This window comes from Orcinus orca, chromosome 11, assembly GCF_937001465.1.
Source record: "Orcinus orca chromosome 11, mOrcOrc1.1, whole genome shotgun sequence".
Lineage (NCBI taxonomy): Eukaryota > Metazoa > Chordata > Mammalia > Artiodactyla > Delphinidae > Orcinus > Orcinus orca.
Genome location: NC_064569.1, coordinates 10,097,627 through 10,165,500, shown reverse-complemented (window position 1 = coordinate 10,165,500; position 67,874 = coordinate 10,097,627). Strand labels below are relative to the sequence as shown.

Below are 67,874 nucleotides of genomic sequence, written 5' to 3'. Positions count from 1 at the left end.
ACGCACACACACCACACACACACACACACACACACACACACACACACACACACGAATCTCTCCAATAACCATGTTCATGGTGCTAACTTTCCTCCTAGCGTCCTGCTTCTCCCACACCATCCCATCCTGTCCCGCCTTCATTTGTTCAACGAGCATACACCGAGAACTTATGTTTCTGGCGCTATTCTAGTTACCAGGGACAGAGTCCTGATCAAGGTCCCTCCTCCCATGATGTGTACATTCTAATGGAAGGGGGCAAACAAAAGAAAACAGCATAGAAATAAATTATATATTTTCAGGTAGTAATAAGTGCTCTGGGGGAGACGGAACACTTTAGGTTGGGTAGTCAAGGAAAGTCTCTCTGAAGAGGTGACCTGAGACCTGAACGACGAGGAGCTAACCGCGTGAATTTCTGGGGGAAGAACATTCCAAGCAGAGGAAGAGTGAGTGCAAAAGCTCTGATCTCGAGCATGCTTACGTTCCTGAGGAGTGCAAAGATCAGTACGGGTGGAGTACAGTAAACTGGGAGGAGGATACTAAAATATTAGATCAAAGAAGGCGGCTGCGTGTGTATATACGTGCTATAACTCACCTCTACACCATTGCATCGTAGGTTACACGTATCATGGCCTCTTACCCCTTAATACTTCTGTGTGTATTTCCTACGAACAAGGATATTCTCTTACACAACACAATACAGTAATCAAGATGAGGAACTTTAACATTGATACGTTTCTCTAATCCACAGTCCTTATTCCAAGGCAAACAACTATTCCACTAGGTTCTTTATAGCATTTTTTCTGTCCAAGGTCCAGTCCAAAATCACAGACAGCATTTAGTTGTCACGTCTCCTTGCCCCTGAATCAATTCCTCAGCCTTCACTTGTTTTTTAAGATATTGGCATTTTAAAAGAATACAGGTCAGTAATTTCATAGAATTTGCTTTTTTTAGCTTATCTCAGATTGGATTTATTAAATTTCTTTTTACATACACATCTATCCACTCTATTTTAGATTCTTTTCCATATAGGCCATTACACAGTATTAAATAGAGTTCCCTGAGCTGTACAGCAGGTCCTTATTAGTTATCTATTTTATATACAGTAATGTGTATATGTCAATCCCAATCTCCCAATTTATCCCTCCTCCTGCCCCTTTCCCCCTTGGTAACCATAAGTTTGTTTTCTATTGATACAACTGTAACTGTTTGTTTTGTAAGTAAGCTCATTGCTTCTACGTGGGTTTTTCTGATGTCTTTATGGTTAGATTCAGGTTACAAATCTATGGCTGGAAAGCCCCATGGGTGATTTTGTGTTCTCAGAGCATCAATCCAGAGGCACGCTATCCCTTGTTGGTAATGTTAATTGTGATTATTTGGGGGAAGGTATTGTTAGTTTCTCCACTGCATTGTTACTCTTTGTGGAATGATACTTTGAGAGCATGTAGATATCTTACTCCTCATCAAAGGAACCCTTTAAACATAAACACATTAATTTATACCCAGCAAAACAGACAATAACTCCTGGGTTCCATTTTCTGGGTTATTTGGAAAAATGTTCAAACTTTTTGTTTAAATCAGGGTCCAAAGACAGTATTTACAATGCATTTGGTTGCCATGTCTTGTGTCTCTTTCAGTCTATGACGAGGGAACATAAATCCTCGCCAGTTCTTACAAGCATGAAATTCCGTGATCGAGAAGCTTCCTGGACGCACATGCAGGGTGGTGATTCTACTCCAGCACCTGGCACATCGAGCTCACCGACTTTTCTCGAATTGTTGGGTCCTCACTTCCAACCAGGTATGCACATCGTCTCCCTCTGCAGTAGGTCGTGGCTGTGCTGTGTTCTGTCCAGACTCAGAAATGTCACCCCTGAGGGAGGACTAGAACTTGGGCAGACTTCCAGAACACGAGTCAGCCAAAGTCCTGGGCTGAGCCTGCTCACGGCACGAAGTGTCCAGGCCACCGACTCAGGGGGCAAAGATGTAACGTGGAGGGGGAGTGGCAGGGAGGAAGCGGCCTTCTCGGTCATGACCTCAGGGCTGAGCTACTCACGACAAAGTGCCCCTTGCTATGACTGCTGGTGTGGAGAAGAGAATGAATGCTGGCTGAAATCTGACTGTAAAATATTTAAATACCATTATCAGGAAAGGTACATACTGAAAGACTCACTACAAACACTGCAAACGTGTGTGTGTGTGTGTGTGTGTGTGTGTGTGTGTGTGTGAGTGCGTGTGTGTTACCTTAGAGGCTCAAATGCCCTCCTGGTGCAGACTGTTATGTTGGGGAAAACTGCTCAAATGGGCAACTTAGATTAGCAAACGTGAAGCAGAAACTGTGGTGGGAAACAACAGTGTTTGAGGATCTGCGACTCCCAGGAACCAGAGGTCAGAGCACTGAGAAAATGCGTGGTCGGTGTGTGAGCTGAGGCTGGCTCTGCAGACCATCTCTTTTGGGGGAAAAAAAATGTCCATTTAGACTGTACTGCAGCTAAAAACTAATGGCTATTTGGGGGAGATCTATTTGTCCTTATTTGAACAATTGCAACCCAGAGGTGAATATGTGAGGCAAAGAAGAATTCAGGAGAGGCAGACGGACAGACAGCATCGGCACCCACTGCTGAGGAAGGGCTGTAAAGATCACCCCCCGCTGCTGTCCCACCTGCTGGATTTTTGAAGTTCTTCATTCTTCCAGGTGCTCAGGTCAAACACCTTGGAGTCACCTGCAACACCTCACAGCCCATTTCGCCAGCAAATATCCTATTAGCCGTTCCACCCAGAGCAAAGCCACTCCTCACCATCCCCACAGACCCCACCCTTGTCTGGGCATCAGTGTCTCTCACTGCATCACCCGAGGGCCGGCTTCCTGGTCTCTCTGCTTCTGCCCTTGCCCCTACCGCCTAGGGGGTAACGGAGGCCCTTTTAAACCCTCCAGTGGTTTCCTATCTTGCTCAGAATAAAGCCAAAGTGCTTATGAATGACCTATGTGGAAAAAAAAAAAAAAAACACGAAGCGAACAAACCAAAACCCACAGAAAGCGGCAAATAAGAAAAGCGTTTATCTGGGGTCTTAAGAATTGCAATTCAGGAGACACAGATTAGGGTAAAACTGAGAGTGTTCCAGGGGAGAGACGAGGCGGGGGCCTATTAAGCCACAAAGCTATAGCCTGACATAAAAAAACAAATATTTGTCCTAAGGGGTAGGCTGCCACGCGCTGTTTTAGGGTACGGGTCTAACAAGCAGGTAGACTGTCACAAGTTACTTTAGGGTAAGGGCCTGATAGGTATCTTGAGCTTCTGGAACATTCTGCAGATGTTCTGGATGCCTGCATGGGGCCAATAAGTGGTCAAAAGGCCAGATTCCATCCAGGCTGACGTGCGTAAGTCATACTTCCTCTATGGCCTCCTGGCTCCGTTTTAGAGAGAGAGCTCTCTTAGCAATACTGACTCCATGTTTATTTTCCTTTCACACCCACAAGGTCCTACAAGATCCGCCCTGCACCCCATCTGTATTAGCCAGGGCTCTCTGGAGAAATGAACCCACATGAGATACATAGATACATACAGATCTTCCTTGACTTACGATGTGCCAGGCACCGTTCCAAGGGCTTTACAAGTATCCATCCTCGTCACAAGCCTATGAGGAAGATATTGTCATTATCCTCATTTACAGATGACAACACTGAGGCACAGAGAAGGCAAGCAACTTGCCCAAGGACTCCCAATTCATGAGCAGTAGAACTGGGGCGTGGCTCCCGGGCAGCTAGGCTCCAGGGTCCAGGCTTAGCCATCCTTGCTACTACCTTCTCCCTCTCTGTCACGCCAGCCACACCAGCCTCCCCACTTTCCTCAACATACCAGTATCCTCCCGCCACAAGACCTTGCACATGCACTTCTCACTGACTTGAAAACTTCTCCCCCAGCTATCTCCTTGATTACGCCCTCATTTCTTCAGGTCTGGGTTCAGGTGTCACCTCTCCACCTAAAGCGGCATATGCTGGCACACCTGTGTCTCTAGCCACACCTCCTGACCTATTATATATTTATTAGTGCACTTATGTACTGCCTGTCTCCTGCACTGAAATGTAAACTCCAAGAAAGCAAGGATTTTTCTCTGTTTTGCTCATTGCTACAGTTTATAACCCCAGAGCCTACCTGAGAACATAGCAGGTATTAAATAAACGTGTCTACAGATGGCCAACAGGCACATGAAAAGGTGCTTAATATTGCGAATTATTAGAGAAATGCAAATCAAAACTACAGTGAGGTATCACCTCACAGCGGTCAGAATGGCCATCATCAAAAAGTCTACAAATAATAAACACTGGAGAGGGTGTGAAGAAAAGGGAGCCCTCTTAAACGCTGCTGGTGGGAATGTAAATTAGTGCAGCCACTATGGAGAACAGTATAAAGGTTCCTTAAGGAACTAAAAATAGAGCTACTATATGATCCAGCAATCCCACTCCTGGGCATATACCCAGAAAAGATGAAAACTCTAACTTGAAAAGATACATACACCCCAATGTTTATAGCAGCACTATTTACAATAGCCAAGACATGGAAGCAACCTAAGTTGCTTCCAATAGATGAACTGATAAAGAAGATGTGGTATATATACACAATGGAATACTACTCAGCCATTAAAAAAATGAAATAATGCCATCTGCAGCAACATGGATGGACCCAGAGATTATCATACTAAGTGAAGTAAGTCAGACAGAGAAAGACAAATATCATATGATTTAACTTATATGTAGAATCTAAAAAAAATGATACAAATGAACTAATTTCCAAAACAGAAACAGACTCACAGAGATAGAAAACAAACTTATGGTACTAAAGGGTAAGGTTGGGGGAGGCATAAATTAGGAGTTTGTTACACACTATATATAAAATAGTGTGTACCAAACACTATTTTACAGTGTTATAAAAGCAGATACACACACTATATATAAAATAGATAAACAACAAGGACCTACTGTATAGCACAAGGAACTATATTCAATATCTTGTAATAACCTATAATGGAAAAGAATCTAAAAATGAATAGACATATACATATGTATAACATTTTGTTGTACACCTGAAACTAATACATCGTAAATCCACTATACTTCAATTTTTAAAATAAACAAGCAAACAAACAAACATGTGAAATGAATTTAAGACTAAACAAACCAGACCTGAAAAAGCATTGAAAATGAAAGGAGATGACTTTCATCTTGTAATTTGGAAGGAAAAGTGAAAGGAGGTGATTCCCTGGAGAATGGATGTCTGTGGTACTGATCACACACTGTTCTCTAAGAGGACACAGAGGTGAGACCAGCACTACTGTGATGGGCAGGGAGGGGGTGTCTCCTGAAGGCTGGAACATGTCCATAATCAACACCAGGTACAAAGCCCGTGCTGCATAAGCAACGCTGACCAACTGGGAAGGTAGGCTTCGTGCAGATGGAGGACAGACGGTAATGAGGCGGAAACTCCCTCCCTGGGTTTCACACTCTTGGACCGGCGCTCTCCAAGAGTCCTGGTTGCACCAGAAGACACTCTCTGCTAATGTGAGGCAGGAATACCAATGATTTAGCCATGTAAAATGTAAACATCTTAGTGGGATGGATCCCATTACCTTGACAATAAATTCTGGCCTTCTTAGTATTAGGACAACCGTATTCTGTTGCCTTACTGCCAATTATTGTTGGATTAGCCTGTGCCTTGCTAATATGGGAAGAACAGCCAGTACCTGTCCTATCCTCCTCCTACCTGTTCCATCATCATCATAACCTATTTCACACAGAAAATGAAAGGCTTCCAACATGAGCTCCCAAAACCTCCCACTTCCAACCTACAAAAGTCTGTACACCTATACGCATCTGTGCCTCTTTCCCTCCTTTTTTTTAAATTAATTTTTATTGGAGTATAGTTGATTTACAATGTTGTGTTAGTTTCAGGTGTACAGCAAAGTGATTTAGTCATACATATACATCTATCCACTCTTTTTAGACTCTTTTCCCATACAGGCCATTACAGAGTATTGAGTAGAGTTCCCTGTGCTATACAGTAGGTCCTTGTTAGGTATCTATTTTACATATATAGTAGTGTGTATATGTCCATCCCAATCTCCCAATTAAACCCTCCACCCCCCTTACCCCCTGGTAACCGTAAGTTTGTTTTCCACATCTGTAACTCTATTCCTGTTTTATAAATAAGTTCATTTGCTCACTTTTTTTAGATTCCACATATAAGCGACATCATACGATATTTATCTTTCTCTATCTCACTTCACTCAGTATGACAATCTCTAGGTCCATCCATGTTGCTGCAAATGGCATTATTTCGATCTTTTTTTATGGCTGAGTAACATTCCGTTGTATATATGTACCATATCTTCTCTATCCACTCCTCTGTTGATGGACATTTAGGTTGCTTCCATGTCTTGGCTATTGTAAATAGTGCTGCACTGAACATTGGTGTGCATGTATCTTTTTGAATTATGGTTTTTTCTGTGTATATGCCCAGGAGTGGGGTTGCAGGGTCATATGGAGCTCTATTTTTAGTTTTTTAAGGAACCACTATACTGTTCTCCATGGCGGCTGTACCAACAGGGTTCCCTTTTATCCACACCCTCTCCAGCATTTATTGTTTGTAGATTGTTTGATGATGGCCATTCTGACTGGTGTGAGGTGATACCTCACTGTAGTTTTGACTTGCATTTCTATACTAATAAGTGATGTTGAGCATCTTTTCATGTGCTTTTTAGCCATCTGTAGGTCTTCTTTTTATAATGAAAGCTATATCCAACCTCCCATGTTCTGATTCACATTTGTTTTTAATTTCTCAGGAATATCACTCAGTCAACCATCTTGTCCCTGAATCTTTAACACCTTCCTTCTTCCTAGCTCCTTCCTTTCAAAATTAAAGCTTGGGCTTCCCTGGTGGCGCAGTGGTTGAAGGTCCGCCTGCCGATGCAGGGGACACAGGTTCGTGCCCCGGTCCGGAAAGATCCCACATGCCGCGGAGCGGCTGGGCCCGTGAGCCATGGCCGCTGAGCCTGCGCGTCCGGAGCCTGTGCTCCGCAACGGGAGAGACCACAACAGTGAGAGGCCCGCGTACCGCAAAAAAAAAAAAAAAAAAAAAAAAAAAATTAAAGCTTGCATCAGTATTTCCCATGTTAAAAAATTTTTTTAAAAGTATCTTGGGGCTTCCCTGGTGGCGCAGTGGTTGAGAGTCCGCCTGCCGATGCAGGGGACACGGGTTCGTGCCCCGTCCGGGAGGATCCCACATGTCGCGGAGTGGCTGGGGCCGTGAGCCATGGCCGCTGAGCCTGCGCGTCCGGAGCCTGTGCTCCGCAACAGGAGAGGCCACAACAGTGAGAGGCCCGTGTACCGCAAAAAAATAAAAAAATAAATTAAAAGTATCTTGGCCCTACCTCTTCATTGAGCTGCTGTGTGTTTCCCTCCTCCTTTTAACAGCCAAACTGTGTTGAGTCCACTTCTCTACCATCCACTCACTCCTGGGGTCTGCATCCACCAGCCTGCACCGTGACTGTTCTGGCCAAGGTCAGAGGCATTCTCATTGCTACATCCAGTAACCACTTCCCAGTCCTTTTCTCACTTGAGTTCTTGGCGGCATTTGACACTGTCCATCACTCCTCCTTGGAACATCCTCTTCTCTTGACTTGGCTCAGTGGCTCCCTGGATTTCCCCCTCCTTGTGTCACCACTCTTCCTCCTCCTCCTTAGTGCAATTGTGCCCCGCTGCCTGTCCCCTTGAATGCTGACATTCCTCAGTGCCCCGTCCTAGGCTCTGTTTTCCTATTCTACATACTCTACCTGGGCAATTTCATCACTTCCGAGGTGCCGGGGACTAGGCAAAGATGCTGATGACTTTCATATCGATTTCTCCAACCTGCATCTCTCCCTTGGGACACCACAGTCCTGAGCCTAATTCTCAGCCTCAGCTCTTGAGGCTCAGGAACTTGGTTGACCAGCACACGCAGAGCGGCGGCACATTTTCTCTTGGGGAAAACTAAGTTATAATTGTCACACTGCCTGACAGCCCTAGGCAGTGAGAGAAGCGTTGAGTCAAAGCACAGGCTTGTTACTAGCTGCCTGCTCTTAGGTAGATAACCTACGCTTTCTAAGCCCCAATTTCCTAATCTGCAATGTTGGGGAAATAATAGTACCTTCCTCCTAGGCTTACTGTGAAGGTTAAATGTGACAAAGCAAATAGAGCACTTATGATGCTTACCAGCTCATACCCAGCCCTCAATAAGTATAAGTTATTATTATTTCTCTCCTACCAAATTCTGCTTCATCGTAATAATATTTTTATTAAAACTATTGCAAAAATACATACATCTGTCTACAGATACATACATACATGTGCCTACAGCACACACGCACGTGCGCGCACACACACACACACACACACACACTGAACATTATTCAATCATAACACCTAATAAATTGCAAAGGAAAGTGTCTCATACCACATCAAAGTCTTTAGATAAAGGAAAATACCTAATAATCTGTGCTTTAAAATGCTGCATTTATGCCATGCTCTTGAAGTAGCTGGGTTCAGTTCTTGGTAGCAGAACCAACCCAACCAGGGGAGGGAGAGAGTCTAGCCCTTAACAGTGTACACAGTGCTTCTAAGTGCATGACAGGCTCTTTTAATCCACTCTGCAGTACTGTGAGGTGACCTTATTACCCCAACTTTGCAGGTGTAGAAACTGAGGGCTGTAACCTTCTGACCATATGTCCTCTGATTTCCAAATGCTTTTGCTACGTGACGCCAGGGAGAATTAGGCCCCATTTCATTGTACCTAGTTTAGTAACTAAAATAGATGATTAGCTCTAATATCAAGAACAGTTTTGTTAATCATTCAACAGTTGTTAAGCAATCCTTGGGTGTGGTGAGAGAGGAAAAGGCTAAAGAAAAATAGATCTTTGCCCTTTTAAGAGCTTCGTCTGTAATAAAGGGACATACCTATGAGCAGCAAAAATACTCAGGGACTCTTACAAAGCAACATAGTTTCCCATGAATTGTAAGCTGCATGCTACTTCATATTTTAATATCTCTGGATGCTGTAAAATCAATTGAACATCACAGTTTACTTGTTAGCAGCTGTTTGCTATCTTAATAGCACATAAAATAACATGCCTCTTATAATCAATAGCCTCTTATATAAGAGCCAAGAAAATATAAAATAATTAAATGGCCATTTCTTTAACAGCAATCAACAAATATTTGCCAAAAAGTAAATCGTTTTATCCGTAGGTAATAAAGTTAATATCTGTTACCACAAAACTGGAGGTCATCAGTATCACCATTATTGATTCCTACTGTCTGGCTCAGGTTCAAGGTCTTCTTTCCCAAGAGGCAGGCACAGCAAGAGGCTCCTCAGCGTTGGGTCAGAGCAGCCTGCACAAATTAGGCTAACAATTAGTTTAACAAATTCAGATGACAGTGTAACCAGTGGGGAAATGTGCAAAAAGAACCCTCATGTGGACAGAACATTTGAATAAACAAAATGGTACAATGAGTTCAGACAGAAAGAGCGCATTGTTCCTGGAAACACAGTGAAAGTTGTATTTTCAGAGAAGTCGAATTTCAAGGGGTGACTTAGAAGGGGAGGACGTCCTGATGGAGGCGGCAGCGTTGCAGAATTCAGAGGGTGTATGGAGATCTGTAAAAGTCTGGGTGACAGGGGTGCCACAAAAGCATGATGGACACTGAACCACAGTCACAGACTCAAATCCTGACCAAACCTCACACTGGTTTTTGACCTTGGGAAAGTCACTTTATTCTTTTAAAGTCACTTTACTGGGAAAGTCATAATTATGTTGAGTTTCGGTTCCTCCTTTGTAAAATGACTATAAAATACTTACTTTTGTGCTGTGAGGAGGAGAGGGAGTATTTGTAAAGTATTTGGCAGGGAGAGCAGACAATAAATGGTAATAAAATTGGTTAGAAGATTTTGAACAGAAGAAGTGAATGAGCAAAGCTATGATTTGGGAAATTAACGTAGAATCTGATTAAAACGGGCTGGAGAAAGTGCTAAGTAGAAAACTAGTTAAGATGCTTTTTCAATCGTCTGGATGAGAGGTGGCAGGGGCGGAGGGACATCTGTCGGTGGAGATGCAGCAGCCAGGGGTCCCTAAGGGCGGCGGCTGCAAAGCCTGTGAACCTGATATAACACCTGCCTGGGGACAGGGCCTGAGGGTGGAGGCCCGGCAAAGCACGCGAGGAATCCGAAAGTTCTGCAGTTTAGCGCCCAGGTACCTTGAGAGAGGACACGGCGGGTGCGGTCTGGGAGGGTTGGCAGAGGGGTGTTCACCACCGCTGCCTAAATCCCACACCGGGGCGCATCTGTTTCAGGCCGCCAGGGAAGAGGTCAGAGTCAGTACGGGAGGCAGGGCGAGCAGAGGTCGACCGGCTTTCCCACCGATCCGCGCCCCCGGCGGGCTGCCGCAAGGAGGCAGAGCGCGACCCCTGCTCCGCCCCTCCCGCCGAGTCCCACCTCCCCGAGCGCGTTCCGAGGGGCGGAGCCCGAGGCGCCCCGCCCACCCACCCCGCGCTCGCCTCGCCCATTCGACACTCTACACCCTCCCCGATCGCCACGCCCATCCGCCACGCCCCGCCCTCCCCCCCACCCACTCCGGGTAGACCAGCTGACGCCAGCCGCAGCGGCCACCCAGCTTCTACCCGTGCATCCAGAGCGCCGCGGCGACATCATGTTGGGCATGATCAAGAACTCGCTGTTTGGGAGCGTAGAGACTTGGCCTTGGCAGATCCTGAGCAAAGGGGGCAAGGTAGGCCCACAGGGCTGCCGGGGACCGGAAGGGCGGCCCGCGCCCACCGCACCCTGTTCGCGGCTGGAGCGTGGACAGGTGGGGCAGGAACGTGCCCGGGATTGTGCGTTCTGGCGTCTGCCGTGGCCACGGCCCTCCGATGCCCAGCGCTTGGACTGGGAAGGAGGGGAGTAGGAGGTCGGGTGCAGCGGGGCGGAGGGCTCTGCTGGGAGGAGGGGAGACAATGAGGCAGGATGGGTTTGAGGGGAGAATCCCAGCTTACCGAGATGGACTGCGCCTCTTGAGTGCATTCGTCCATTTAAACATTCCAAACTTTATGAATATTTGTTCGCTGAGAGGCCGTCGGTTGCAGGAAAGACTGGAAAAGTGCTTGTCCTTGAGAAACTCCCAAACCGTCCTTGGTGGAGAACTGAATATAAAAGAACAAGATCTGCTCTGCGAAGGAGGTAACTGTTCAAGTCCGGGAGCGCAGGCGAAGGAGCAGTCCGTTCAGCCAACGGGTGATAGTGGGGCCTGCGCAGAGAAGGTGCCGTCAGCTAGGCCTCCGGGATGTGCAGGAATGCACAGAAACAAGAAGAGCCCGTGCAAAGGCCCAGAGCTGTCAAATGGCTTGTTGGCCTATGGGAGTTGGAGTCCTAGAATACAGGATGAGTGAGGAGGGCATCATTGCAGTTTTCCCCCAAATTAACATTAGTGCTCACCCAGGCAAATTGGACTGCCCCCTGAAAACAAATCTGCCACTAGATGATAATCTCCTGTGGACAGGTACTTTGCGCACCTCGCGGCTGTATACTCAGCTCCCTGCCCAGTGCTTCGTCTGTTAAAGGACCGTGTTGTCTGGGGGGCCAAAGTCAGGTACCCATTACATTGATCATCACACAAAAGCCCTCAACTAGAGTCTGGACTCTTCAAGCAGCTATAGCCAGAGGCCTGTTACTTCATCTGTCTGTATCTGTTTCCTTAGCCTTACGCAGAATAAGCACTTTAACCCTGATCAAAGGTGACCTATTCAGGTGCCTACAAGCAGCCAGGCACATAATGAAAATGAGTGACAAACTATAAGGCAGGGTGCGAACTGAGGCAAGTTGGAGACAGAGAACTCAAGTCCCCATCTGCAAAGGGTAATTCCAGGCATTGTCATGCAGTGATGTGAACCAGGGTTGCTAGGTTTTTAAGGAAAACCAGCAATCCAGACTATTCATGTGAAATCTCTAAATTTAAAATTTATTCATTCAACAAATAACTGTTGAGTGGGCCAGGTACTCTTATAGGCAATGGGGATAAAGCAGTGGACAAAACTGGCAAAAATCCCTGTCCTCATGGAACTTCTCTTTTAGTGACTAGTGAACAAGTCAGTCAAATATTTCATGTATCAGGTGGTGATCAGTGCTGTGATCAAAAATAAAGCAGGGGGGCTTCCCTGGTGGCGCAGTGGTTGAGAGTCCGCTTGCCGATGCAGGGGACACGGGTTCGTGCCCCAGTCCGGGAAGATCCCACATGCCGCGGAGCGGCTGGGCCCTTGAGCCATGGCCGCTGAGCCTGCGCGTCCGGAGCCTGTGCTCCGCAAGGGGAGAGGCCACAATGGTGAGAGGCCCACGTACCGCAAAAATAAATAATAAATAAAAATTTTTTTAATTAAAAAATAAATAAAGCAGGGAAGGGGAGGAGGGACTAGAGAGTGTTAGGGGTGAGGCTACGGTTTTAAGTAGGACAACTGTGTCACTTTTTTTTTTTTTTTTTTTTTTTTTTTTTTGTGGTACACAGGCCTCTCACTGCCGTGGCCTCTCCCGTTGCGGAGCACAGGCTCCGGACGCGCAGGCTCAGCGGCCATGGCTCACAGACCCACACGCTCCGCGGCATGTGGGATCCTCCCGGACCGGGGCACGAACCCGTGTCCCCTGCATCGGCAGGCGGACCCTCAACCACTGCGCCACCAGGGAAGCCCTGTGTCAGTTTTAACTGTTACAAATGTTTGTAAACCCTGCGGGTCAGGTAGGCAGTAGGATCTGTCTGTGGTGGGATGTCACCTGTGTGCATACCAGTCTGTGGACTCGGCCCGACGATCTCCAGGGTCCTCGTTGGCCTTGACACTTGAGGAATCCACGTGTTACCCACAGCTTGCAGAGAACTTTCCTTTCTGTAGTAGAATTGGGCTCACTTTGTCTTTGGTGTTAACAGTTATTTGCAGTGCAGGCTGAGGGTCTGGGCTCCCAGTGGGAGGCACTAGAGGGAGATAGGAGGGCTGGAAGAAGGGAGAGGCCAGGGTATTTCTCCCTCGCCTTCTCCTCCCTGTCAGGTCTCTGGAAGCAGGAGCTTCTCTGGGGCTCCAGTTCTTGCTAGCCAGGCCACCATGGTTTTGGTTCTCACCAAGTGATCCAGGTATCTGAACTCAGGTAAAAAATGACCGTCCCTCTACCTCTGTAGGGCGCTTACTAACCTCAGGGGTGCTTCACTGTCCCTGCTGGGCATCTCAGCTCTTTTATGATCTGTGAAATCAGTTCTCTGAATCAAGGTGCCTCTGTTCAGAATACTCCAGTCATTTGGTTTTCTGTTAGCCCCTTATAGTACAGTGTCACCTGCCACTGATTTGGCGTCTCCAGGGATAAATGCAGCTCCCCGATCGGCATCTTCCCTCAACATCTGATAAGAATATGGAACCATACGGGATATTGTTGCCAGGCTGAAGCAGATCGTTTAACCTGAATGAACCTCAGTTCCTGCAGCTGTAGAAGGGTATCAAAATACCTTCCCCATCCACTCCCAGAGTTGCTAGAAATATTAAATTGTTTAAGAAACATGAGAATGATGTGTAAGCTAATACACCCTACACATGTAGTAATATCGTTATGTCGGAACTCATTTCAGCTCCACTCTTACTAGCTTCGTGGTCACAGCTCACTTAACCTCTCTGATGCTAATCATGAGAGAAAATAATAATCCACGTCTTATAACATTGTTTTGAAATGTAAAGGAGAAAACCAATTATAAATTGTTCAACAAAATACCTAGCACTTGATTGTTAACTTGCCCTTAGTTTTCCAGGTAATTTGGGTTAAGTTACTTAACCTCTCAACCACTCTGAACCCTGAAATTCCTCAGCTGTAAGATGAGAATGACAGTGCCTTATGTGACAATTAATTAAACAGTTGAAGATTCTTGTAATCTTTTTTTAAAAAAATATACAAATTCAGGGTGTTGTTATTGTGAAGAGAGCCTCTTTCTGAAATGATCTCTCTCTTCCTGGAAAGAGCCTGGGTCAGAAACCATTGTTCACTTTCCTGGGTGAATGAATATATTACACAGGGTGCCCCACGTAGCTCAAAGTCAGACTCAACCAGATGTTCAGGGCTGATTCCAGGCACCTGGTGGGGAGGCCCAGGCTGCTGCAGACCTTATCAGGTCCTTCTGCATTTCTTGGGGAGGGAGGAAGATGCACAGCTCTCTGTGTGGGGTTGGGTGGGTCTTGTGGGTACTGAGAGCAGGACTGATATTAGTAATGGACATCTTTATGGGATTTGTTTCCAGCCTGTGCACATTGATTAGGACCCCACTGCCTGGCTTGGAATCCTTACCCCACCTCTTGCCACTGTATCTGGGGCACGTTACTTAACCTCTTGTTTTCATCCGAAAATGAAGATAAAAACACTTACTTCTTCACAGGGTTGTTTAAAATAATACGTGACACATAGAAAGTACTCAGGTTGATCATTATTATAATAATTATTGTTGTTTTCTTATAGTGAGAAAGCTGGCTTCCAAAATCAGCATGTATACCAACCACAGCAGGTGGCAAGAGAAAAAAACACCCTCGCAGAGGACCTTGCGAGGCATTCTTGCAACATCTCTGTCTGGGACTTGAACTTGACCAGGGTTCCAACTGAATGTTGAAAACTTCTATTTGTGGCCACTGGCTGAAATCCTCATCTAGTTACTGACGTGGGAGCACAAGCTAGCTGAACGTGGGGTGAGGGAAGGCCATTATGCCATTATTTTGTTACACATAACAAGGAAATGCACTCAAGATGTTAAATTTGAAGAATCACATGTGCTAACAGTGTTAACTTAGGTGCTTTGTTTTCTGCAGAAATAGAGCTCTATTTAAATTCAGCTCCCTGGAAAATCAGAATAGTTGGATAATATCCATCTCTCAAAGCTAAATTTTCATAGTGATGCAGTGGTTCAAATGAGAAGTTACAGACATAGATGCTGTGAAAACAGGCAGTACCTGTTGGAGAACCACCTTCAGACAATGTGGCACAACCTTCCTCCAGGATGGATATATATAGTTAGGCTAGGTTCTCATCTCTCCAGCCAGCTATGGCTACCATATTCCTTTTCATTAGAGTAAAGCCAGGCTTCACTCCACGGCCTCCTTTCCCACAAATCCTTATAGAGGGCCTACTATATATATGTGTAAGACGTGGTCTTAGATGCTGGGAGATACAGCGGTACACAATACAGACAGGCCATGACCCCATGGGGCTTACGATTGCAGTTGGAGATTAAACACACTATTATTCCATTACAATTTCCATTGTAATTATATTCCACTATAATTCCATTGTAATTATAATTACAATATACTATGTTGTGAAAATGCAAGGGCCTATAAAAATATCATGGGGAACCTGTTTTAAACTGGGATCCTCTCTGAGGAAGTGACTTTTAGGTTGCGACCTGTTGGGTGAGTGAGGATTCATTGGGCAGAGACAGGAAAGGAATCCCCCAGGCAGAGGAAGAGGCAGGTACGGAGGCCCTGAGGCAGGAATGACCGTGGCATTGAAGCAAATAGCAGAAGGCCAGTGAGGAGGTGCTCTGGGTATGGCCGGCAAAGTAGGAAGAAGCTCAGTGGTGCCTGGACCATCACAGATAAGTTAAGAACTTGGTGAATGACAGCGTTTAGGCGGGGGATTAATTAACGTGATTAATTTATATAGAATGCTCTGTGTATGTTCCCTGGGCAACACAGCCTCATTCACAGCTTTGGGTGCCCTTTATGCTGATGCATCCTAACTGAGCCAGGCCCTTGCTGAGTCCAGACCCATGTGTCCAACTGTACAATGGACAGTTTGCTCATCTGTAACAGGAGACAGATAAACCAGTGGATTTGTAAGCGCCCTTCCAGCTCTAGTGTCACCTGTCTTTGAAGTTCATGGGAAGGCAAGATCATTCAGGAAGAAGAGGTAGAGTTAAGCTCAGCCTTAAAGGATGGTAGACTTATCATGGGGGCTGGGCTCCCCGAATCAAACTGGATTCCTTTCTCTGCAGCCGTTCCTTTCTGGCCGTGGACTTTTCTGCCTCGGGGAACAAGCTGAGAACATGCTCACTCAAGACTCCGACACACTTGCAAAACCCTCTATTTAGATTACAAAAGTAGGTTGAACTAATTTGGGGTAGATGAAACGAACTTGCTGTCAGATCACCATCATTGGACTAATGGTTCCAAAATCCAACTCCCTGTGAGAGCCTTCAGACGTTCGGAAATCCGGGTCCTGCCAGAGTCTCTGGCCTCCTTTCTTGCCATGCCCTGCTGGGCCGTTCTTGCTCCAGTGGCAGTGAATTACTTATATTTTTCACCGTCATCATAAAGTTCTTCAGCTCTTTGCTTTTACTCCTAGGGTGCCCGCTACCTGAAATTGCCCTCCCTGAACTATCAGAGCATTTGTTACATCATATAATGATTATGTAATGCTTCTCACCATCCAATGAGACTGCCCGTATCATATTAATCTCCAAATCTGTAGCACCTGGCAGAGGTTTTCAGTAGATGTTTATTCGATGAATCAATGCATCGGTGACTGAATGTCCAGTTGGATAATCTGTAAGCACCTCAAATTCAGCTTGGCCTACCCAAACTTGTAAACAGACACCCATGTCCCCCAAACTAACCTAGGTGGTCCTCTCCCATGCTCCCACACTGCCCTGGAGCGCCTCTCCCCTTAAACATATCGTCAGGTTATAACCTGTTTTCCTGGCTACTTCTATTAGACCATGCCTCCTGATGTCAGGGACCATGTCTTTCATCTCTTTAGTTGTTGGTTGAATGAATAAAGGAAGGAAAGAAAACAAAGGAGAGAGCCAGCCAGCTCTTTCTCCCGTGAGAATTGGTCATTGGTTTCTTCATTTGTAAGAGAAGGAGCTGCACTGAATGACTTTTGATGGCCCTGTTCTGAGTGTGATGCGAACCTACAAATGTCTGTCAGAAATAACTACCTCAGTAGCTACAGAAAGAGGTTAAAAAATACCCAATTCATCCCCTGTGGAGCATAGAGCCTTGTGGCAAGCATTAGACCAGAGTTTGGGGATTTGAATTCTGGTTCCAGCTTCACCACTCAGCAGCTGTGTGGTCTTGGGCAACTCAGTCTCTCTGGTTCTTCATTTCCTCTTTGGTAAAATGAGTTTGATTGGGTGAACCTTGAAACCTCTTTCAGGCTGAAATTCTGTGACTCACAGAGTGACATTTCTGGAATTTAAAACATCTTAAGTGGCAAGACTTAGTGGGACCTCCAAAGAAGGCTGGGTCTGGTCTCTGCTATGACAGAAGGAGCCAGAAAGAGCAAGATACCCCGAGTTTACATAACACAGTTTGCTACCGAAGGCTTTTTGGAAGTGCAGACTCACTAAGGGGAGGGCCTCACAGCAGTCCTCAGAATTAGTAGGCACAGTGCCCCAAAGTCGAGGCCAGTTTGTGGCCTCTTGATTCTTGGTCTGGTGCAATTTCCCCTGCCCCATGTGGAGGGAAGTATATGAAATTGGCACTCAGCGTTTATGTTCAGATTTCCCTGACCCTTTCTCACTACTCGCCTTCAATTTTGCATTACAAAAACAATAGGTGTTTTTGCATTCTAGGTATAAGTTTATAATAGTAAGTGTACTTTTTCAGACTGTATAGGCCACTCACAGTCCTACCCTCCTCTAGAGATTCATTATGTCCCCTTGGAAGTTGAATCTTCAGTCTAAGATGTTGTAGGAAGGCCTGTTTGACCAGCCCAGGGCAGCCAGGTCCTCTATCATGTGTCTATTTTTTACAATCATTAGTAAGAGAGGCACCTCCTTAATCAATCAATAAATATCTTTTGAGCATCTAACATGTAAAGCTCTGGGATATAGTTTCTGTCCACAAAGACCTAGCAGATTTTTCAAACTGTACTGGTGTTCCGTTACCAGAGAGTAAAATTAATATAGATCAAGGTTTTTTTTCTTTTAGTGGACTAGACTAAAATTCACTTGAGTGGAGCAGAATAGAAATAAACAGGATAGAAAGAAAAGGCATGTTGCTATGGAGAACAGTATGGAGGTTCCTTTAAAAACTAAAGATAGAGCTACTATGTGATCCTGAAATCCTACTGCTGGGCATATATCCAGAAAAAAACATAATTCGAAAAGATACATGCACCCCAATGTTCACTGCAGCACTATTTACAATAGCCGAGACATGGAAGCAACCTAAATGTCCATCGACAGCTGAATGGATAAATGAGGTGTAGTGTCTATACACAATGGAACATTACTCAGCCATAAAAAAGAATGAAACAATGCCATTTGCAGCAACGTGAATGGACCTAGAGATTATCATACTAAGTGAAGTAAGTCAGACAAAGATATACATCATATGATATCGCTTATATGTGGAATCTTTAAAAAAATGATACAAATGAACTTATATACGAAACAGAAATAGATCCATGGGCATGGAAAACAAACTTATGATTACCAAAGGGTAAGGTGGGGGGAGGGATAAATTAGGAGTTTGGGATTAACATATACACACTACTATATGTATTAAATAGATAACCAACAAGGACCTACTATATAGCACAGGGAACTATACCCAATATTTTGTAATAACTTATAAGGGAACAGAATCTGAAAAAGAATATATATATATATATATATATATATATATATATATATCTGAACCACTTTGTTGTACTAACACAACATTGTAAATCAACTATACTTCAATTTAAAAGAAAAGACATGTATAATCATGCATCCGGTCCATACAGGTAAAGTGTTATTTTGTGAAACTTTGCTTCAAACGTGTATGTTCATGATAGGGTGTGGTGTAAAAATGTATTTCTTGTTATGGATTGTGGTTTTTTTTTTAAAGTTTGAAAGTGCTGCCTTACAGTATGTTCAGGAATACAAAATTTTTTCATATGAGACATCAAATGGTGAAGAAGAGGAAGAGGGGTGAAAGAGAGCTGTGTGGATCTATAGGGAAAGGGTAATGACCTTAGGGCAGAGACTCAACACAGAGAGGGGATCACTGCCAAGGAGGAAGGGTTTGGGGGGGAAGTGACAGTGCAGCTGGTCATTGAGGGGCAGATTGGGAAGAGGAATTGCATCTGGGAGTACAGTGTGAAAAGAACTACTCTGATTCTTCTTGAATTGCAGCCCTTCTACTAGATTGAGGCTAATCTTGGGGCCATAGAGTTTTGTGGGATGGTTGCTGTATTTCTTTGTTTCCTCCTTCGCAATTTTCTCTTCTCTTTTCCTGGGTCTCCTATTATTCAGAGGTTGGATCTCTTGGCTTGATCCTTTGATTTTCTTTTCTATTTTCTACTTCTTTGCCTTTTTACTTGACTTTCTAGAATATTTCCTTCAATTTTCTCTTCCAGCCTTTCCACTGAATTTTTCCTGTTATATTTTTAATTTCCCAGAGCTCTTTGATCTCAGAACAGTCTATTTTTATAGCATACTGGGGATGTTCTCGGTGGTTTGGGTTGTAATATCTTCTATTATTTCTCTGTGAATATTGATTATATGAAGTTTTTTCTGCTGTCTCTACATCTGTAAGAAATCTCAGAATCTGTTTGTCGTGGCCCTTCATTCTCTGGCCTGTCTCTTCCCTGTCACCATCGTTGGGCTCTTTATGGAAGGTTCCTTAGCAGTGTGTGCCTCTGGTAACTGGACTTTCACTGTTTCTAGAGTCATCACAGGTTGCTACTTTCTATCTCTTAAGTGCTGCATATTCTCTGCCTCTAGGGAGAGGTCTCCTATGAGGAGAGGGCCTGTGAAGGTGGGAAGTTTGCCACAGTGGAAGTGACTGATAAGCCTGTGGATGAGGCTCTACGGGAAGCAATGCCCAAAGTCATGAAGTATGTGGGAGGCTCCAATGACAAGGGTGAGTATCCCTGAAGGATTGGCTCTGGTCTCATAGGCCAGGGCTGCATAGTCTCACGTCATCAATGGAAAACACAGGGAGGGACCACAAGGCACCTGTCACTACCTGTTTCAGTGGCACGTGAACTTGCTGTGCTCCGTGGGCAGGGAGGCTCTGGGGAGACCCACTGACTTCATGCCAGTCTCCCCCGACTTTGTGGGATCCCCGCTCAGTAGCACTGAGTTCATGCTTCTCTTCCAGGTGTGGAGACACAACGCTGATTGTTTGTTTCTTTGTTTGTTTATTTGTTATTTTTTAACCCTACAGTGCTTATCATGTCTTTGGGTTAGTGGACTGGGTAAGGTGTGCCCACGATAAGCCAGGCCACAGAACAAGGCCAGCTTCTGACATGAGACCTCCGCCCCCACGCTGGAAATCTCCAGAGTCAGCCCCCTGGTAGCTCAGATTGTGTGGGGATACCGAGGATCAGTGAGTGATGATTATGGAGGGTCCCTGGCTCTGTTCTGGCAAATAAAGAGCCTGAGAATTCTTAGGCTGCTCCCCTCTTAAAGTCTTGGCAGTCCAGGGGAATTCCCTGACGGTCCAGTGGTTAGGACTCAGCGCTCTCACTGCCGGGGGCCCAGGTTCGATCCCTGGTCGGGGAACTAAGATCCTACAAGCCGTGGGGCATGGCCTAAAAATAATAAACAAACAAACAAATAAATAAAAAGACTTGGCAGTCTGTGCTGGCTGCCTCCCTGTTTTTAAAATGAGAGGCCTGAAGTTTCAGTGTGCCTATTAGTATGTAAACCATATTTAAATACGAATTGAACTCTTTAGGTCTCTAGTTTGTCCTGCACTTTGGAATCAGTGCAAACCCAAAATGGGTCAAAACACAAGGTGAGAAAAGAGACAATGTGTTGAATTTTTAGGATATATCTCAAGTTGATAATTGAGCAAGTTAGAGACTAGTATTAACCTTAGTAACACTTACTAGGACCAAAGTAATCAGGCTTTGGACATAAGTTGACCAGTAGGAGGTCAAGAAGAAATCTTTTCCTTCTTGGCACTGTCATAACATTTTCTTTAGAAGAAAATATGTGTAAAAATTATAAACTCATTAAAAAATTTTGAAAATAACAAAACAGCACCCCTAATCCATCTTTTCTAATATAATCATTGTCGTCTTCAAATGTATTTTTTAGGGCTTTTTAATAGGTTTTTTTTTTGTTTTTTTTTTTTGTTGTTGTTGTTTTTTTTTTTTTGCGGTATGCGGGCCTCTCACTGCTGTGGCCTCTCCCATCGCGGAGCACAGGCTCCGGACGCGCAGGCCCAGCGGCCATGGCTCACAGGCCCAGCCGCTCCACGGCATGTGGGATCTTCCCGGACCGGGGCATGAACTCGTGTCCCCTGCATCGGCAGGCGGACTCTCAACCACTGCGCCACCTGGGAAGCCCTTTTTAATAGGTTTTTAAAATGTAATCATAGTGTTTGTGCAATACATCCTGCTTCTGTCACTTATTTCATAATTATTTTACACTGTAGCTAAATAGTCCTAAGCATAACTATTAATAGATAAATCAGATTGCATCATGTGCCTGTCACTTACTTAGACATATTCCTATTTTGAACATTTATATGAATCCCAATTTTTCACAATTATAAATTCTGCTGCAAGGAAAATCCTATTACCTATAGCCTTTTCCGTATCTTGGATTATTTCATTAAAATCAACAATTAGATAGGAAGTAATTAGATACTGATATATTTACAGTCTTAAATATATATTACCAAATAATTTTTTCCAGATGAGTTGAATCACTATGCTCTTACCTCCAATATATACAAATAAGAGGCGTTTTGTCTGTGTCTGATGATATGTTTTAATGCCTGAAACACTTATTATGAATTTCAAGAACAACAAATATTGTCTTGGAAGAAGAATGAGACCAGCAGATGGTCCATGGGCCTGAGCAGGTCCTGTCTCTAACACCCACATCCATCTGTGGGGTTTTGTGTTTTCAGGAATCGGGATGGGGATGACAGTTCCTATTTCCTTTGCCGTATTCCCCAGTGCCGATGGGTCCCTACAGAAGAAATTAAAAGTCTGGTTCCGGATTCCAAATGAGTTTCAAAGCGACCCACCAGCTCCCAGCGATGACAGCATTAAGATCGAAGACAGGGAAGGCATCACTGTCTATTCCACGTAAGGAAACTATTCTTTAGGCATACACGGGTAGCACTTGAATCATCTGCAGTGAGCATTTGCATTTTCTTTTTCCAGTTTTGAGATGGAATTGACATATAATATTGCATTAGTTTAAAATACAACATAATGCTTTGATATATGTTTATCTTATGAAATGATTACCACCATTTAGTTAACATCGTTCATTAAACAAAGTTACAGATTTTTTTCCTGAGATGAGAAATTTTTTTTTTTTTTTACAAATTTATTTATTTATTTGGCTGCATTAGGTCTTCGTTGCTGCACGCAGGCTTTCTGTAGTTGCGACGAGCAGGGGCTACTCTTCATTGCGATGCGCAGGCTTCTCATTGCGGTGGCTTCTCTTGTTGCAGAGCATGGGCTCTAGAGCACAGGCTCAGTAGTTGTGGCGCATGGGCTTAGTTGCTCCCCGACATGTGGGATCTTCCCTGACCAGGGCTCGAACCCGTGTCCCCTGCATTGGCAAGTGGATTCTTAACCACTGCGCTACCAGGGAAATCCCCATGAGAAATGTTAAGATCCACTCTCTTAGTAACTTTCAAATATATGATACAACGTACAATATTGTTAACTGTGGTCACTGCTGTACATTACATCCCCAGAACTAATTTATCTTATAGCTGGATGTTTCTACCTTTTGACCACCTTTAGCTAGATCTCCCACCCTCCACCTCCCCACCCTCCGGCAATCACCAATCTGTTCTCTGTATCTGTGAGTTCAGTTGTTGTTTTTTTTAATTCCACATATGAGTGAGATTATACAGTATTTCCCTTTCTCTGACTTATTTCATTTAGCATGGTGCTTTCACAGTCCAGCCATGTTGCTGCAAATGGCAAGATTTCCTTCTTTTTATGGCTAAGTGATATTCCATTGTATGTATGTACCACATCTTCTTTATCCATTCATCTGTCTATGGACCCTTACATCATTTCTACACCTTGGCTATGGTAAATAATGCTGCAGTGAACATACGGGTGCTGATACCTCTTCAAGCTAGTGATTTCATTTCCTTCAGATATATACTCATAAGTGGAATTGCTAGATCATATGGTAGTTCTATTTTTAATTTTGTGAGGAACTTCCATACTGTTTTGCATAGTGGCTGCACCAATATACAGTCCCACCAGCAGTGCATAAGGATTCTGTTTTCTCCTCATCCTTGCCAGCACTTGTCACTTCTTGTCTTTTTCATAATAGCCATTCTAACAAGTGTGAGGTGACATCTCATGTGGCTTCGATTTTCATTTCCCTGCTGATTAGTGGTGTTGAGCACCTTTTCACGTACCTCTTGGCCATTTGTATATCTTTTTTGGAAAAATGTCTATTCAGATCCTCTGACCACTTTTTAATCTGATTGTTTGGGTTTTTTTACTCTCGAGTTATATTATTTTTTTTTATATATTTTGGATATTAACCCATTACATATATACGATTTGCAAATAATTTCTCTCATTTAATATGTTGCCTTTTTATTTTGTGGATGGTTTCCTTTTTCTGTGCAGATGGTTTTTAGCTTTATGTAGTCCCACTTGTTTATTTTTGCTTCTGTTGCCTGTGTTTTCAGAGTCAAATACAAAAAAAATCATTGCCAAGACCGATGTCAGGGAGGTTACCCTCTATGGTTTCTTCTAGGAATTTTACAGTTTCAGGTCTTATGTTCAAGTTTTTCATCCATTTTGAGTTGATTTTTGTGTATGGTGTAAGACAGTAGTCCAGTTTCAATCTTTTGCATGTGGCTATCCAGTTTTCCCAACACCATCTACTGAAGAGACTGTCCTTTCCCTATGGTACATTCTTGGCTGCTTTGTTGTAAATTAGTTGACCATGTATGCCTGGGTTTATTTCTGGACTCTCTGTTCTGTTCCATTGATCTTTGTATCTGTTTTTATGCCAATACCATACTGTTTTGATTATGATAGCTTTGTAATATAGTTTGAAATCAGGAAATGTGATGCCTTCAGCTTTGTTCTTCTTTCTCCAGATTTCTTTGGCTATTCAGGGTCTTTTGTGGTTCCATACAAATTTTAACATTGTTTTTCTATTTCTGTAAAAAATTCCATTGAAATTTTAATAAGGGTTGCATTAAATCTACAGATTGCTTTGGGTAATATGAACATTTGAACAATATTAATTCTTCTAATCCATGAGCATGGAATATCTTTCCATTTATTTGTGTCTTCTCCAGATTTTCCATTAATGTCTTAATAGTTTTCAGTGTAAAGATCTTTCACCTCCTTGGTTAAATTTATTCCTAGGTATTTTGTTCTTTCTGATGCAATTGTAAATGGGATTCTTTTTTTTTTTTTTTTTGCGCTGTACGCAGGCCTCTCATTGTTGTGGCCTGTCCCGTTGTGGAGCACAGGCTCCAGACGCGCAGGCTCAGCGACCATGGCTCACGGGCCCAGCCGCTCTGCGGCATGTGGGATCTTCCCAGACCGCGACACGAACCCATGTCCCCTGCATCGGCAGGCGGACTCTCAACCACTGCACCACCAGGAAAGCCCGGGATTATTTCTTAATTTCTCTTTCTAAATTCATATTATTGATGAATTAAGAAATACTGAGTACTGACTTTCTTCTTAAATTTCTTCAGCCTACAGCACACAAACATTTGCACTGTATCTAAGTAAACGCCTTTGCCAGTTGCCAAACTGATTTGGATATAGAGAATATCCCCTCGGCTTAAGCTGAACATCTACATTAGCCACAGCAGGGTTCTGGGAGATTCAGAGAATATCTAAGTCAGTCTGTAGTTTGGGGTCATGAATATCTGGGGAGCATAAAGGGCTAGAGATACTTCGTTTTTAACCCACACTCCCCTTGAATGCCAGAAGGGCAGGGAGCATTTGCCAGAGCCGGACTGCTACTGCCTTAGTTATTCATGGTCTGTGGGCCTTTCAGCAGAGCACATGTGCCTCCTATTATTCTAGTCCTGTTTCCAGGGCTTTACTTGGGGTCCGGTTTCCTTGACTTTAGAGAAAAGCAGGTGCAAGTGGTTGCATGACTTTATTCTTTGGGCCTCAACCTCCCTTCAGAAGCCAGGTCTCTTCTAGATAATCAGTGACTCCCCAGTTGTTAAAATCCTCCTGTGTGACAGGAGCCTCCACCTCTTCTGCTCCAGCCCTCATTCAGACTTTCCAGCCTTCACTGCAGAGGCTGCAGAGAAAGCAAACTCTATTTAAAGAATACCTAGACTATCTTTTCCCAGGGCTGGGACTAGGGTGAGGAAGCAGGTGCACCTGTTGTGCAAAATTTAAGGAGACACTCAGTCTCACAGTTGTCCAAGTGTATGTAGGGTTGGCCCTGAGAGTGAGTACCTCCTTAAATCTTGAGCCCCAGGCATCTCAGCTGTCTCATCCTAGTTCCCACTCTGTCCTCTCCTAGTTCCCACTCTATCCTCTCCATCCTCTTTCCTGCGTCTTGGGAGGCAGCCTGGTGTAATATGATGAACAAGTATATTTTAGTTTGAATCCTGGATGATGCTTGGGAAGTTACTCAGCCTCTATAAGACTTGGTTTTCCCATCTTGTAAGTGCTGATAATATAATCTACCTCATAGTATTATTGTTAGAGACTATCTTTCAGTATTTACTGAGATGCTATTTATAAACTGCTTAATGTTTATGACCTGTAGTAGGTTTCAGTAATTCTTTCTCTTTGCCCCTTCTTATTTCATAAGAAATGAGGTTGACATGATTAAATCAGGTCACATAAGACTTCAAGCAGAACGGACTAGTTTCTAATCATTTCTCTTTCCAAATCCAGGATAATAACTTGGTCCCATTTTTTTCTTTTGCCTTTAACTTTTTAGTAGGGAAATCTTCAAACTTACAGAAAGACAGAATAAGAAAATGAAACCCTATGTACCATCATTCATCTTAAATGATAATTACCTCAAGGCCAATTTTGTGTCATGTGTATCCTCACAACTTCAACCTGGTCCCAACCCTAACTTATTTTTAGGCAAATTCCAGGCATTATATTATTTCATTCATAAATATTTTATTGTGACTACTGAAGACTTTTTAAAAATAGAAAAATAGTATCTTATTATTCCTAAAATTTTAACAATTCATTACTGTTATAATAATTTTAAATATCCAGTGTTCAGTTTTCTCCTACTAGCTCATAATTTGTTCCTACAATTTGTTTGAATCTGGCTCCAAATAAGATGCATCCATTGCAATGGGTTGGTACATCTTTGAAGCTTTTATTTATCTGTTGATTTTCTCACCACCACACGTTTTCATTTTTCCTTGCCGTTTATGGATCATTTATCCTAGTGTTTCCCACAGTCTGAATTTTGCTGGTTTCCTTACTGTGGCATTTTAACATGTTTCTCTGTCCCTGTACTGCCTGATATTAGTAGTCAGAACTAGAGGCATAATCAGATTCAAGTTTGAGTTCGGGGCAAGGATATTTCAAAGATGGTGTTGTGTATCTCCATCAGGGGCTCATGCTTGCCTCTGGTTTTGTGATATTAGTGACCTTAGATCAACATTTCCCAGATGCCATGTTTCCTTAGAGGTTGTCAAATGATAATATTCTCTGTTTTTCCTTCTTCATTTATTAGCCGGAGTACTTTGGTAAAGAGAAACTTCCTTTCATCTACTATGTGGTTTCCCTGAGATAAAGTTGTAGAAAAAAGGCCAGATACCTTCTCTTTAGCTTGATACCTTCTCTTTATCAGTTTTCAGAATAATGATTTCATTTCTTAACATCCTCCAAAGGGGAGGCAGTGTTGATCTCTGGTTTTTGAGTACCGATATAAACGTATGAATTCAAACATAATTGATGTGTTTCACTTCTTTGCGGTTATTATTCTCACTGATGCTCAAACTGTCCCATCTTTGGCCAGTGGGAACCTCTTCAAGTTGCTTTCTTGGTCCTTTTGACATGACCCTGGTAATCTTCAGTAACTTCCTTGGTTTCTGGTAGGACAGGATATCTCAAGCGCATCCTGACATTTCTTGCTCTAGAGCTGGAATTAGCCATTTCTCCAAGGAACCCTGGTTCCTTATAGTGGGAAAGGGAATCTCTTTAAAAGCTACTATTCAAGCCAGGTCTGTCGAAGTTTCCTTTACTGCAACCTAAACAGAGAGGAGAGTGACAAAGACGGCATCTAGCATGGCTCAATGAATTTTTTTTAACCTGTTAGCATCTGATCCTAAGTTAGCATCTGTTCATTCCTCAACTAGCCACTAGGTGTCACTGCACAGTCAAGTGTGCATTTAAAAGTACCTTTCTGTGGAAGGCAGAGTTGATGACATAATAGAAGGCACAAATACTGTTTCAAATACACAGTGCATCCTTAACTCAGTCTTCCTTTTTTATGACCTTGTGAAGGGATGTCCATTGACTAGTAGTATGTATTACCAATACTGTTTAAATGAATAGAAGGCTATGAAAAATTAACGTGATCAGAGTTTTTTCAGTATTCACAAGAGGCAACAGAGTTGTCCTCACGCTTCGATGAGTGGCCTCATTCCAGACTACTGTCCTCCCTCTGTGCTCTATAAAGGCCACTTAGGTTAGAGCTCAGCCTCCTCAATGCAGTTCAACAGAGACCAACAGCAGGAGAGGTTCGATGGTGTTAACAAGACTTTCATGATCTTAATGAAATGTCTGGGTATAAAGGAAAGAGTTGGAAACAAGGAGCTCGTTGTCGGGGTGACCTGTGCTCCAAGGTCAGGTCTACCGCTTAATGGCCGGAGGACCTTTGGCATCTCACCGAGCCTCTGTGTGACTCAGTGTCCTTATCCGTGAGATGGGGGTAAGAGTAGCGGCTGGGCCCGTGAGCCATGGCCGCTAAGCCTGCGCGTCCGGAGCCTGTGCTGCGCAACGGGGGAGGCCGCAGCGGTGAGAGGCCCGCATACCGCAAAAAAAAAACCCCAAAACAAAAAAGTTGGTAAATAAGGGAATGAATTCCCTGGCGAGCCAGTGATTGGGACTCTGCGCTTTCACTGCCGAGGGCGCAGGTTCAATCCCTCGTCTGGGAACTAAGATTCCACAAGCCACGCGGCCAAAAAAAGTAAAACTAAAACAAAACAAAACAAAAAGGGGGATTTGAGGGCTCTTTAAAAAAATTTTTTTAATTAAAAACAGAAAAGTTGGTGAATAAGTAAATGAATGAAAGTCTTGGACCTTGCCTCCTGCTCTCCTCCCTCAAGATCTTGGCCCCTCCCGATAGCTTCAGCTGCAGCTGCCACCCTTCCATCAGTAACTCTCCTGCCTGACCTCCCTCCAGCTCCCTTAAACGTCTTACCATTCCTCAGACTCACTGTGAAGACAAAGGCGAGGCCACTTACGCATTCATTCATTCATTCATTCAAAAAAAATCACATCTTCATCATTCACTTACTCTGTGCCAGGAAGTGTTTTAGGTGCTGGAAATATAGCAGGGAACGAGCAAAGCGTCTGCCCCTTGAGGTGGGAGAAACATTATAGTGGAGAAAACAGACAAAAAGCAAATGCCTCGAGATATTTCAGGACAGCGTCGTTCCAGAGATAAGAAGTGGTATCTGAACTGAAATTATAGGGAAGCCTATTTCTACTCAAAAATAAATACATTCGGGGGCTTCCCTGGTGGCGCAGTGGTTGAGAATCTGCCTGCTAATGCAGGGGACACGGGTTCGAGCCCTGGTCTGGGAGGATCCCACATGCCGCGGAGCAACTAGGCCCGTGAGCCACAACTACTGACCCTGCGCATCTGGAGCCCGTGCTCCGCAACAAGAGAGGCCGCGATAGTGAGAGGCCCGCGCACCACGATGAAAAGTGGTCCCTGCTTGCCACAACTAGAGAAAGCCCTCGCACAGAAACGAAGACCCAACACAGCAAAAATTAATTAATTAATAAACTCCTACCCCCAACATCTAAAAAAAAATTAAAATAAGTAAATAAATAAATAAATAAATACATTCGGGACTTCCCTGGCAGTCCAGTGGTTAAGACTCCACACTTCCCATGCAGGGGGCTCAGGTTTGATCCCTGGTCGGGGAACTAAGATCCCACATGCCATGCGGCACAACCAAAACAAAAAGTAGAAAAAAATAAATAAGTAAATACATGTATACATACCTTCTGGCATAATCTGTCTCAGAGTAAAATGGACAGATGATGAGGCGCTGAAGCCCTAGCCCTGGAGGAATTCAGATACCATCTGAACGGATGTGCGACAATTATGCACGCAAGGTTTGTCCCAAGTGGCAAGTTTGGCTGCATTTGACAAACGTTTATCGCGTACCTCTGCTATTTAAGCCCCTTCCCCTCTGAGCGCCCCGCCAGGGATAAGATTCTGTAACTAAAACCTAATCCGTCACCGTTCACTCCCCCCACAGCTGCTCAGTTGTCCCTTTAGTCTAGTACTTGGAAGGGGCTTCAGTCACTATTTCCAGGTGGGTGAACCCAGATCAACACGGTAGTGCTGCTGCCTTTTATCACAAGCTCCCTGGGCAGCATCGCCGTGTAAACCTCCTCGGGCGGCTCCCAAATCAGCATGTCCGAATGGAACTCACATTCCTTCCCACATCTGACCCCCGGTGTTCTGTCTTCCCAGAGGCCCCTCCATCCTACGCATCCCGTTCACATCCATCCTGACTCCTTCATCTTCAACGTCAGTGTTGGCCGAGTCCTGGTCACCTCCTGGCTGTGCCTTCCCCTCAATCCGCACGGCCACGGCCCTCATCACCTCTTGCCTGAACCGTTGCCGAGGCCTCCTTAGCGTTTCTCGTCCCTCCAGCTCTGCCTCTGCTGAGAGGTCGTTTTGTCTCCGCCAGCCCTAAAGCACAGGACCGATCGCACTACTGCCCCCTGCTGTTGGGCTCTGCCCGAGGCACATGCGAGGTCTGGGACCAAGGCCAAGCTAGTAATAAAATAAGAAGGGGGATGGGTGGACTTTGGGTTGGGTCCCCAAATGTTTGGCCGGGCAGTGAAGCCTAGTAAAATGCCTTGTTGTGGCGTGCACTGTCCTCCACAACACAGCCCCACTCCAGGGGTCCGCCTAGCCTCAGAGCATCCCACCCACACCTCCCAAGCCCCGCCTCAAACACACACACATACGATATCCACTCCCAGACCTTCACTCACTCGCCCAGTTCCTCTCAGCCCTTCCCCAACCTCTGCTCATTGCAAGCTCTGTGAGGGCAGGAATTTTTGTCATGTTGTTCATTGCCGCCATCAGAAGAGACGCTCAAGAGATAGATAGCAGCTTGATATCACGTCCGTAGCATCCTCCCCTTCCTGTTCTAAGTCAGAACCAATCCGTCCCTGTTCCCTGCCCCCAGAGCGTTCTGTGTGTACCTCCGTTCTGGTGTTTTCTCCTGCCCTGCCTAATCTTTATGTGTGTCTCTGTCCTGGCCACTACAGTGAGACCTGGCCCGGGTAGAAAGTCTTCCCCGTCGTCTTTACGGCTCTATGCTCTCGAGAGCGTGTGCTTCCCGCTTGAGCGATGCTCACCTCGATAAGCCTGGTTCAATCTGACTGAATGAAATGCCACACGGTGTTAAGCTTCTTTCCTGTTGATGTGGAATTATCAGCTCTTCGGCTTACGCTTCTCCTGCTTAGCACAGGGCTGTGTGCGTGGCAGACTCTCCACAGATCCGTGCTGACCTGCTGACTGTGAAAGTTCCAGGCCACGTCGGATGGTCAGGCTCAGAGCCATTCCATCTCTCCTCTTCCTCGCTGCCTGCCTGCTCCAAGCACTCCCTGAAAGATAACACGTTCTGATTTTTCGGACCTGGGACCAAAGTCTCCGTCTGTTCACCTGCCTCAATGACACCTGCATCATCCTCCCCACACCCCAACTCTTCCAGACCTGTTTAGACAGTTCCTTTTTTTTTTTTCATCTTTATTGGAGTATAATTGCTTTACAATGGTGTGTTAGTTTCTGCTTTATAACAAAGTGAATCAGTTATACATACACATATGTTCCCATATCTCCTTCCTCTTGCGTCTCCCTCCCACCCTCCCTATCCCACCCCTCTAGGTGGTCACAAAGCACCGAGCTGATCTCCCTGTGCTATGCGGCTGCTTCCCACTAGCTATCTACCTTACGTGTGGTAGTGTATATATGTCCATGCCTCTCTCTCGCTTTGTCACAGCTTACCCTTCCCCCTCCCCATATCCTCAAGTCCATTCTCTAGTAGGTCTGTGTCTTTCTTCCTGTCTTACCCCTAGGTTCTTCATGACGTAGACAGTTCCTTTTGTATTTCTGGAATCCAGGGCATGTGTATCCTTCCTTGGTTCCCATGGTAACCAAATTCTTGGGAATACTGAGCTCTGACTACAGAGCCCTGGTGGTGAGCGGCTTTGAAGAGGGAGACTTGGACACTGGTTAACAGGCTCGCTTCCTGTTTCTTTCCTTTGAGAAGCTCAGAGCGCTTTACAAGCATTCCTTAACTCACACTCAGATGTGCCTGTGGACTTGGAGAGCTGGGGGTACAGCGTGGTTATCCTCCGAGTGCTGCGTGGAAGCTGAGCCCTGGGGAACGAGGCAGCCGGAGCCGGGCCTCCTTCACATCTTAGGCCTCTGCGCCTGGGAGGGTTTGGCTTTCTGGCTTGTTTGTGCAGTTCTGTGATGGGGGTTCGGGTCAGCTGGTTAGACTGGCAGCGGGGAGCACACGCGGATCTGTTCCGCAGCTCATCCAGCTTTGCTCGTTTCCCAGTAGAATGCTTCCTTGATGAAGCAATAGGGAAATTTTCATCCTCGTTATAAGCATCTTAGTCAGCCTGGGAAAAAATAGAAAAAGTCAAGGGTTTTTTTTTCTTTTTTCTGGTAATGGATTTAAGAATCCCTGAACGATGACATTCTCCGCATCACTCTCTGCCGGGTCTCCTTGGACTCAGGTGGGTCCTTCTCAGCGGCCTTTGCTGAGTCTTCATCCTCCTCCCAGCAGCGGGGGACTAGGATCTCTGAGAACAGTCTGCTGACTTTCTGTACGCTTACCACCTGGGCCCCATCGCCCTCTTCGCTCTGACCAGAGCCAGCACCTACTCACAGATGACGCCCAAGTTTCTGTCGCTAGACCCGTCTCTTTCCCCGGTCGTATCTCTGACTCCAGTTCCTGCCCACGTCTAGGGAGATTTCACAGTGCCCAGCACACACTTAGGGGCTCGATAATTGTTGCACGAATTCGTTTCATCGAGGCGCCTTCATAGCAATATGCCCCAAACCAGATGAAAACCCCACCTGTCCCGATTCCCTCTTCTGGTTGGTGGTGTCGGTTTCCACTCAGAGACTTAACTGGAAGCCCTGGAGAATCCTTGACTCCCTCCACCCCACCCCCGCCCTGGCCTCTCCCCGCCCCACGCTCACCTCCCACATTTGCCTTTGTCCAGGCCTTCGTCATCTCTCTGTCAGCTGTTCCTGGCCTCCGGTGACTCCCTTCCCCTCATCTCTCCACCCCCCCACCCCAGAGGGGTCTCTCCAAAATACAGTCCGATCACAGCAGTCCCTTAACTTTAAAACCCCTTCCCGAGTCCATCTTTGCATCTAAGGTCAGGCTCAGAGTCCTTAGCGTGCCCTTCAAGGCCCTTTCCAACACGGCCCCAGTCCATCCACTTTGTTTGAATCCCCACCACTGTGCCCTTAGTAGGTGCTTCAGATTTTATTCTATGAGTGAGTGAAGATGGAGGCCAACAGACTTTGCCCTCATCTGTAGGCCTATCAACCTGAAGACAGCGACTTCCATCATTTCTCCCAGACGGTTCATTTAGCCAAGAGGTCTAATATGTGTGTTAGGTGCTCAGAATACACCAGTGGCCAAAGAGTGACAAAGATCCCTGCCCTCATGGGGCCTGTATTCTACCATGGGCCTCAGACCATAAACAATGAATAACTTTTATATAGTATGTTAGAACGTGAGAAGTTCTGAAGAAAGAAAAGGATAGGAAAGGACGGAGGGAGGAAAGAAGGAAGGAAGGGAGGGAGGAAAGAAAGAAGGGAGGGAGGGAGGAAGGGAGGAAAGAAGGAAGAAAGGGAGGGAGGGAGGAAAGAAGGAAGGAAGGGAGGAAGGGAGGGAGGGAGGAAAGAAAGAAGGGAGGGGAAAGGAGGAATGGGGAAGGGGAGTGGGGTTACAAGATTGAAAGCATTTTTAGAGAAAATGAGAAGATGAGGTTGTTAATTGAGCCAGTTCTTCATCATTAAGCTCTCTTGCTAGTTACTTTATATCACCATTATGTCTCTCACCTCGGGCATCAGGGAACTGGAGACTGTTCTGAGCAAATTGCAAAGTAACAACAATAGCTACTGTTTGCTGTGCGTTTCCCACGTGATGGGCAGGAGGCTGAGTAAGGAGTTTGTGTCGTTTTCTCTTTTTTGATCTTTACAACAGCCTTCTGAAATTGATGCCCTCATTCCTACTGAACAGATGAAGGACCTGAAGGTTAGAGAAATGCAAGCATTTGCCCAAGACCATGAGCTAGACCAAGGCAGAGGTAGGATGTGAGCACACAACTAGCCATTTTGCCTCTCAACTGATGAATGAAGGTATTTGAGGACCACTCCTTTAGATGTTTGTAGAAACCAGTAGTTTAAAGAGCCAACATCATCGATTTACACAGAAAACAGCTTAGTATCACAGCGTGAGAGGGGACTGCAGAGGCATTTAACACCTGATCACCCCACCCCCATCCAGCATCTGATTCGTTTCAGACCCGCGGTCCTCAATCTATAGACATTCTTCAAAAATAAGCCCAGTGTCTTACAGGCTTTTATTGTCAGAACAATCCTTCCTTAATATTCATCCTCTGCCTCCTAATCCAGTTTTATCTCATTTGAGCCTCAATGAAGCTAGAACTCACCTTTCTCCATCTGCCTTATAATCTTTCTTCAGTAGACTTGAAGGACCAAGCCTCCGGTCTCCCAAATTGGTCTCAGCCCTGTCCATGTGCTGTAGCTATTGTCTAGACATTAGAACAACCAACTCCTTAGAGATGAAATCCTGGGTATTTTCAAAGCAGTAACCCTGTAATCAATGTGCTGAATGCTTAGCGAGTTATAAAAGAGCAAAGCGTGAGTCAGAGAACCCCACCCAAAATAATGCATTTGGCCGAATCTTGGCTGGGCGCAGATTCAGACCTTTGAGTCATCAAGCTCGTTAGAAATGGGGATGTGTCTGACACTAGTAAAGATTGTAATGCAGCCCCAGATTTAGAGTGGTGTATTTAGGGTAGGTCACAGGATGAATTTTGGAGCGAAGGCAGGTGACGTAAGGAGAGAATAACGGTCGTGAAAAGACAAACTTTATTGCTTGTCTATCTCCACCTTCTGCCATCAAGAGAAAAGCCTGATTTGGAAAAATCATCTTTACTTACTAGAAGAAGAAGGCTTTCCTGATTTGAGCAGGAGAAGCGATTAGAAGTGATTTCTCTTTTGCAGTACGCGGGCCTCTCACTGCTGTGGCCTCTCCCGTTGCGGAGCACAGGCTTCAGACGCGCAGGCTCAGTGGCCACGGCTCACGGGCCCAGCCGCGCCGCGGACCGGGGCACGAACCCATGTCCCCTGCATCGGCAGGCGGACTCTCAACCACTGCGCCACCAGGGAAGCCCTGAAGTGATTTCCTTATTTGGGGCAGGCATGCTTAAAGCTTGCCTAGGGGCCCTGCCTTTGGTAGCTCTGTTTTCTTTTGTTTGTTTGTTTGTTTTTTAACATCTTTATTGGAGTATAATTGCTTTACAATGGTGTGTTAGTTTCTGCTGTATAACAAAGTGAATCACCTATACATATACATATATCCCCATATCTCCTCCCTCTTGAGTCTCCCTCCCACCCTCCCTACCCCACCCCTCTAGGTGGTCACAAGGTAGCTCTGTTTTTTAACAAAGCTGCTACTTGTCCTTAGAACTGCTCTGCAGTGGGAGAAACATGAGCTCCAGCTCCACCCTAACTCCCTTGGTTCTCCTCCCCGCCAGCTGGCGACAGAGAGGCAGGGAAGAGAGGTGACTGGGGCAGCAGAGGAAGCTAGAGAAAAGGGTAAAGACATGGCTTTGGGAAAAGTCAGCCTCCCATCTCTTCAGGAAATTTCAGAAAGGGAAGGGAAGCTCGCCTATAGTACCGACTACAGTACTGGTTCCAGACCGGTTCCAGGACCCTCACAGATACCAAAATCCAAGGATGCCGGAGTCCCTTATCTAAAGTGGTGTCGTATTCGCATATAATCTACATACGTCCTTCCACCTACTTTAAACCATCTCTAGATGACTTATAATACCTATTACTGTAAATGCTATGTAAATAGTTGATGGCACGTGGCAAATTTAAAGTTTGGCTTTTTGGAACTTTCTGGAACTTTTTTTTTCCCCCAAATATTTTCAATCTGCAGTTGGTTGAATCTGCAGGTATAGAACCCCCCGACACAGAGGGCCGAGTGTAGTGTGGTTCAGGCCCTGCGTTAGAGTTTTTTACATCCGTGATTGTAGTTAATGCTCATAACCAACTGGAAGAAAAAGGAAACATATCCCTGTTTTACAAACGAGGCTCACGCTCGGTGAGATTCGTTCCACCCCTGCAGGAAGGGGCAGATCTGAAGTCTTAACAACTAGAGCGTGCTTGTCGTAATAAGAGTAGTGAGTGACTCTTTTGACGTCCCCCCATCTCTCTGAGACCCTGTCCTTTCTGAACCAGTGACTTGCTTTGTGTCCTCAGGCAGTTTGGCGGTTATGCCAAGGCAACTGACTACGTAGCTCATGCCGCCGAGCTGCGTACCACCCTGGAGGGTACAGCCACCTGCCGGAGTGACTTCTACTTCTGCACTGGGTATGACCCTCCCATGAAGCCCTACGGACGTCGCAACGAGGTCTGGCTGGTGAAGAGCAATGAATAATTGGCTGAACTAGAGCTCCCTGGATGCTTGCGTCTGTGCCCACTTCCTCCAGGAGGAAATGAAGCTCCCTGTGCAGCTCCAGCAGGGCCGACTTTCCTTCAGAGCCAATCAGTCACTGCCAATTTCCTGAAATAAGCACGTTCCAGATCCTGAGGCTCTTGTTCTCGTGGAGGGAAATAAGGCACCCACGATACATATGCGTCCTTCTAAATGACTTAGAAAATTCCGTGGTAGACCAGAAAAACCCAGCAGCATTTTCCCAGCTCTCTGGATCCCTAAAAACTGATTTTTAAAAATTATTGAAACCGTATTTTTGTTATTGAGGAAGAAGTGTGATTTACGTGTGATCTTTCATCTCTGATTCTTATAAGAGCTTTCTTTAAAAAGAAACTGGAAATAAAGATCTTTGACTTAAACAGCTGAGACGAATCCTAAGTGTAGTTCTTTTCCAAGATTCCACAGGTGTATAGATACTACTGATGGTGTTTACTGTCGCAGGAATCCTGTGTTTACAGTTCCAAAGTCCTTCATCATAGAAGCCCAAAGATCCCAGGGAAGGAGGACACACACCACATGCTTGATCGTCTCTAAACCACAGACACTTACCGTGACCGTGTCACAGCGATTCCACGCTCTGAAGTTGAGGAAACTGTTTGCAGCTGTGGGCCACAAAGGGTTCCAGGGACCACAAAGATAGACCAAGAAGAAAACTCACTACCCCAGATGCGTAACCGTGGAGACGGGAAGACCTGCCCAGAGGGTTTATGCAGGATGATGAGGTGAGGTCAGAAAAGCTGGGGCCCAGTTTCATTAGCTGAAGAGGATAGAAGTGAAAGAAGCAATGTGCATCTTGGCCAGAAGAGAAGGAAAGGGGACCCGAGGCTGTGAGGGGCGGTGGGGAAAGTAGCTAAGCTGGAACCAAGTGCCTGGGGGAGCCAGTAAGGATGAGAGCCAGTGGGTCACGGCACTGGGAGGGCGTGCCATCCTCCCAGGGTGCACAGGGCCAGCCCTGTCAACAGCTCGCCATGGGGTTTGCTAAAGAGGAATGAGAGCCATGTCTTCACCTCTCCTGGCCGCCTTTCAAAACAGTGGTCTCTTCTAGGGGATGGGCTTCCCCCTTTCTGAAGATCATTGGGAAATCACAGTGGCTACCGGCCTTGACTGCTGTCAGAGGCCATGCTGGGTGCCTTCCATGCACACTTTATGAGGGAGGTGCTGTCATGACCCCCATGCACATGAGGAGCTGAGAGTCCCAACATTTGTAATGTTTGGACTTACTCATTTCCTTTTTTTCCATCTCTCACACTTGATAATATGTTTGATAGGAAAGAGGTCCGCACCTGCTTTGTTCTCCATTATATCCCCAGCACTCAGTTCAGGGTCATCCATCGTTTAAGAATGAATTAAGCTGTAAGTAACAGAAGACTAAACCAGCAGTAGCTTAAGCTAATAAAATTCTATTTTCTCATGGAGCAGGACATCTAGAGATAGGTCAGTGGCTCAGTGCTTACGTCTCTGTACTCGCCTTGCTCTTTCCCTCATGATTACAAGATGGCTGCAAGCTCCTGCCATCTCATCCATGTTCCGGGTTGGAAAAGGGGAGCGAAGGAAAGGCTGTATTAGCTGCATCTGTCCCATTTTATGAGGAAACAAAAGCTTTCCCAGAAGTTGCCCTAGCAGATCTCCACCTACATCTAATGGACCAGAACTGACACTTGGAGCCACCCATACCTGCCACGGAGATGGAGAAAGTGTGTGTGTTTGGCTTTCCAGCCTCTATGGTGGGGAGCAGCAGAGGAGAATGATTTTCAGAATGGCTTTGGGGTAGCTAATCTCCAAGGTTTTCTGCAAAGGGATGATGACTAGGTGTGTACATCTGGAATCAAGAGTTAGGGAAGGTGAGAAGTGAGAGACAGCTGGAGAGATGGGTTGAAGCCAGGCTGCAGCGGATCTTAAAGGTTTTAATTCTGCATTTTCACTTCCGAGCCCATGCAAATGGCTCGGGAGCACTTTGCTGCCTCTCTTCCAGTGTCTCCTGCTCCTTCACTCTCGTCTATCCCTAAAAACCCCAAACAGTGGAGCATCATCGGGTGGAAAAGGGAGGGCTTTCAGGCTCCTGCCCCACAGTGAGGACACAGGTGACTGACGGGATGGCATCAAACAGTGAATTAAGAAAAGAGAGGGACAGGAGCCAAGGAAATAAGTTGTTTATCCTCATTCTGGATTAAATCATGAAAAATAGAACAACAGAGACCAGGGTTGCTAGTTGCCAATCTATGGACTAATGAAGCAATCTATTTTTTGTTAAAGATTTTTTTTTGATGTGGACCATTTTCAAAGTCTTTTTATGAATTTGTTACAATACTGCTTCTGTTTTATGCTTTGGTGTTTTGGCCCCAAGGTATGTGGGATCTTAGCTCCCTGACAAGGGATTGAACCCACACCCCCTGCGTTGGAAGGCAAAGTCTCAACCGCTGGACCGCCAGGGAAGTCCCTAAGGCAATCTTTTTTCCCAACTCCAACCCACTTTCTTGTCCGTATCTTTCCTAAAATAGAGGTCAATGAAAAGACCCTCTGGCCCCATCCCTCTCCTCCTCTCCCTAGAGGAGTAGAACATATGGCCGGTATTTTAGATTGTTGTATAATTAAGTTTGAAAACAGTAAACAGTAGAGATATTAGCAAATATTCAAACTGTGCTCTAGGTGTAATGCTCGGAATCACAGCCTCAAGGCGGCAGCCTCCCTGGAGCTGCACGTATAAGGATGCTCTGCCTTCCGCCACAGACCATCTTCCTGTGCCATTAGTATTCCTGTATGCAACTCATTGTGTACGTGTATACAATGGAATACTACTCAGCCGTAAAAAAGAACGAAATAATGCCATTTGCAGCAACATGGATGCGACTAGAGATTATCATACTAAGTGAAGTAAGTCTGAAAGAGAAAGGCAAATGTCATATGATATCACTTATACGTGGAATCTAAAATATGACATAAATGAACCTTTCTACAAAACGGAAACAGAATCACTGACATGGAGAACAGATTGGTGGTTGCCAAGGGGGACGGGGTTTGGGGGAGGAATGGAGTGGGAGGCTGGAGTTAGCAGATGTAAGCGATTATATATAGGATGGATAAACAACAAGGTCCTACTGTATAGCACAGGGAACTATATTCAATATCCTATGATAAACTATAAAGGAAAAGAATATTAAAAAAAGAATACATATATGTATAACTGAATCACTTTGCTGTACAGCAGAAATTAACACAACACTGTAAATCAACTATACTTCAATTTTTAAAATGTTGATAAAATTAAAAAAATTTTTTAAATGTCCCTTGTATGTTCTGTGAGCACCACCTCATAAATTTTGTCCTGCATGTACCACAACACAATTCTACACTTTCCTGCTTATGTGAGCGCTTACAGGCCGTCAGGTGATTGTGTATAAACACCGTGGGGCTCTTGGCTGACCTCAGGGAGTTGGTCATCCCCTGTTTAAGGAAGACCTCCTTCATTTACATTTGGCTTCTCCACTCTTGAGTAACGTTACATTGATCTTGAGCACAGTAATTAGAGCTTCATAGCATGCCACGCGGATGGGTATTGATTTGGTCGAGTGCCATGGGTTTTGCCTTTGAATTTATATCCTTGACAAACTCTAGGTTTTTCCTTTAAAGTATCTGGTTTCTATAACAACCAGCTTTCTCTAGGAATTAGGGGATAGTCTCAAGCAGTATCTACAAATGCAGAATCAAGAACCAATCCATGGGGACTTTCTTGGTGGTACAGTGGATGGGAGTCCGCCTGCCGATGCAGGGGACACTGGTTCGTGCCCCGGTCCGGGAAGATCCCACGTGCTGCAGAACAGCTAGGCCCGTGAGCCATAGCCCCTGAGCCTGCGCGTCCAGAGCCTGTGCTCCGCAACGGGAGAGGCCACAACAGTGAGAGGCCCGCGTACTGCAAAAAAAATAAAGAACCAATCCATGGGGACTTTCCTGGTGGTCCAGTGGTTAAGACTTCACCTTCCAATGTAGGGGGTGTGGGTTCGATCCCTGATCGGGAAGCTAAGATCCCACCTGCCTCGTGGCCAGAAAACCAAAACATAAAACAGAAGCAGTATTGTAACAAATTCAGTAAAGACTTTAACAATGGTCCACATCAAAAATATCTTAAAAAGAAAAAAGAACCAATCCATGTAAGGTGAAAAGGGCCAGAGTCGACTGAAGGTGTGGCAGGAGTTGGCGTGGGCTGTGTAGAGCTATCGCGTAACCAAGCATCAGGTAAAACTTGAATTACCTTTTCCCTGGCAATGAATTAATTAGACCCTCATCAAAAAGTCAGTTTATGAGCTGCCCCACACAGCCGCTTCTCATGCCACGCCTCTTCCTCTCTCTTGGATTCCTTACCCTCCAGCAGAATGAGAATAAATGCTGTTTCCCCTGCACTGTCCCCCACTTGACTCGCCTTTACTCGCTCTGTTCCCACACCTAGAATCCCCCCCCACGTCTCCCTATCCATCCTCTACCCATCCCCCGAGTCCCAGCTCAAGAGTCTTTGAATTCTTCCCTGATCCCTCCATTTACACCCCTCTTCCTAGTGATTTAGGGTCCCCACGTCACCCCCTAGCATAAGGGTATGTGTACAGTAGACGCTCAGTCTTCTTAATGTAGATCCATTTGAATTTTTAAAAATAAGAGTTACTGATAGCTCACATTTATTACACATTCACTGTGCAAACTCATTACACGAAGTACCTTATTTATGAGACACCACGGTCCTATGAGGCAGCCACAGGCACTGTCATCTCTCCCCATCTACAGATGAACTGGAGCAGCTCAGAGAGGTTCATTAACACGCTCCAGGCTACACAGATGGTACCCAACCGAGCCAGAATTGGAACACAGGCAGTTGAACTCCAAGAGCAAACACTACTAAACACTCAGTTCAATGTCTGTTTTCCTTGTCTGGCAAGACAGGAAATGAGGCAGAATGCGACTCTACAAGTGAGTGTACGGGGTGGGTGCTCCCTCTTCCCGGTATCGTTTATTCTGAGGCTCAGCCACAGGGGCAGTGATAGAATCCCTATGTCCCCAGGGCATATGCCGCTGCCTGGAATGTAGATAAACAAACTCCAAGAACTTACAACTCCAGAAACAGCACAGAGACCCAGGAACAACCTATTTGCTCCCTGTCACAGCAGCAGCCCTGTCTGTCTTCTCTCCCTCTATAGATTAAAAGTGAGGGCTTCCCTGGTGGCGCAGTGGTTGAGAGTCCGCCTACCGATGCAGGGGACACGGGTTCGTGCCCCGGTCCGGGGAGATCCCACATGCCGCGGAGCGGCTGGGCCCGTGAGCCATGGCCGCTGAGCCTGCATGTCCGGAGCCTGTGCTCCGCAACGGGAGAGGCCACAACAGTGAGAGCCCCGCGTACCGGAAAAAAAAAAAAAGTGAGCTAAAAGAAGTTCTGGTGTACTAACACAGGACCATTGTCCCACCTTAAATAATGTCTACAAAATATGGACTTTTTTTTCTTCAGGTTTCAGTGAGATATAATTAATATACAGCACTGTAGAACTTTAAAATGTACAGCATAATGACTTCCATACATCATGAAATGATTATTACAATAAGTTTAGTGAACATCCATCATCTTATATAGAAACAACGTTAAATGGGAGCTCCCTGGTGGACTAGTGGTTAGGACTCTGGGCTTTCACCTCCGGGGCCCAGGTTCAATCCCTGGTCGGGGAACATCCCACAAGCTATGTGGCACAGCCCAAAAAAAAAAAGAACCAATGTTGAAGAAATAAAAAAATATATATTTTCCTTGTGATGAGAAAACTTCAGGTTTACTCTCTTAACATCTCTCCTGTGTGACAGACATCAGTGAGAATTATATTTATCCTGCTGTGCATGACATCCCCAGGACTTACTTATAACTGGAAGTTTCTACCTTTTGACCACCTTCATCCAATTCCCTCTCCCCCCACCCCACGGCATATGTGCCTCTGAACATATAATGCGTGTATGTAATCATGTTGTCTCCACTCCCAGAGTCCTTTCCTCCGAGCTGCCACGCTGTGGACTCACGCAGGGTATTTGCCGTGTGAGCAGACCCACAAAGGAACGGGGTCTCCTAAACCAGAGGCAGAGCCCAGCAGAGCCTCAGCCACTCTAAGAATCCGGAGGATCCTTCAGCACTTGGACGCATCTGCAAGGGCTCCGTGGAGGAAGGAGGGTTTGGGGAGTCGGTTTCATTCTTAGAAGCAGCTTGGTACGCAGTGGAGTACACCTTCCTTGCCTCCTTGCCTCTCTCTCGAGGATGAGGTGTCCCACCTGCCAGCCAAGGCGAATCCTGTCACTTGCACTGGGAGCCAGGTCTCTCCCTTCCCTCGGAATTCCCGTCTGTTTTACTCTGTCTTTATGACTTCAGTCTCTCCCTCTTCCGTGGCACTTTCCTCCTACCACATAATCATGCTCACTCGCACGCTCCAATGTGAACAGACGAAAACCTTGCCTCAGTCCCATCTGGCTTTCCAGGCACCATGTCAGGGCTCTCATTTCCCCCACAAATTGCCTAACAAGTCACTCCACGCACAGAATGTTCGTCTCCTTCGCTCCATTCATAGACAGGTACTTCCTCTGAAACTGATCTGCATCCACAAAGTCCAGCAGGCACATTTTGGTCCCCACTGGGTTGAATGCTCCTCTGTACCAGCTGACACTGACACCTCTCCTTCCCCCTTGAGTTCCTCCTTTGGCACCTGTAACCTGTCAATCTCCAGGTGCACCCACCTCTGACCACTTCCTTACTTCCCTCATTGGCTTCTGTCTCCCGCCCAGCCCTTAAATGTTGGCGTTCTCCAAGGTGGGGGAAGGGAGGATGACATACTCTGTCCTCTTATTACCGCATCACATCACTCTGCACACTCTCCCAAGATGAGCCCATCTGTGACGATGCAGATCACACCCACTGGTTCTCTGACCATCCATGTCCTGGTGACTCCCAAGCGTTCATTTCCAGCCCATCTCTTCTCCTGACTTGATTTTTTAAATGCATCCCATCTCCTTTCAAAATGTGACCCTCAGGCATGCAGAAATAAGAAATGGGTTCATTGCTCAGACATACTCTGAACTGTCCCTCAAGTTTTGTCCTGCATGTTTTGTGACAAAAAGCATAAAAACTTTGAAATAACCACTTGTAAGGTCTCATAAGGCACCGCTAAGATCCATTCTCTTTTGAGGGTCTCTTTCTGGCAGGAGGTGGAAGTATTAATTTATTCTTTAAGTTACGCACATCTCAAAGTACATAAATCTCAAGTATTTGTCAGCAAGTCTCACCAACTCAATGTGATTTTCCTGAGAGCTGATACTTAGTAGTATTCATTTTTGTTCTCTCAGCTCCCAGTGAAAGCTCAGTGTATGATTGTGGGATGGATACATGAATGATTGTATTTCCCAATTCTTGCAACTGCTGAAAGCAAGCTGGGAAATGAGGATGGAGAGGGATAGGCGGTCCACCTGTGTGCTATCCAGCTTGGTGTATATCCACGATGCCAACAGGAAGTTGGACATAAAAAAAGTACAGAAAGGCAGAAATAAATCTATAAGCTCCAGACGCACAGATCCAACAAACTGCTTGATGTATCCACACAAGTAATTCACAGATTTCTCAGACTCAACATGCCCAGAACAGAAAGTCTCGGTTCAGACTCTTCCATCCCCCCAAACCTTTTCCTCCCTCCATCTTCCTCAACTCTCTAAATAGCACCACCATTCATGAACTTGCTCAAGTCAAAAAACCAGAAATCAGGGCTTCCCTGGTGGCACAGTGGTTAAGAATCCGCCTGCCAATGCAGGGGACATGGGTTCGAGCCCTGGTCCAGGAAGATCCCACATGCCACGGAGCAACTAAGCCCATGCGCCACAACTACTGAGCCCGTGCTCTAGAGCCCACGAGCCACAACTACTGAGCCCACGTGCCACAACTACTGAAGCCCACGCACCTAGAGCCCGTTCTCCACAACAAGAGAAGCCACCGCAATGAGAAGCCCGAGCACCGCAACGAAGAGTAGCCCCCGCTCGCTGCAACTAGAGAAAAGCCCACGCGCAGCAACGAAGACGCAACACAGCCAAAAAAAATAAGTAAAAAAATAAAAATTAAAAAAACCGGGGCTTCCCTGGTGGCGCAGTGGTTGAGAGTCTGCCAGCCAATGCAGGGGACACGGGTTCGTGCCCCGGTGCGGGAAGATCCCACATGCCGCGGAGCGGCTGGGCCCGTGAGCCATGGCCGCTGAGCCTGCGTGTCCAGAGCCTGTTGCTCCGCAACGGGAGAGGCCACAGCGGTGAGAGGCCCGCGTACCGCAAAAAAACAAAAAAAACAAAAACAGGAACTCATCCTAAGAGACAAATCTTCCTTATTTCCTGGACGGTCCTCAGGCAGTTTCCCCTCCCCACGCAGCTATCATCTGAGGTCAGAACATTCCTCCTGCCAACAGGGCCATTCCCCGCCCTCCTCCCCGGGAAAGCCCCCATTTCACCTTGATGTCTTGGTCTCCCAGCGTCTCTTCCAGGAGATGGAGGGGCGGGTGTGGAGGAGTGGGGACCCTCTCCTGCAGCACGAAGTCAGCCTCAGTGCCTCCAGCCGTGCCCGGTCAGGAGTGGGCCTCTGGGAGAGCGCACGCGCGCACGCCTTTTGCTGACTCCGCCTCTAAGTCCTCCCCCTTCGCCCTGCTTTAGCCTGTGCTTATTGTTTGTGATATTTGGCTCCACCCTCTGGCTAAACACCTTCTGAATTCCTTCTCATTATTCATTCATTTCACAGGTATTTCCCGAGCCCCTGCCATAGGCCAAGCACTGTTCTGGGCAATTAGATTTATCAGTGAACAAAACAAAGACCCTTGCCGTTGTAGGGTAGGGAATAGAGAGAGTGAACAATTCTCTGTTACGTTATATTTTAGAAAGCAATAAAGGCTGTGGAAAATTAAAAAGTAGAGCGAGGGGCTTCCCTGGTGGCGCAGTGGTTGAGAATCTGCCTGCTAATGCAGGGGACACGGGTTCGTGCCCCGGTCCGGGAAGATCCCGTATGCCGCGGAGCAACTGGGCCCGTGAGCCACAGCTACTGAGCCTGCGCGTCTGGAGCCTGTGCTTTGCAACGAGAGGCCGCGATAGTGAGAGGCCCGCGCACCGTGATGAAGAGTGGCCCCCGCTTGCCGCAACTAGAGAAAGCCCTCGCACAGAAACGAAGACCCAGCACAACCAAAAATAAATATAAAAATAAATTTAAAAAATTAAAAAAAAAAAGTAGAGCGGGGTAAGAAATTGGGCAGCGTTAGAGAGTACAGGATGGAGATGGTGGTGTGAAACTTTGACGGGTGTGGTCAGGGGAGGCCTCGTAGGGAACAAAGCCTTGAAGGCAGCCCTGTGGGGGAAGGAAGTACATTCTAGGCAGAGGAAACAGCCAGTGCAAAGACCCTAAGAAAGGCGAGCCTGTGTGATTATGGAACAGGTCAGAGAGGCTGAAACGGCATAAGCAAAGGCTAAGGTCAGAAAGGTAATGAGAAGGGCCTGGTCATTTAAGGCCTTAAAAGGCTACTTCTTCTTCTTCTGTTTTTTTTTTTTTTTTTTTTTTGGCTGCACCGTGCCAAAAAAGTTGTTCCCAGACCAGGGATTGAACCCAGGCCCATGGCAATGAGAGCGCCGAATCCTGACCACCGGGCCCGCCAGAGAACTCCCTTGAAGGCCACTTAAAAGACTGGCTTTTCCTCTTATAAAATAGAGAAGCCTGCTACCAGATTTTAAGCAGAGGGCTGACATAATCAAACTCAACTTGCTGATGTATTGATTATACACTGGAAGAGGTCTAGGGTCAGGGTTGCAGTTGGGAGACAACAGTGGAAGCAGACGGCCAGTTAGGAGGCCACTGCAGCCATCAGACAAGAGATGGCAGTGACTCAGGCCCGGCTGGTGACATCAAAGTGGTGAGAAGTGATCAGAGTCTGTATGTATTTTCAAGATAGAACCAACAGGATCTATACATGTGGCATGAAAGAGAAAAGTCAACATGAGTCCAAGACTTCTGATTTGAGCCACTGGAAGGATGGGTTTACGATAAACGCTGGAAGGCTGCTGGTGGAACAGGTTTATGGGTATCAGGAGCCCAGTTTTCCTTCATTCTCCGTCTCCCAACCACCAGCCAGACAGAGAGTCCACTTCCAAAGTGTCTCTTGAATCTTACTGGCTCTATCACCCCCACGCAACCCTAGGAAACTCACAGCCGCCATCACAGCTCACCTGGACTCTTGAGACAGCCTCCTGCCTCCTATCCTGATCCCCGATCCATTCTCAAATGCCTCGTGTTTCTTATGAGGTTACACAGTCTGCAGCCAGAGTGATTTTTTTCACAGTACAATTCATCTTCCCTACTTAATGCCCTTTAGTGGTTTCCTGTGACATCAGACTCCATTCCCTGGGTCGCAAGTGCCTGTACCATCTGATGCCCACTTCCATCTCCACTCTCTTCCTTTGCTAAACCCTCCGTGATGCAGACAATGGGCTTCTCGCAATTTCTCAAATTTCCACGCTCTTTGGCACCTCCAGGCTCCTGCCCATCTTGACCTCTGCCTGGAACGCTCTTTCTCCCACTCTGCATGGGCATGGCTGGTTCTTCCCCATCCTCCAGGTCTCTGCTTCTCAGAGAGGCCCCCCCAACCCACCCTAACAGAGGCACCCCAGTCCATAGTTCCCCATCACAGCATCTTTTATAGTACTTTCCACAATCAGTAAATATTTATATATAAATATATATATACATATACTTTTTTTTTTTTGCTGTTTTATTGGCTGCTCTCCCACCAAACTGTAAGTTCATTGAGCACGAGAAACATGTCTCTTTTGTTCATCACTATAGCCACAGGTCGGCAAAAGAAATAGAGATGCTCCACAGTGATGTGTAAATAAATATATATATAAATAAATATATTAAATGCAATGCAATATAAAGCTTAAACACAATACATAAAATTACTCTCCGAATAGCATCTATACTCCTTAAAATACAAGGCCTGGGACCCTCTGTCTCCTTCTCTCTCACCCATTGGTGCTTCCTCCACACTCACCTACTCGCCATGGCTCACGTTGGTCATGATGGGGGCTGTTTCCTCTGTCTGGAGCTCTCTTACCCCTCATTTCACATAGCTTCCCTCAGCTTAGACATCTGTCCCTCTTGAAACGTCTTCTCTGACCCCCTCACTGGTGTACACACAGAATATTTGCTGTTTTCACTACCTGCTTACCCTCTACTCACCCCCAGTCTGTAAGCAACTTGAATACAGGTGATGGGCCCTAAGCCTCATGTGATGTGATATTGTAATAGGGAAGAAACTTTATGTTCTATTACAAGTTAATCACTAAAGGGATGTTGCCTATAAGCTTAAATTACATAAAATGGCCCATCTCTTGGAACCCTGCCTCCCAGGTAATGAACTTTAAGCTAAGATACCTTTGTTTAGCTTGCAAGAAACATACTAACCAGGCCCACATCTGAACGGCTGCAGGAAGAGTCTGGCAGGCACCAGGACTTTACCTCCACCCTTTTTGTATAAAGCCTGAATTCTAACTCAGGGAAGATGGTTCTTTGGGACACTTGTCCGCCATCTTCTTGGTCTGCTGGTTTCCAGATAAAGTCGCTATTACTTGCCCCAACATCTCGTCTCTCAATTTATTGGCCTGTCATGCAGCGAGCAGTATGAGCTTGGACCTGGTAACAATAGCTCAAGCACAGGCACGGTGGCTGGCACAAAATAGATGCTCATAAAAAGTCATTAGAAAGGACTTCCCTGGTGGCGCCTGCCAATGCAGAGGACGTGGGTTCGAGCCCTGGTCCGGGAAGATTCCACATGCCACGGAGCAACTAAGCCTGTGCACCACAACTACTGAGCCTGCACTCTAGAGCCCACGAGCTGCAACTACTGAGCCCACAATGAAGAGTAGCCCCCGGTCAACACAACTAGAGAAAGCCCGCGTGCAGCAACGAAGACTCAACGCAGCCAAAAATAAATAAATAAAATTTTTTAAAAAGTCATTAGAAGAATGAACAAGCCCATGAGTGAGTTAATGCCAACAACATATTTCTAGGGAAACGTTCTAGGAGTAAATAAATGGGCTACTTTAATGTGTAAGACCTAACATTCGAATTTAACATAATACTTTGCACGCTGATAATTAAGGTATAAAAGTCCTTTAAAATTCATAGTACTCTTAGTCTAAGCAGTCTTACTTAACTTTTGGTGTGGTTTATACGATCATGTTGCTTTCAAAACTCTTTAACTCAGCCCAGACCAAATGATCACAAAAATCAGTTTTTCCGTTATGTAAATATACCCACAGGGAAGAGGAAACATTTCTTAAGCTTAAAGAGATCAAGACACTTGCCCAAGATCATAGCGAACATCCAACTCAAGTCAGAGGGTGAGCAAGTGCTCATTTGATGAGACTAGTATTTTTCAAGCTTCTTTTTCATCCCAACCCAGCATCAGAAATACATTTTACCTTTCAATCCAGAACGAGCGCTCACACACACACGTAACACACGTTTTATGAAAAGGTATTTCCCATTGCTACCAATGGTAAAGTGAAAGGAGAGTAGGGGAGAGAGGGGGGGATGAAGAGGTGGAGCACAGGGGATTTTTCGAGCAGTGAAACGATACATATGATCCTGTGATGATGGATACATTTGTCAAAATCCATAGAATTTACAACACAAAGAACAAATGTAAACGTCAGAAACAATAGACTTCAGGTAATAATAATGTATCGATATTACTTCAGCAATAGCAACAAACGTACCATATACTATTTCAAGGTGTTAATAACAGGGGAAACTGGAGTAGGAGGCGGGGAAGGGGGAGAATGGGAACTCTGGATTTTACACTCCATTTTTCTGTAAACCTAAAACTGCTTTTATTTTATTTTATTTTTGCGGTACGCGGGCCTCTCACTGCCGTGGCCTCTCCCGTTGCGGAGCACAGGCTCCGGACGCGCAGGCTCAGCGGCCATGGCTCACGGGCCCAGCCGCTCCGCGGCATGTGGGATCTTCCCGGACCGGGGCACGAACCCGTGTCCCCTGAATCGGCAGGCGGACCCTCAACCACTGCGCCACCAGGGAAGCCCAGCCCTAAAACTGCTTTTTCTAAAAAGTCTGTTAGGGACTTCCCTGGTGGTCCTGTGGTTGAGACTCCGTGCTTCCACTGCAGGAGGCGTGGGTTCAATCCCTGGTGGAGGAATTAAGATCCCACACGCTGTGCAGCATGGCCAAAATAAATAAATAAATAATAAAAAGTCATTTTAAAAAGCATAGCAGAGACAACATTGCATAGTATTTTATTTATATAGAATATAAAAACTTTAAATAACAACACAGAAACAAAAATTTAGACATGATTTTTATTTAGTGAACAGACGTGCTTACCTGCTTGTAAATTCATTCTATGGACTACCAGAGGAGAAAGCAGTGTGTACATCTGGCACACTGTTGGACCTGGTTCTTTCCCTTTTTAAATCCAACCAAAATTGAAAACCCTAAAAATGCACCCAGATAGGTTGTTGTGATTAGTAATATAGTAATACTCCCTAGTTAGCACTGGAAATTTTTCTTTAATCTTAATCCTCATGATAAACATAATGTCTTTTTATCATTCTTCAGTATAAGAATTAAATGCAATCATTTATTCTCTTCATTGTTCAAGTTTAATTCAATTATTGATTCACAGTTTTGAAAAGCAAATGGATCTTTTTTTTTAAATATTTATTTATTTATTTGGTTGTGCCGGGCCTTAGTTGCGGCATTCAGTCTCCTTAGTTGTGGCATTAGAACTCTTAGTTGCGACATGCATGTGGGATCTAGTTCCCTGGCCAGGGATCGACCCCTGCATTGGGAGTGCGGAGTCTTAACCACTGCACCACCAGGGAAGTCCCTCAAATGGATCTTTTATTCAAACATTTTTCTTTCAAGCTTCATATTTTCCTCGAAAAAGTAATGATTATGACCTTGAGAGAAAATCAAAATGTAACAACAATGCATATCTCTAACTTTATAACCTTCCATTCTATGTGTTACAATTATGTTGGGAACATACAGCAGCTAGAATTACCTTCTTTATAAGAAAAATTTAAAGACTTTGGAATGAACATCCTTTTGATGGAATGCTGGTGCCTCTGAGATTACCTGATCCTAGAAAGATGTGTGCCTTTGGCTTCGACTAGGCTATTTTAGAACTCTATAGAAATAAACTTTAACTTGTAGAAAACTCATAGCAATGCAAGTAAGTCTTGCATTTGACATGTACATAAATCCTGTTCAGCGAAGGTTTAACTGAACCGCTGGAACAAGAGGATCCATTTCCCAACTGGCTTTTCCATTCCCATGCCTGGTGCTTTGGCCACGATGGCTGGAAGGCTGGACTCAGCTGGTGCCGTTGACCACAGAACTTACATGTGGTCTCTTGTGTGGCTTGGGATTCTAAGAACAAAGCAACTGTGTCTCAGGAGAAAGCAGCCAGAGACCAAGCATTCCAAGGGACCAAAACTGAAGCTGCAAGGCATTTTTGACCCAGCCTTGGTAGAATTTGCACATCATCACCTCCACCCCATTTTATTGGTTACAAGAGAATCACTAAGGCCAGCCAGGGCTTCAAGTGGAGGGGAATTCGACCCCATCTCTTGATGAATTACAGCCATCTTTTAAAACCACCACGTCTTTTGGAATCCTTGAATGTGTTTGACATGTTAAAATATATCATGATTTTCCTCCAAAATTGTACTTAAGAATGTCCCAAAATCAGTTAAACATGCACTTTTATTATCCGAATACCATGTCCAAATATATCTGCCAAATGAGACAGTTTTTCAATCCAAGAAATCTACATCTTATTTCTGAGTGTATGTATTATGCTTAGCTTAGTATTTTACCTTCTGGCAACCAGGAATTCCACCGTGTACGTAAGTGGATATAGCCAGCTCCAACATCTGAACAAAATATGTCTAAAGGTTTTGCTCACTGGCATTTCATTTGATTTCAATAAATTTGTGAGGTTCAAGTAAAATTTCTTTAGGTGCCAAAGCTTCATGATGAATAAACCATGGTTGTTAGTCCTTTTTTGTGGTCATATTTGTTGTCTAAGCTTGTAATTCTTCTACAGTTTTCCAATTTAGACAGCTGAATTAACAATATATTTTCAGGCTTCCCTGGTGGCTCAGTGGTTAAGAATCTGCCTGCCAATGCTGGGGACACGGGTTCGATCCCTGGTCCGGCAAGATCCCCCATGCCACAGAGCAACTAAGCCCGTGCTCCACAACTACCGAGCCTGCGCTCTAGAGCCCGCGTGCCACAATTACTGAAGCCCGTGAGCCACAACTACTGAGCCTGCGAGCCACAACTACTGAAGCCCGCGCACCTAGACCCCATGCTCCGCAATAAGAGAAGCCACCACAATGAGAAGGCCGTGCACTGCAACAAAGAGTAGCCCCCACTCGCTGCAGCTAGAGAAAGCCCGCACACAGCAATGAAGACCCAACGCAGCCATAAATAAATAAATAAATTTATTTATTTTAAATATATATATATATTTTTTCCAACTCAGAGATCATATCTAATCCAGTTGCGAGTGAAATTAAACACCACAAAAAAAATCCTTTTGTAGGAACAAAATTGTGTTATTTGTAATGAGGTGGATGGACCTAGAGTCTGTCATACGGAGTGAAGTAAGTCAGAAAGAGAAAAACAAATACCATATGCTAAAGCGCATATATGGAATCTAAAAAAAAACGGTACTGATGAACCTAGTGGCAAGGCAGAAATACTCAGACGTAGAGAACGGACTTGAGGACACGGGGAGAAGGAAGGGTAAGCTGGGACGAAGTGAGAGAGTAGCGCTGACATATGTACACTACCAAATGTAAAATAGATAGCTAGTGGGAAGCAGCCGCATAGCACAGAGAGATCAGCTCGGTGCTTTGTGACCACCTAGAGGGGTGGGATAGGGAGGGTGGGAGGGAGGCTCAAGAGGGAGGGGATATGGGGATATATATATATGTATAGCTGATTCACTTTGTTGCACAGCAGAAACTAACACAACATGGTAAAGCAATTATACTCCAATAAATATATTTTTTTAAAAAGAAAAAAATCCTTTTGTCACTCGTATCCAATCTAATTGAAAGTGTTGGAAATTTATATCAGTGTTTTTATCAAGCTGAATCACAAACTCTGTATCAGACTATAATTGCATTAAAGCGTTGCTTCCCTATGTTCTGCAGTAGTACGGATTTGGTGAGATATTCTGAGATACTAAGAGGTTTAATTTTCAACTTGTCAGCTGATGTATCATTTTACCCTCAAAAGTCATATGTCCTATTCCATACATACTGGAAGAATAATTGTTAGCAGTTGTGTGACCCGTTTTCCTTTTTGCCACTTAATGTGTTGTTAAATAGATTATTAGAAGTCTCTTTCATTCATAGCAGATGACAACTTAGAAATCATTGATAAATTTATGTATTTTCCCTTCGGAAACGTGAGGGACTTATTGACAGGTTACCATGTTATTTTCTCGGGTGTGTTTTTAATTTTGAAGATTTTAAGTTTTCGTTTGTAAAAATTTCATCACAAATTATATGTTGTCTCTCATTTTTGTTAAGCTTTGCATATTTTATTAAATCACACTTAAATAATGTTCATTATAAGACTTTGCATCTACTTCGTCCTTTTCAGAATGCAGCTCAAATAAAATAAAAATTTTTATTGGTTAGTATTTTTCTCAATATTGTCATGTTTACACTTCCAGATCGAGAAGTTGAACTTGAACATACCTCTACATTTTTCCCATCATCTTCCTTCTACTAATAATGATAAAACAACCCAGTATAAGAGCGATGTATATTAGTTCAATTAAAATGTTATAATAGGGACTTCCATGGTGGTGCAGTGGTTAAGAATTTGCCTGCCTATGCTGGAGACACGGGTTTGGTCCCTGGTCTGGGAAGATCCCACATGCTGCGGAGCAACTAAGCCCATGAGCCACAACTACCGAGCCTCCGCTCTAGAGTCTGCAAGCCACAACTACTGAGCCCATGTGCCTAGAGCCCGTGCTTCACAACAAGAGAAGCCGCCGCAATGAGAAGCCTGTGCACCACAATGAAGAGTAGCCCCTGCTCGCCGCAACTAGAGAAAGCCCGCGCGCAGCAACGAAGACCCAATGTAGCCAAAAAAAAAAAAAAAAAAAAAGTTATAATAGCCACCAACTGGGGAAAAAATGTCAGATAACTTTCTTCCCCCAAAATACTCTGAATACTAATTAAATAATACTCAGTTGAGAGTCTTCACAATTTCCTGACCCAAATAAAACACTGCGGTTCTTCACAACTAACTGCACATTATAATATACAATTAAACTGTACAACATTAACGTCCTGATAGGAAATTGATCAAGTTAGCCATCATATACCAGAAAACTGAAGGAGATGCCCAGGGCCAGCTACATAATTTGCAGGGCCCAGTGCACAATGAAAATGTAGGACCCTGCTTGGACATAAGTCAATCCCCCATTTCCAAGGGCCCATCACCCCAACCCACGTCAGACAGGTGCGCCCAGTGGAATGTGGCAGCAGTCGAGAGACAGGGGCAGAAATGGGGAAACCAGGTGACCCAGTGCACCTGGGGTGGCGTGGAGGGGTGGCTGAGAACCTGTCCCAGAGAGGCAGGGAGGCGATGAGACATAGACACCGTGGAAGGCAGGTCATGTATGAGCCGAGGCTCCAAGCCCCCAGTGCCTGCTTCATTGTCCCATCTGACTTCACTGATACAACACAAATTCAAAGATTAAATTAATAAGAATTTCAAAACAGTGACAGCAAAGCATTAGATTCCAAGTACAGGACACTTCTGTGTGTTGGGCCCTGAACAATGGCACTGGTGGCACCCCCATGAAGCCAGCCCTGGAGAGGGCAGTGAGCAAAAGAGTGAATGATGTTCCCAGCTAACTCACCCCATCTCACACAGCTAGCTGGTCCTCACATGGTTGCCATGACAGCTGTTTGGGGATGAAGGGTATGTGATGCCCTCTCCTAATCTTTTTTTTTTCTTTCATGTCATGACCAACTTATCACATCTAAGGGCTTATCTCTCTTAGGGCCTGTCCTCACGAGGTGAGAAGTGTCAGGAAAGCAACCTGGTACAGCAGCAAGAATGGGACCAGGAGTCAGACAACGCAGGTTGTCTCCCTCTAACCTTCCACACCATGGGCGCGTCCCTTCATCACTCTGGGCCTCTGCTTCCTATTGCTAAATTCCTCATGTTATAATGGTGGCTTCCTTATTATTATTATTAATGAAAGGGTTAGACTAGGTCACCTCTAACATTGCCTCCAGCTCTGTTTCTGGGAGAAGGAAACAATGCAAATAGATGTTTGGCAAAAGGCGTTTGGCCTCTTGACTGTTTTATCTCCCTTTTCAGTGGACTGGTTGTAATCAGTATAATTTGATTTATCAAAGCCATATCTGAGCTGTTTGGTGTGGTGTTGTCACCACATAAAAGACAAAAGTAAGGAGGTGTGAGTAATTTGGATGTGTGTAGGCAAAGGAAGCTCTCATTTCCTTAGGGCCCAGAGCAGATAGGCTAATTCTGTGACTCCAGATTTTAAAATAACAATAATTAGTACCTGTGACAGTTCTTTTATCTAAGGTGCTCATAGGGCTTTGTTGTCTTTAACCCATTAATTCACCTGCCTCAAGCCATCAGGGGGTCAGGAGGAATCTCCTCAGCAGACTAGCACACCAGTAACTCAAACCTCACAACAGTGAGGAATGCCATGACTAAAGGCCAGTCAGAACTGGGTGGGAGGAGAGACAGGGTCACCAAAATAGTCCTCTTGGAAGAACTAAATGCGAAATCTTCCTGTTGCTCTCCTAACAGCAATTTCACAGCTCACAGGGTCTTTTGGGTGAATCCTCCTGGATGTCACATTTTAGCATCTGGAAAATTCCTTTACGCTTAACGTAAACTTTAGATTAGCTTTTACAGCTTCAGACAGACCGTGATTATGCCCAAAGCAAGTAAAGGGGAGGACTCTTCTCCCTAGAATCATCTTCTCTCAGAGGAAAAAAAAAGCTTTTTAAAGTTAGGGAATCTTGGGACTTCCCTGGTGGCGCAGTGGTTAAGAATCCGCCTGCCAATGCAGGGGACACAGGTTTGAGCCCTGGTCCAGGAAGATCCCACATGCTGTGGAGCAACTAAGCCCGTGCGCCACAACTACTGAGCCTGCGCTCTAGAGCCCTCAAGCCACAACTGCTGAGCCCAGGTGCCACAACTACTGAAGCCCGCGTGCCTAGAGCCCGTGCTCCACAACAAGAGAAGCCACCGCAATGAGAAGCCCGCGCACCACAAAGAAGAGTAGCCCCCGCTCACCTCAACTAGAGAAAGCCTGCGCACAGCAACAAAGACCTAATGCAGTCATAAATAAATAAGTTTTAAAAAATAAAAAATAAAGTTAAAGAGCCTTTATATGATAGAACACCACTGCAGAATGAATTTGCCCAGGGTTTGTTAAGATTCTGATTTACTTGCAGGTGGTTTCCATTTAAAAGCATTGGTTGGAAAACCACACTGCTAAAAAGTACCTTCACATGGCCTGGAATTCTATCATTAGAATCCTTCAATTAATCAACCCATCCATCACCTAGGAGGTGCTCCCCACAGGGCCAGGTGCTATGGGGACATAAAATGTGGAGCCTAACCTCCAAGCAACTACAAGTCTAATCAAGGGGATGAGACCACTACAAATAAAAGTAATTAATAGATGTATTATTTAACTTCATTTATTGCTTATAGTTATTAATAAATTGATTAATACAAATAAAATGGGAAGAAAATATTATTTCCATAATTTTGGACAACACAGATCCTACATGTTGTAGAGTTCCTGGCAGGAGTGATCAGTGAGGGCCAGAGTGATCAGGGAAGCTCACAGAGGAGGTAAGATGAACTAGACCTCAGATGTAGGGAAAGTATATTTGGGTAGGAAGCAGGATCAATGGGAATTGAGCACAGGGGATAAGTGGGAGGAAAGCAAACGGTAGTTCAGGACAGGGACAACCCCTAAGAGAAGGCAAGCAGATGGGAGCGAGAAAACCAACGTGAATAAAACACAGGGTCAGCAGACCTGAAGGAGATATGGTTGGATGGGGGAGGGAGGGGCCAGTTCACAGGGACACTTGAAACCACGCTAACAAGCACTGATTGGGGTCTTCAGGAGTCCTCTGTCAAATGCAAATATCCATATATTCAATATCCTGTAATAAACCATAACAGAAAAGAACATGAAAAAGAACATATATAAACAGCAAAGATATATATATCTCTGAACCACTTTGCTGTATACCAGAATCTAACATAACATTGTAAATCAACTATACTTCAATTTTTTAAAATTAATTGTGGATAACTAATAGGGACCTAATATCTAGCACAGGGAACTCTACTCAATACTCTGTAATAGCCTATTCGGGAAAGGAATCTAAAAAAAGAATGGATATATGTATAACTGATTCACTTTTCCGTACAGCACAAACTAACACAACATTGTAAATCAACTATACCCCGATAAAAAATTTTAAAAAATAAAATTAAAATAATAGTTCATTTAAAAAATGAAAGCAAGGAAAACCTCCAAACATTTTTTTAAAAGGCAAATATCCAGGAAAAGAACCAAGGAGTTAAGTAAATTTGAAGGGGAGCTTGGGGGGTGGCCTGCAGTCAGTATAGCCTGGACCCTGTACTGCGCGCTCTATTATACGTCACCACAGAGAAAAAGAATATGTTATACCAATATCAGCTGGAACTTTTAACTGCAAGTTCTTCTATCTTGGGCCCTGGGAAAGCCCCAATGGAATGAGACCGAGAAAGAGTACGTTCTGATGGGGGTGAGGAGAGCAAGGAGAGCGGGAAATTATACCAAAGGCTTTGGCAATCCCGGAAGAACTGGTCCAGGTAGGGACCCCACCTGATGGGCAGCCGAAGCCTGAGGAAGCACCTCCACAGGAGAGGAAAAGAAACGGGCAGAGCAGAGAAGACAAATTTCCCCTAATTCACGCTGATGCCAACCACTGGCCCTTTTGATGTGTGTGACCCTTCTTTACGGCCCAGTAAACATCTTGTTCCTCTGGGATGGATGCTTTTTTGGGTCTTATGATCAAGATGTGGGGAAGACTGGAGATGGCTTTTTAGGGAGCAGGTCAGAAGAAGAACGAAGTGTCCTCACGTGAGCCCAACAGAGGGCCTCTCGCAGCCTCCAGGTCACATGGGAGGCTGTGGGGAGGGGGCGGTCTTTCCTAAAGGCACACCCCTTTATAGGCCCTGCAGGAACCCGAGTGCGGGCCTCCATCCTTCTGCCCGTTTGGGGAGAGATTAAAGACGCTGAGGTTGTCTCCTTCTTACTCATTGGCAGTTACAACCTCGCAGCCACTACAGTCTCAGCCTCCAGCGTGCACGCAGAGGAGGTAAGTGGGACTGAAGGGGCCATGCCCTCAGCTGTCAGCCTGGGTCACTCCAGGTAGCTGGCTTGGGAATAGCTGAAGGAGAGTAGAGCTAGGGGTATTCAGCTGCAAGGTACTTGTTTCCAAATGAATATATGTGATGTTTTTCTAGACAACCCCAGGCAAGGCGTAGAGTTTGGTGCTAAACTCTCCAAAAAGTTAATCGAAGGCAGAGACCTTTTTGTAAAATTCTTCGACAGACCAACAGTGGGTATTTAACTGTAATGCGCTGTCTTGGATTGACTTGAATTAAAAGAAGGAAGAGTCATTAAAATGACTGGGAAAAATCATCTGCCTGTCTCCTTCGAGCAGTGCCTCATGTCTTGAATGATCAAATGGTCCATTCATGTTGACAACCCTTGTTCTGCAGCCTGCTATAACTGGAGTCCTAACCATCATGCGAACGTTGTCACATGCCCGATTTTTATGAAAAAGATCCTGCCTTAGCCCTCAAAAAGCCTTGGTGGAAATTATGACATGAAAATTCATGAGTTTTCTGGAGCCCCTAAGCGAAGATGGTTCTCCTTTCCCAGCAGGATAGAGCTAGGATAGTTTGGAGGGGTTGATAGTTTTGAGCTATTTCATTCAGTAGGTCCAGGTGTCTTCATGTGGGAATCAGAGATATTATAGCGTCCTGCCCAAGACTACCCAACAGGGGTTCTTGAGGGTGCAGGTAAAGTTATAAAGTTATGTTTGTTCCTTTTTTTTTTTTTTGGCACAGGAACAAAAGACCATTCTCGTGAGGTCCACCTACAAGTCACCATGAATGAGGACTGCGAAGAGTCCACTGGGGACTGTTACTTCCTCTGTGACACCGTGGGAGCATGGGGCATTGTTCTGGAGTTCCTGGCATCAATTGGCATAGCAGTTATGGTTTTGCCACCCTGGCATTTCTCTTCCTCATGAGAAGGGTTCAAGACCACAGCCAGTGGAATGTCCTCCCCACCCAGTTCCTCTTCCTCCTGGGTGAGCTGGGGCTCCTCAGCCTTGCTTTTGCCTTCCTCATCCAGCTCAACGAGCAGACTGCCCCCCTCCGCTACTTTCTCTTTGGGGTCCTCTTTGCTGTCTGTTTCTCGTGCCTCTTGACTCATGCCTCCAACCTGGTGAAGCTGGTCTGGGGTCAAGTGTCCTCCTCTTGGACGACAATTCTGTGCATTGCTATTGGTGTCAGCCTGTTGCAGACGATCATCGCCACTGAGTATGTGACTCTCATCGTGACCAGAGGTACGATGTTTATGGATATGACACCCTGTCAACTCAACGTGGACTTCGCGGTCCTCCTGGTTTATGTGCTCTTCCTGCTGGCCCTCACGTTCTTCGTCTCCAAAGCCACCTTCTGTGGGCCGTGTGAGGATTGGAAGCGGCGCGGAAGGCTCATCTTCCTCACCGCACTCATCTCCATCATCATCTGGGTGGTGTGGATCTCCATGCTCATGAGAGGCAACCCAATGGGACGACCCTGTCCTCTGCATCGCCCTGGTCACCCATGCGTGGGTTTTCCTGCTGCTGTACATCATACCAGAGCTGTGCTTTCTCGAGAGATCGTGTCAGCAGGATTGCCCTCTGCAAGGCAATGCCTGCCCACTCCCAGCTTAGGAACGCAGCTTCAGAGCGGAGAATCAGCAGCTCTCAAGAGGTACTTTCCTGGGGAGCTCGGGGAGGCTCTCCCGTAAGAGAAGCAGGAGGAAAAACAGGGCAAGAGGAAAGAAAAGGGAATGGTCAGAATTTAGGTGGGTGACGACATAGCTCAAGCCTGGAGACGGGGACACTCAGAGTCAAGGTTAAACTTTTCTGAATAATCAGTTCCTCCGAAATACAGAGATTTATGGGGAGAGGCCAAGACAGAAATGACTCAAAGGCCCTAAATAGAAAGGGTGTGGCTCTGAGTATTCATGCTGGATAAAGAAAGGCACCCACTATAAAATGAGTTCACCAGCCCCAAATTAGGCGTGGGCCATGCCATTGCATGACACATCATGCTAAGTGCAGATGTTCTGGCCATCAAGTGCAAGAGCAGCCCTGGCACCAGTGACTGACATTTTTCAGATTTAAGTCTCAAAGCCGACTTGCCCAGATATCATAACAGACTGATCTGTACGACTCATCACCTCATTAGAGTCTCAAAGCCCAACAACTTCTGGATTCCTACTTTGTAAAGCATTCACTCCTTGAAAGCCTTCGAGGTTTACACAAAGTGACAGGAGGAGCCATGAAGTCAGAATCTGAGCAAGAGTCTCAGATGTGTCATAAGTAATAGAAATAAAGAACTTGCTTATGTGACATTTTCATAATATTTCTGGGTCGGATTTGTATCCTTATATAAGACCAAGCCACCTGACTATATACTGTTAGAGAATAAAATATATTATCCATGATAACAAGGAGGCTTGGACCCCAACAAACTGGGGGAATTAGTGGCTAATTTCAGTTATCTGGAAATACGTCAAAATGCATTAATCGCTTTCTGAAATATCTGGCCTATTATTCATAACCCAGCATCACAGTTTTACATCAAATTTTGTGTCTTAATAGGCATCTGATTTCTCACAGTGTATTGCTAATGTGCAAAGATGATGTTATTTTATATATTGTATAGCACACGTTATGCTCACCAGGCTCAAAAACATGAATAGAAGGTTTCCTTTTAAATCAGACACTTTTCTGAGCTGTAATCTATGGCTAATTACATACTCAAATTCAATCCTGTTCAGATGGAAGCATCCATTAATTCTTTTCAGTTCAGTTGACCACGAGTTGGAAATTGACACTATACATCCTTCTTTCAAGAGTTTTTCATTGCTTTTGATGATGTGAGGTTTGGGGCAGAATTGCAGAGTCTATCTTTCTTTTTTTTTTTTTTTTGTGGTACGCGGGCCTCTCATTGCCGTGGCCTCTCCCGTTGCAGAGCACAGGCTCCGGACGCGCAAGCTCAGCGGCCATGGCTCACGGGCTCAGCCGCTCCGCAGCATGTGGGATCTTCCGGGACCGGGGCATGAACCCGTGTCCCCTGCATCGTCAGGCGGACTCTCAACCACGGCGCCACCAGGGAAGCCCGGGTCTATCTTTCTTGAAACTACTTCTTATAGTTCTCACCGAAAAACAGGATAAAACTTCCTCTGTTTGCTTTGTTGCTGTTATGTTTCCAGGAAACAAAAGTCAGAGAGAGAGAGAGAAAGTTCTTAGAGTTTCATAATACCCAAAACCCACTGGGACTTGTAATGATCAATTTTCCATACGCCCAAAAGACTAGGCAGGTGTTTAAAGTGTTCTAAGAAGTGTCTTAGTGGAAAAGCAAGAGCTTTCAAAAGCACAGTGTTTCCTTATAACTATCCTTATTACTGGAGCATGGTTAGAAAATCCATTTCTGCCAGTGATAGTCATTGTCAACGTAGCTCAATATTTTGTGGCAGAAAAAAAATCGATAGTGTAGAAAAGAACATATAGATTGCTCTCCAAAACTAGGCAGAATAACCAGAAACTTAAGCTTAGAGAAGGAAATCAGAATTTAGGTCACCTAGAAAAAGTACAAATATCAAAAATTAGAAGAAAGATTAAAACGCAAGAAAAAGTACAGGATGACACCTAGCTAGGAAAAACATACAAAGAGATACAAAATAAATAAGAGTCAGACCAGTACAGTATAATAACAGTAATAAAAAAAAATCCTAAGTGTTGCTGTAGGTCGTGAGCTGACAGTGGGAGCGCAGCTCATGGCTGTCTGTTTTTGTTTGCCCGAGAAACAATCGTAGAGCTGTGTAAACAGACAAGTGGTCAGCTGGAACAATCAGGCCATTGTTCTCAGCACCTGTCAGTCTCTGACAAGAATACCCTTTCCAGCACTGAGATCCACTGATGAGAAGTGTGGGAGAGGCTGGGTGGAAAACCACAGAGATGATGAAGGGGTTATAACGTCAGACCTACATGGAAGGGTTAGGACAATGAAACTGAGATGGTAGTTCTTAAGCTCTATGTGGCTTTCTCATGGACATTCAGGTTCTCTCTAAATTCTGTACTGAAACACAACAGTCCATGAGGTGTGCATCTCTCATGTGACTCTTCTGATTCATAGCTATGACTCCAGTCACATAATTATTTGATTTACCACTGGGTTGTGAGACCAGAATTATTCCGTTGAAAGAAGAGTTAGACAAGAGGGGATTAGCAGGGAATTTCACACGTATGAATACCTCTCTCCAAGAGGTTGCTGTCCTGCTTTCTGTCTCCAGCTAAAGACGGAAATAGACTCAAATCGAAGCACAAAGCATTTAGATTAAATACGAAACTAAGAGTTGGTACACACTGAAATAGATGAGCAAAGCGGATTAAGGACTTCATTTCCTTGGAAGTCTTTCAAAAGATTAGTCTTTATCTCTCGGAAGTGGTTTAGGGACTTAGTTCGAAGATATAAAAACATCTTGATGGAGAATGAAATCAGGCATATTACTACAAAACACCAAACAAATGGGTATAAATATTCTTTGCCCCATGTTATAAATGTGTTTCTTAAAAACTAGACTGGGGCTTCCCTGGTGGTGCAACGGTTGAGAATCTGCCTGCCGATGCAGGGGACACGGGTTCGTGCCCCGGTTCGGGAAGATCCCACATGCCGCGGAGCGGCTGGGCCCGTGAGCCATGGCCGCTGAGCCTGCACGTCCGGAGCCTCTGCTCTGCAACGGGAGAGGCCACAACAGTGAGAGGCCCGCGTACCGCCAAGAAAAAAAAAAAAAACTGTAGTCTGATTGAACTTTTAAAATCAATTGCTCTTTTAACTGAGAATTTTAAATGTGATATAATTTGCAAAGACCTTAAATATAGACTATCAGCTATGAATCTTTGTTTATGAAGGGAAACTCCTGTTCTAATTATTGTCTGCTTTATCTGTTTTAGATGAATTAGAATATCGTTATATCAAGTTTGCTAAAAGCAAGACCCCTGTATGTTTTAAAGGATCACATAATTGTGGGCATTTTTTCTATCCTGTGTTTAAATATCTACAGACAAATCTAGTATGATTTTTTGAAGGTATTAAGACAGAAATAATGAGGCTATGAAATGTAAAAATGGGTCAATGAATATCAAATGATGTAAAACGAGAGAAAAATGTTCTTGCAAACAGAGGTCCTTCAGATTGTTTTCCTTACAGCAAGTACTAGGCATACCAAGTTCTGGCAAACATAGCCTTTTTTTGGACAATTCTCAACATTTTTTGCTTCAAGGTGCCCACCTTACTAGGAGAAACCAAATTTGGATGGTCCCAGGCGGTGTCATTTTTGTTTGGTCTTTCAGGGGGGACAAGCCTGAAAACCTCTCTTTGTCACCCTCTAGAGCTACAGGTCACAAAGAGTGAACTGGCGTAAAGTACAGAAGAAGACGTGGTCTGGGCAAGATTTGCTTGGTGTGAGGACAGACCAGGCAAGGATAATGACATTCTCCTTGTCATTATGCTTGGGTGACAGCAGAAAGGGTGCAGACCCTGTCCTCACATGCCCTGTCTTCGAGGCTCAGCTCTGCTTCTTACCAACGTTGAGACCCAACCAAGCTCCCCAGCCTCTGGGAGCTTAGGCTCCTCGTAATGAAGTGATGGTCACAGTGTCCCTGCCCCCTCCAGGTATCAATGTAAGGTCTTACTTACTCAGCTCGGATCCATACCAGGAGCTGGTGGCAGGATTAATAGAGAGAAACACTCGACTTTTTGGTAAATTCATGAACAATAACTCAAGTTGGAGAACTAGGCTTCTCTGATTATGATCTGGTCTGATGAGAGTATTGGAGGAACACGGGTTACCAAGGGGCTGAGTGGGAAGGAGCCTTGTTATGCTGCAAGGCACAAAGTTAAACCAAGGATTCAGCTCATTTCTGCTGAAAGAAGAATGTTTTATTTTCACGGGATTCAATCCCTCTAAAAAACACCAGTAGGAGAAGGATGTCGGAGCTTCGATTATAACTATACCACCAACACCACCGCCAATAATAATATACAAAGGGAAGCACTATGGTGCTTTCTATACTTCATGTCCTATTCCAAGGGCTTTATAGATATTGATAGATTTAATCTTCAAAGCAACCGTATGAGATAGATTGACTATTATGATCATCATGAAACTCCCATCAGGAAACAGAGGCAACGAAACATTAAGGAACTTGACCGCAGGTAACGCAGCTAACAAGTGAGAGGGCAGAACAGTCCATGCTCTCAGCGCTGCAGCCACCAAGCAGGAACAAAATGACACGGCTACGTCCCAGACCATCAAAGGACAACTATGTATCGAGCAAGGACCTGGTCTAAGAGACAGACACAGCTCCTGTCTTCACGGAGCTCACAGGCTTGTTGAGGAGACAGATATTAAACAACCATGTGTGATTATTCTACGACAGTATAAAATGGTCTTTAAAAATTATGTCCAGTTTTTTTCTTTTTCTTTGGCCACACGGCACAGCCTGCGGGATCTTAATTCCCAGATCAAGGGTCGAAACCATGCCCCCTGCAGTGGAAGTGCAGAGCCCGAACAACTGGACCGTCAGGGAATTCCCTATGTCCAGTTTTTAAAATTGAACCAAAGCTTGCAGAGTATCAAGCCTAAAGGGACTTTAGAGACGATGTAGTGAAGGCCTTTTATTTTACTGCTGAAGACAGTGAGATGCCCAAGGTCATGAAGGTACAAAGACCCTGACCCCGTGCTAATGCACTCTCTGTAGAAAGTGATGAGGAGCCTTCAGCCTCTTCAGTTACTAAACACAGATGTGCTTCTCCTGAGCACACAAATGTGATCCCTAGGCAACCTTCCTCAGAAGCTCACAGATTAGGGGCTTCCCTGGTGGCGCAGTGGTTGAGAGTCCGCCTGCCGATGCAGGGGACACGGGTTAGTGCCCTGGTCTGGGAGGATCCCACATGCCGCGGAGCGGCTGGGCCCGTGAGCCATGGCCGCTGAGCCTGCGCGTCCGGAGCCTGTGCTCCGCAACGGGAGAGGCCACAACAGTGAGAGGCCCGCGTACCGCAAAAAAATAAAAAATCACAGATTAAAACACACACACACACACACACACACACCCCCTCAGTGGAGAATTCCTTTTCAAAGGGTCAGGAGCCTCTTTGCAAGCCATTGAGTCTCTTAGTCCTCCTGTGCTGTTTCCAGGTAAATCCGTGACACTAAGCCAGCCCTTCCCTCCTTTGACTTTCAGCCCAAGACAGTGATGGAGCTGAGGAGGAAGTAGCAGTAACTGAATATGGTACCCCCAACTCAGCAGCAGGTAGATGTGCTCATCTGCATTCTCCAGGGAAGCACAGAGCAACTCACTCCTTCCTTAGGAGAGCAGTCAGTCTTCATCTCCAGCAGCTGTACTGACCTGAGCGAGGAGAGGCAGGGCAGCGTCATCCCTCCAGGCATGGGAGCTTGAGCCATCCGGACTGAATCCACACCGGGGCAGTGCAGTAAAGCTAAATCCTCTGCAGGAGGCCCTCCCAATCCCCCATGGCGCTATATTCTGATGCAGGTGAATGTCCCTGAAAGAAAAGGCAGCTTGAAGGGTTTGTGTGAGGGTGAAGAGATGCAAGCTCACGGCTTTTTGCCTTGGGGACAACAGGGGATTATGAATATGTATGAGTGTCAGATCTGTTCTTATTATCAGTTGTCTAAATGTATCCTCTGGGCCATGTTGGCTGCCTCTCGGAGTCATTGTCTAGCTCCAGCAGCCCAGGCTGCCCCGAGAACTGGGCTGGGTCTGTCAGCATCATCTGGACGCCCAGATGGATGTACCAATTTTTTTAAATTATTATTATTATTTTTTATGGTACGTGGGCCTCTCACTGCTGTGGCCTCTCCCGTTGCGGAGCACAGGCTCTGGATACGCAGGCTCAGCGGCCATGGCTCACGGGCCCAGCCGCTCTGTGGCATGTGGGATCCTCCCGGACCGGGGCACGAACCCGCGTCCCCCGCATCGGCAGCCGGACTCTCAACCACTGCGCCACCAGGGAAGCCCAGGTGTACCAATTTTAATCCTTGCCTGCAAAAACAGAGGGACACTGCTGAGTAGGACTGGAAGTAACTTGGATTTGTGCCGTGATGGCTTGAAGACACACAAATCCAAACAGCTAAAAATACCACTTTGGGACACAATTGTTTTATTATAAGGATCACAAGTCACTAAGATCCGAGAGGGAAAGCCATGCTCAGGCTGTTTGTTCAATGAACTGTGCTAGGCAACTCTAACTAGGTTAAACCCTCTGGTCTGTTATCTGAGAATTTGCCTTTTCCTGGAATGACACACAGACCAGGACATAGCTATATCATTTGCTGTAATTAATCCTCCAGAGGGCCTTTACACGATGAGAAAATCTTTACTATCCCCACCAAGAATTTCTCGGATTATTTTCAGTTTCCAGTAATCCTGCAAAAACATTCTTGTTAATGGCTAAGAGGGAAGATGGTAAAGTAGTTGTGATATGGATAGGCTCAACATTTTTTTCTTTTTTTTATTTTCAAAAGGTTAAATGATGGTGAAATGATAATATTTCAAGCATAGTTTTGGAGAGTATTATCCCCTATGTTGCCTCAGAAAGCTGATGGTGGCATTTCTTCTTTTGCAGACTGTTGATCCCACACAGGAGGATTTCATCCCTTGGGCTAAAGTAAGCCCTCAGCAAGATGCAGAATTATAAAGTCCACAGGAAACATGGGTAGTGAAAACCCAGCAGATCATCCTAACGTAGCCCTGATGGGCCACTGGGAAGCCCATCTGCCAGCGAAACATCGGCTCATCCTTCCTTCCCTGCCACACAGTCCTCTCCATCCATCTGGACCCTTCATCAGGACACTGCCCCTTCAAGCATAATTACAATCTTGCTGGCCACCCTACCGTGACTATGTGTCTCTTTCTTCATTCTTTTTCTTTTTTTTTTTTTTTTGTCTGGGTTGGGTCCTCGTTGCACGCGGGATCTTTGTTCCGGCGCTGGAGCTCAGTAGTTGTGGCACACAGGCTTAGTTGCCCCACGGCATGTGGGATCTTAGTTCCCCGACCAGGGATCGAACCCGCCTCCCCTGCATTGGAAGGCGGATTCTTAACCACTGGACCACCAGGGGAGTCCCTCTTACTTCATTCATGTAACTGAAAGATTCCCTTCCCTAGTAATGCTAGGACAAATTGACACCTCTTACTAAAGGGACCGAAAGACCTCAGTTTGATGAAATTAGGGTCATGCTAATATGACAAATTATAGATGTCAGTAGCAGCTTAGTACTGGATTACCCCTCTAGTCATTTTTATAAAGGGCCCCTAAATATGATGGACCCAGAATTTGCAATAAAATTATAGCAGAACCCTCAGGATCCCCACAATTGTGCATCTCATGGGCTTGCAATCTGGCAGGTTTCTCCCATGATGTTAGCACCCTCATGACAGTGAGTACGGCAGCAGATGTGACTGAGGTCAATGACCTGCTTTGATGAACTAAAAACAGCAAAGGAAGAGCCACCCGAGTTGATGCTCATAAAGGATTTCAGGTGTACATGAAAAGGAGAGTCCACCTGTCTTGATGTTTCTAATGCACCGATGCCTCTGCCCTAATTACTTTTCCTTCATCCCTCATGCAGCTTCACATCCTTCCCAGTGGATATATACATCCTTAAGACCCATTTGTTAGCTATAACAGTTATTACAGAACCAGAGTCAGAGGCGTGTTGCCCTAAGGGTTTTTAGAGTCCAATTCAGCCTCCCACCTCGCAGATGAGAAAACAGAGCCTCGGAGAAATGGAATGACTTGTCCAAAGTCACGCGGTAGTTTGTATTGGGCCAGGTCTTCTGACTCTCAGACCACTCCTCTCTCACTCTACAGGCTTCTCCATGCCTGTATTTCTGTATTAACAAGGAAGGTGTGCACCCTTGAGAATCAAATGTGATATTCCAGACCAGTGACTGTTGAGCGCCTGCTATGTGAAAACACTTTGAAAAGAAACTAAGACTCCATAGATTGGGAAAAAAAGCCCTTCTAATGACCAGTGCACAGCACGGATGAGTATTTCCCGAGCACCTGCAAGGTACCAGGAATTGTTCTCGGACTCAGTCCTAGGCAGACGAGGCACACAGCGTTGCTCTGATGGGGCTTACGTTTTTCGTGGGGGAAGATAACACAATGCAGAGAATTTCAGGAGCACCACTTCCTCTGTTATCAAGTCCAAACACATACTGCTCACAGCACAACAGGCCAATCAGTCCAGAGACAAAGTGTTGGGGCAAAGAACGGCAACTTTATTCGGAAAGTCAAAACACCGAGAAGATGGAGGGCTAATGCCCTAAAGACCATCTTAACTCAGAATAGAATTCAG

General features: G+C 45.3%; 2 protein-coding genes and 3 long non-coding RNA genes across 6 annotated transcripts; 4 read left to right on the top strand and 1 right to left on the bottom strand.

Moving 5' to 3' along the window:
* The first annotated feature begins 10,649 nt into the window (after nt 1-10,649).
* Nucleotides 10,650-36,385, top strand: HEBP1 (heme binding protein 1). 2 transcript variants are annotated; one of them, XM_004281131.3, is made up of 4 exons: nt 10,650-10,808; nt 19,800-19,938; nt 21,943-22,123; nt 35,787-36,385. In XM_004281131.3, the coding sequence occupies exons 1-4, from the start codon at nt 10,731-10,733 to the stop codon at nt 35,962-35,964; spliced, it is 576 nt and encodes a 191-aa protein (XP_004281179.2). In that variant the 5' UTR covers nt 10,650-10,730; the 3' UTR covers nt 35,965-36,385. The 2 variants fall into 2 exon arrangements, with proteins under 2 accessions (XP_004281179.2, XP_033263998.1); XM_033408107.2 differs by lacking the exon at nt 35,787-36,385 and adding an exon at nt 29,700-31,061.
* On the top strand, nt 10,815-19,789 carry LOC125960573 (uncharacterized). Its single transcript, XR_007470379.1, has 3 exons — nt 10,815-11,254; nt 14,549-14,772; nt 16,077-19,789. It is a non-coding gene; the product is annotated as an uncharacterized LOC125960573 (long non-coding RNA).
* LOC125960578 (uncharacterized) lies at nt 12,436-13,543 on the top strand. The gene is made up of 2 exons (XR_007470384.1): nt 12,436-13,201; nt 13,364-13,543. It is a non-coding gene; the product is annotated as an uncharacterized LOC125960578 (long non-coding RNA).
* LOC125960574 (uncharacterized) lies at nt 31,591-34,053 on the bottom strand. Its single transcript, XR_007470380.1, has 3 exons — nt 33,944-34,053; nt 33,330-33,499; nt 31,591-31,870 (listed from the first exon to the last, which is right to left on the bottom strand). It is a non-coding gene; the product is annotated as an uncharacterized LOC125960574 (long non-coding RNA).
* Nucleotides 36,386-58,253: 21,868 nt separating the features above from the next.
* On the top strand, nt 58,254-66,400 carry GPRC5D (G protein-coupled receptor class C group 5 member D). Its single transcript, XM_004281169.3, is given in 5 exon segments — nt 58,254-58,432; nt 58,435-59,002; nt 59,004-59,191; nt 64,735-64,791; nt 66,129-66,400. Coding segments are annotated over 5 exon segments (1,011 nt in total). The 5' UTR covers nt 58,254-58,317; the 3' UTR covers nt 66,212-66,400.
* The last annotated feature ends 1,474 nt before the right edge of the window (nt 66,401-67,874 follow it).

Coding starts and splice junctions, on each gene's coding strand:
- HEBP1 (XM_033408107.2), top strand. CDS start 10,731: ATGTTGGGCATGATCAAGAACTCGCTGTTTGGGAGCGTAGAGACTTGG. Junction 10,809..19,799: donor TCCTGAGCAAAGGGGGCAAG/GTAGGCCCACAG, acceptor CTCTGCCTCTAG/GGAGAGGTCTCCTATGAGGA. Junction 19,939..21,942: donor GGGAGGCTCCAATGACAAGG/GTGAGTATCCCT, acceptor TTGTGTTTTCAG/GAATCGGGATGGGGATGACA.